The sequence below is a fragment of the Lactuca sativa genome, chromosome 7 (genome assembly GCF_002870075.4).
Source record: "Lactuca sativa cultivar Salinas chromosome 7, Lsat_Salinas_v11, whole genome shotgun sequence".
NCBI lineage: Eukaryota > Viridiplantae > Streptophyta > Magnoliopsida > Asterales > Asteraceae > Lactuca > Lactuca sativa.
Genome location: NC_056629.2, coordinates 119,363,722 through 119,435,810, shown reverse-complemented (window position 1 = coordinate 119,435,810; position 72,089 = coordinate 119,363,722). Strand labels below are relative to the sequence as shown.

General features: G+C 39.0%; 2 protein-coding genes across 2 annotated transcripts; both read right to left on the bottom strand.

The window, feature by feature from the left end:
* Positions 1 to 31,773: 31,773 nt before the first annotated feature.
* Positions 31,774 to 39,809, bottom strand: LOC111919279 (uncharacterized). Its single transcript, XM_023914890.3, has 17 exons — positions 39,646 to 39,809; positions 38,692 to 38,903; positions 38,266 to 38,443; positions 37,886 to 38,173; positions 37,727 to 37,816; positions 36,939 to 37,397; positions 36,744 to 36,851; positions 36,504 to 36,634; positions 36,298 to 36,424; positions 35,180 to 35,543; positions 34,493 to 34,926; positions 33,909 to 34,088; positions 33,671 to 33,829; positions 33,493 to 33,567; positions 32,887 to 33,114; positions 32,595 to 32,813; positions 31,774 to 32,508 (listed from the first exon to the last, which is right to left on the bottom strand). Exons 2-17 carry the CDS (start codon positions 38,859 to 38,861, stop codon positions 31,885 to 31,887), a joined length of 3,834 nt encoding a protein of 1,277 aa, XP_023770658.1. The 5' UTR covers positions 38,862 to 38,903; positions 39,646 to 39,809; the 3' UTR covers positions 31,774 to 31,884.
* Positions 39,810 to 40,750: 941 nt separating this feature from the next.
* Positions 40,751 to 49,756, bottom strand: LOC111919278 (zinc finger BED domain-containing protein RICESLEEPER 2-like). Its single transcript, XM_023914889.1, has 8 exons — positions 49,517 to 49,756; positions 49,030 to 49,445; positions 48,643 to 48,947; positions 48,477 to 48,567; positions 48,289 to 48,382; positions 47,648 to 48,162; positions 40,897 to 40,952; positions 40,751 to 40,800 (listed from the first exon to the last, which is right to left on the bottom strand). Exons 1-8 carry the CDS (start codon positions 49,754 to 49,756, stop codon positions 40,751 to 40,753), a joined length of 1,767 nt encoding a protein of 588 aa, XP_023770657.1.
* Between the last annotated feature and the right edge of the window lie 22,333 nt (positions 49,757 to 72,089).

Sequence of the window (72,089 nt, the reverse complement as noted above, 5' to 3'; positions counted from 1 at the left end):
CTGGTGAGCACATAGGGTTTTCAACCCACAATAATATAATTATTATTTTTAAACATCAAACAATCAACCCAATTACCCATTCCCATTATCCTCACATTACGTCCCTAAAACATCTAACACAAGGGACCTAGTCAAAGGACTATCATTGGGATGGACACTACTGCTAAGGGGATTCCTTGGAAATGAAAGTCCTAAAAGCAACCATATGGGGGATGGAGTACACCTGGTGAGCACACAGTTCACACAGTTCGAATAAACACACTGTTCGAATAAACACACAGTTAAAATAAACACACAGTTCGAATAAACACCTACAGGTTGCGAGCCTGCTAGTGTTCCAATGGACTGTCTAGAATAGTCCGTGGTCGTCATCTATACTCCGCTAGATGACTAGATCATCAAGAACAGCTATAACGAGGCCTCACATTATTTTATTTTGTCACACAGCAACTATTACATCTACCCATGTTTTACCCAACACATTTTGTAGATATAAAATACATATACAATTTAAACCATTGAAAACATGTATAAAACGTTCATCCAGCATAGATAGCAAGTATACATATAATATACACACACAACACGTAATTTATATAAATACTTCATATCTATGTATAAGCTGAAAGTAACTATGCACTCACTTGAAAGGTGGTGACTCAGCACTCGGACAGGGCTTCGATACTCTCAAAACGATTTTCCTTCGATAAAACCTAGTATCAATACCACTAGGGTTTAGTCTAACGATAACCGTGACAAATTAATTGTCTGACTATTATTATTATTATTATTATATAAGCGTTAATAACACTCAATATAACTCATAATAATAGCCCAAATAATTATTTTAAGGAGCTAATAACATTCCTATAAATATTTGAAAGCTATATTAAAAATTGCGTAAGCGTAGCACACTTACAGCGAATTTTATCGAAAACCGGAACTTAATTGGAGCAGCGTTTCGAAACCAAAAAACTCCTTTTTCTCGGGACTTCGGGAGCCTCGGGGCTTCCCTCGGGAGCTAGGGATTTTATCTAGGGCTTAGGAGTGGTTTGGAGCACTTAGAGATAGAAAGTAGTGAGAGAAGTATGAGAAATGGTGTGAAAATGGAGGCAGCCCTCGCAGCTATTTATAGGCTGCTGGCTTCGGACTGCGTTGGGCGTACCGAGGGTACGCTGGGCGTACTCCTCGGATAAGATCACCAGCTCGAACCCAGCTGTCTTGCACTCAACGGATGGATCAGACCGAAGTTACGTGGGGCGTAGCTTCTTCGTACGCAGGGCGTAATAGCGAGGCTTCGTGGCATGATTCGAAGCGAGATCTGAGACCATCATCAGACGGTTGTGGTGCTGCCACGTCATCGACTTAGCAACAGACTTCGCAATTTCATGCTTCAACTTTAAAAATTCGTAACTTTCGCATACAAGCTCCGTTTTTGACATTCTTTATATCCACGCGAAGGTGGGAACGTACTCTACAACTTTCGTTTAGACTCCGTCGGCTAATTTTGACTCTATTTTAAATTTTATATTATTAACAGGCCGGGACAGGATTGGTCCGTTAAATTCTCATAACTTCTTCATCCGACGTCCATTCTCGCCCATCTTTTTCTCGTTACGCTACTCTTAACGAGATCTTTGATTCTCGTTCAGGTCGTGTCGGCTAAGAACCGCTCGATTTAATATTCGAGTCTCGGGTTGTACACTGCTAGTCCGAAACTTCGAAAAATCATAACTTCTTCATACGAAGTCAGATTTGGGCGTTCTTTTTATCGATGTTCTTAGTTTAACATATTCTACGACTTTCGTTTAGATCGCTAAGGCTAAATCTCGCTCTATCGTAAATTCACTATTTACGTTTTCCGGTATCGTGCCGGTTCTGTCGCGAAACTTCGACGGGTCATAACTTCTTCGTTATAACTCAGATTTCGGCGTTCTTTATACGTACGGAAACCTTGTGACATATTCTACAACTTGGTTAAGATTATTTATTCTAGATAATATTTTGTCGAAAAGTCGTTTTCGACCCCTATTGCCTCTAATTTGACTAGCCCGGATCTACGAGCGTTACAAATTATATGTTCAATTAGCCGGTCATCATAAATCGGAAATCGGGAAACAATAGATGGACAGAGAGAATGATTATAATCCATGTCTCAGTCCATATGATATCCAGAATGGAGGAATATATGATTCATTATCTAATGGACACGTCATTGACTAGATCAGAGTTTGACAACAGCTTTTAAGAGCTATGATTGCTAGTCGGGTTGGAGGCATGCTTGCAATAATGGTTATTAGAGTTACCCAAGTGGGAGACTGTTGGATTAGGTGTCTAACCCCATAACTATTATTAGTGTGTACTTGACCCGAGAGTAACATGGTCCATTTGGGTTGCATGGCATCTGAACAATTTGGATAGACTTTTGTGAGAAGAGGACATTTATGATTTATTAATATATTATGAGTTCTAATATATTAATATTATTTAATTAGTGTTGATAGAGAATTATTTTGGAATTACTTTTGTGATCAAAAGAGACTAATTAAATAAATGGGGATTGATTTGGTAAATCATTCATTCTTATAAAGTGGGCTTATGATCCATATTTCCACATGTTGGGCTAAACCTATGTGGTGACCCATGGATACTCCATGGTGGTTAAAACCCATGGATCATGAGGAATATGGAAAGTCAAGAGTTAAATGGTGTAACCCTAATGAGCACACTATATAAGAAGGCTCATAGCTCATGAAATTAGTACTAGGGAGTGACTAGTGATAGACATATGAGGGCTAGCAAATTTTGAGTGTAAATAATCTTCTCTCAAGTTATTCCAATTGTTGGTGGTGTTGTGTGAACCATTTGAGGTGCAACACTTAGGGCACTAAGCTCTTTAAGGTCCAAGGAATCAAGCAACAACAAAAGGTATGTCATTCAACTATATTTTGTATTGTATATACTCCATAATATGCTAGTTAGGATGATACCTTAGAAAATTGATATTTGCATGTATAATAGAGAAAACATAGATCCAAGGTATATAGGGTTGCATGTACACCATAGGAGTGTTAGAATGCTCAAAACCCAACAATAATAATATTAGAAGACTTTTGCTTAGGCGCCCAAATTTTCTTGCCTTTACTCTTCGTTCTCTTCTTCTTTTTTCAACTTTTTGTGCATGAAGTTTTGAAACCAAGTGACTCAGCATATTGCTTCACCACTTCAACATTGCTCTTTTGTACCCTATCATTTGGAGTTTAACACTTTTGAACATCTTGAATTTTAGGATTTCTGTAGATCGTCATTCCTTCAAATGAATTGAAAGAACATGAGGAATCATCAGTATGAGTTCCAATAGAACATAACACCTCACATTCACCATTTCGGAACAATTATACAAAACACTTAACTCCCCCTCAACATGAGCATTTGGAGATGTAAATTTTTCAAAAACATCATGAACATCATTATGAACTTCATGAACAGCTTCAACAAATTCAAGATCATGAAGAAAATTAGGATCATCAATCAAAGAAACATATTTCTTTATATACATTTATTTTTCCTTTCCTTCTTTATTAGTGTTAACACTGAAAGTATCCATTGTTATGCCACCCGGGCAAGTCAGAGTCTACAGTAGGGATGCATGGGCTTTTTAGCATATGTGATGGATATGCGGGTTGCCACTAAGAGGCCGAGTTTTGTTTCCGATGTTCCCAAAGTATGTGACTTCCCAGATGTTTTCCCCGAGGAATTGTCAGGTGTGCCTCCTGAGAGACAGGTGGAGTTCCGGATCGATCTGATTCCGAGGGCGGTGCCTATTTCCAAGGCACCTTATTGCCTTGCGCCGCCCGAGATACAGGAGTTATCCTCGCAGCTCCAGGAGCTGTTGGGGAAGGGATTCACTAAACCAAGTAGCTCGTCGTGGGGAGCGCCGATCCTTTTTGTCAAGAAAAAGGATGGTTCACACCGGATGTGCATCGACTACCGGGAGTTGAACAAGTTGATAATTAAGAACCGTTATCTACTACTGAGGATTGACGATTTGTTTGATTAGTTGCAGGATCATCTTAGTTTTCCAAGATTGATTTGAGATCTGGGTATCATCAAATGAGAGTCTGCGAGGAGTATATCCAGAAAACGGCCTTTTGGACTCATTTTGGGCATTACGAGTTTGTGGTGATGCCTTTCGGGCTCACCAATGCACCGACAGTGTTCATGGACTGCATGAACCAGGTGTATAGGCCCATGTTGGATCGATCGGTGACCATGTTCATCGATAACATTTTGGTGTACTCGAGGTCTAGGGAACAGCACGAGGAGCATCTACGGGAGATTCTTGGAGTGTTGTGGATGGAGAGGCTTTATGCCAAATTCTCCAAGTGTGATTTCTAGTTACAAGAGGTCCAGTTTCTCAGACATATCGTTAACCGTAATGGGATTTTGGTAGACCCGACCAAGATTAAGGCAGTTATGCGATGGGAGGTACCGAGATCCCCATCCGAGATCAGGAGTTTTCTGGTCCTGTCAGGCTACTATCGGAGGTTTATCATAGATTTCTCCAAGATTATCTTTCCTCTCACCAAATTGACCAGGAAGGGTGTTATCTTTACTTAGGGGCCTGAGCAGCAGGCATCATTCGAGACTCTTTGCCAGAGATTGTGCGAAGCTCTAGTATTACCACTTCTGGAGGGAGTAGAGGACTTTGTAGTCTACTGTGATGCATCCATATCAAGGATGGGTGTCGTGTTGATGTAGAGGGGCATGTGATATCATATGCATCAAGGCATATGACGCCTCACGTGATGAGGTATCCCACCCATGACTTGGAGTTAGGGGCGGTGGTATTCGCCCTCAAGATTTGGTGCCAATATCTTTATGGTGTCCGATGTACCATATACACGGACCATAAGATCCTGAAGTACCTTATGGATCAGCCCAACCTGAATATGAGATAGAGGAGGTGGCTGGATGTAGTGAAAGACTATGACTGTGAGATTTTGTATCATCCTGGCAAGGCTAATGTGGTAGCTGATACCTTGGGTTGTAGGGCAGCGAGTGCTCCGATCTGAGATGTGTGTATGAGGATGACGGTGATGACACCAGTCTTAGATACCATCCGAGAGGCCCAAGAGGTGTCCATGAGACTAGAGAACCGTAAGAGAGAGCGGGTGATTTGGTAGATTTCTGAGTTTGATACTGATAGTCGGAGGCTTATGACCTTCCGTGGGCGGGTATGGGTTCCATATTCGGATGGAGCTCGTCGGATTTTGATGGAGGAGGCCCATACGTCGAGTTTCTCGATCCATCCTGGGGCCACCAAGATGTATTTGGACTTGAAAAAGGATTACTGGTGGACATGTATGAAGAGAGATGTTGCATGGGTAGTCGATTGATTGTTGACTGTCGTCAGGTCAAGGCAGAGCACCAGCGTCCCTATGGCCAGTTGAAGCCTCTGGAGATTCCCCTGTGGAAGTGGGAACAGATCTCCATGGATTTTATTACCAAGTTACTGAGGACTGCGCGGGTGTCGATATGATATGGGTGATTGTAGATCGATTGACGAAGAGTGCTCACTTCCTGGCCATAAGTGAGAGCTCTTCTGCGGATAAATTGGTTGAGGTCTACGTTCGAGAGGTGGTGGTATGACATGGGGTGCCAACATCGATAGTGTCAGATCATGATGTGCATTTTACTTCTAGGTTATGGAAGAAATTTCATGAGGATTTGGGCACCCATCTGCATTTCAGCACCGCATACCACCCACATACGGACGTGTAGAACGAGCGGATGATTCATACGCTCGAGGACATGCTACGCACATGTGTTATGAATTTTAGTGGAAGTTGAGACACTTACTTTCCCTTGGCTGAGTTTTCATACAAAAATAGCCATCACTTCAGTATTGGGATGCCACCCTTTGAGCTTTTATACAGGAGGAGGTGCCGGACTCCCATCTGTTGGGGGAGTTCGGGCAGAGAGTGATAGGGAGCACTGAGATAGTGCTCAAGAGGATAGAGCAAATCTAGCAGGTTATACAGAGGTTGCTGATGGCCTAGAGTCGTGAGAAGAGTTACGCAGACCGGAGATGTTCCGAGCTAGAGTTCCAAGTCTGCAATTTTGTCCTCCTGAAGGTATCCCCAATGAAAGGGGTGATCCGATTCAGGAAGCGGGGCAAGCTGGGCCCTAGATACATTGGTCCTTTCAAAGTGATTACTCGAGTAGGTAAGGTAGCTTATCGGTTAGAGCTGCCTACAGAGTTGAGTCAGATCAATAATATCTTCCATGTGTCCCAGCTGAGGAAGTGTGTAGCCGACGACATGGTAGTGGTCCCTTTAGAGGACATTTAGGTTGATGATCGTCTGAACTAAATTGAGAAGTCGGTGGCTATTTTGGATAAGAAGGTGAAGGTCTTGACGAATAAAGAGGTTCCTTTGGTTCAGGTTCAGTGGCAGCATCGAAGGGGATCCAAGTGGACTTGAGAGCCGCAGTCTGAGATGCGTGAGCAGTACCCAGAGCTATTTCCGGACAATGACTTCGAGAGCAAAGTCTGATTCTAGTGGGGGAGAATTGTAACATCCCGACTGCCATGTATAAATTTAAATTTGTTTTATATTCATTTTGACAGGGCAACTCGACGAGTTGGAGGCCCCAACTCGTCGAGTAGAGATTGAGATATCTGCGTGGATTTTAGAGTCAACTCGACAAGTTGGAGGACCCAACTTGATGAGTACGATTTGAGCATGAAAACCCAAATTTTTAGGGTTTGCACCCTATTTAAATGACTTTAAGTCCTTTACCTTGCCTCCCTCATCACCTTATCACCTTGAGAGGAACCCTAATCGAGCTATCTTCCACTTTGAGAGAAAGTGAGGGTAAGAGTGTGTGTTTTGGTGCATTATTTGAAGGAACTTGAGGTGTAAAAGGCTTGGAATGAGAAGGAGTCTTTGGATCTGGCATCCATTCAGTGTTTACGACCATTTGGAGGTAAAAATCCATTACATTGATCACTTGTTTGCTAGATCTCTCCATTAGGGAGTTTATGGATATTTTTAGCATTTCTTGTCATTAATGGTTTTGATCTTACCACTAAGCTAAGATTTCAGATTTGGACATTATTAGGTGTCACACCCCAAAACCATGAACGGCGGAAACATTCTGGGGCGGAGGACGTCATGTACAGTATCCATTGCATTAATAATATAATTTTAATACAAGTGTGTTCTGTCAAATTATGATAAACACTAAAGTATAAATCAAAATGAAAGATGAGTCTTGGACGAGCACCATCTTCTCTAAACCTTGCATCAGTACCTGTCTACTGTTGACATGAGGATACAAGTTATTTTAAAAGAGAGTATCAGCTTTAAAGCTGGTGAGATCATCAGTATTTTAGTGTCATAATTTGTATGTAAGTATTTGTATGTTTATGAACTATAAGTATTTGTATGTATATGAACTATAAGTATTTGTATGTATATGAACTATAAGTAATGAAAACGTTTTGAACATCCTAGAAAACCATATGTTTCCTACTAGAAGTATCCTTCTACCAAGGCATCTAGTATCTGTGTGTGTGTGTCTCTTGTAAGAGTGTGTATTTTCCCAAATCCAACTATCATTATCCATAATATAGCTTCTACATTACCGTGCATCGTGTGAATGTTCACGAAGTGAATGTAACGGGAAAATGAAATAGTACTATGGTGTAGTATCAATTAAATAAAACCGTACTAACTACCTTAAGTCTATTGTAATCTTGTAAGTACTGTACTATTTGTAATAAGTGACTACTTCTGTACTAATATTGCCTTATTTGAGGGATAAGGCATAATCTGATGCCTAGAACCCAGGCTAGATGCTCCCCTGTCAAGGGGATTTTGGGAACCATACACGACCCCTGCATATTTGCAAGCCGTGAACATCCACATTACTATGATCATGTATACCCAATATAACTATCACAATGCATTGTGATTCATTGGTATAGTTAGATCCTGAAAACGTTCCATGCTATAGCACCTAGTGATGTTTGTCCTATCATCGTATAGGATCTATGTAAAAGTATATGAATGTATGCCTTTGTTACCCAAAGGTACTGTACTGACTAAAAGGAACTATTATGTCCATATATGTACACATGATATATAACTAATATTTAAACGACCTTCGGACGGATACCTGATACCCACCAGACCACATCCCAATGGTGAAAAGGAAATAGATCGGATAGCCTTCCTATGTCTGTTAAACATTACTTCTATAACTATACATATAAAGGCATGCTTATAACAGGGTCTCTATGTAAACGTATCTGTGTAAATGTACTCAGGTAAATGTACTCATGTAAATGTACTCATGTAATAATATAGTAGTGTGCTGTAATGTTCTGCGTGCGCTAGCTATAACGTGTGTTATCTATCTAGCATGTATAGTAATGTACTGTGTGTACTAGCTGTAATGTGTGTTCTCTCTATCTAGCATGTATAGTAATGTACTGTGTGTACTAGCTGTAATGTGTGTTCTCTCTCTATCTAGCATGTATAGACTCATGAATGAACTGACTCGTGGTATGATTCCGTATTCTAGTAAATGTATTAGTATCTTCCTAAACTACCCATATGGTAACTTACTAGTAATATAACTGCTACGTATGGACATGGAAGTATACCCTTGCTACCCAAGGGTATTGAACTGACTTTAATAACCTTTAGGACTATATAAAAGCATAAAATAAGTTTTGTAAAACCTTTGAACATGATTATTATCTAAGAAAAGGTCGACTTGATGTCAGCCTATAAAACGGGTTGGAAGTATTTGTTTGATAACACAGTTTAAGTATAAAGAAACATTTGTTTGAAACACAATTGTAAATGAGTTTGAAATGAAACATACGGTGTATAATGAAGAGTTTAATAAGGAGTTTTAAACATATAAAACGTTTATGAAAATCATGTGAAGAAAACTGTTTGGTAAAACAGCTAATGTGTAGTAAATCATTTGAATGCTGCTTATTAATCACATGTGATTGATATAATGACTAGCATGATTCTACTTGTATCCCCCCCCCCCCATAAAAACATTTAAAAATATTTAAAACATTGATTAAGGGGTATGAACTCACCTGTAGTGAGTGGTACGGATGAACTGAAGATGTAGGATTGCTAGGTGTCAAGTGAAGTCTTGAACACACTCTATGATCCTAGTTAACATATAATATCACATATATGTATCAAATTAGTCTTTAAACAACTAATAAACAAATTCAAGACACCCTAGGACATGCTAAACACCTTTATCAAGTGTTATTAGCCTCAAGGATTTCATCTAAGTGTTGTAGGAAAAAGCTAGTGTGTGTAGGGTTCAAGGAAAACTCCCTAATGGAGTTCACGGCCCTAATGTCACCAAAAAATGAGTTTACGATCGTAAACTCATGGGTTTATGGCCGTAAGCTCATACTTACTTGATCTTTTGATGTTTTCAGGCTTTACAAGACCCTAAGAAGCATTTCTACTTAATGGCAAGGTCTTTGGAAGAGATTAGGGCACCTTCCAACTCCTTTGGGGAGTTCACGGCCCTGGAACCACTTCCCTTAGAAATTATGGGCGTAATCTCTCATGGAAATGGTGTTTTTGGTGTTTTCAAGCCCCTAACTTAACTAGGAATGAATCTAGGCTAGTGTCCAAGCCTTATGGAGAGTTTAAAGCACACTTTGGCCCTTTTGTTTGGAGTTCACAGTCCAAGAACTTCTTGGGTCGTGAACACCTTACTCTTGGTGTTCTGTGGGTGTTTTCTAGTCCTAAATACATTAGGATACGAGTCTAAGCTAGTTTCATTGCAAGAGGAAGGGACTAGGCACTCATTTGTCCCTTAAAGAAGGGTTTACGGTCCAAGATGTTCTTGGGCCGTAAACTCTTTAATCTTGTTGTTTTGATATGATTTATAGGTTATTAAGCACATAATAAGCTCTATAATACACCTAGATAGTGATGGGTTTTGAGCATTCTAACACTTCCTAAGTGTACATGCAACCCTAATAACCTTGGATCTATGTTTGTCTAATTATCATGCAAAGTTGAATTTTCCAAGGTTATATTCCTATCTAGCATACATGGGGAACAATTTTAACTTGAATGAAAGATAGAATAACTTACCTTGTTGTTGCTTATGTTCCTTGAAACCTTGTGAGCCTAGCACCCCAAGTGTGATGCCTCAAATGCTTCACACAACACCAAATGCTCTTGGAAAGACCTTTGAGATAACACACACTTCTCAAAATCGGCCAAGCCCTCTAGTTTCTTAGTGTAGCCAATTTTGGTGGAGAATATGATTCTTATATAGTGTTGACACATCTAGGGTTACACCATGTAAACCCTAATGTGTCATGACTCTTCATTTCCATGACCCATGGGTTTGTAACTCCCATGGAGCATCCATGGAGCATCCTATGGGTAGAACCCAACTTGATAATCCATGGAGCCTCTTAGCCCACTATACAAGATATGGATGATTTACATAATCAACCCATATATTTAATTAGTTATCCTTTGATCACTTAATTAATTCCAAATTAATTCTTTGATCAACTAATCAAATAATATTATTAATATATTAGAACTTATAATATATTAATAATCTCCAAGTGTTATTTCTCTCATTTAGTCTATCCAATTACATGGTGCCATGCAACCCAAATGGACCATGCCGGGTCGGGTCAAGTACTGACCAAAAATAGTTATGGACTTAGACACCTTATCCAACAGTCTCCCACTTGGATAAGTCTAATAACTATAACTCCAGTACTTAAGGAACCAACCGGCAATCGTAGCTCTTTCAAGGTCTCTCGGAACTGAGAAGATGATGGTACGCCATTTAAGATAAGTGATCATATAATCCTCCGTTCTAGATATCAGCCAGACAAATACATGGAACATTGTCTTGCTTATTGTCCAACATTTGTTTCCCGATTTCCGATTTGTTTGACATAGAACTTAATTGAACACATCAACTTAGTTCTGACCGGGCCCGGTACATGGGTCAAAACAAAATCATCGAGGGGCCCAGATATCAGCTTCTAATCCAAGAAGGAACAGATAAACTTTGACTCATATGTTTGTTCTACCACTCATTGAATTACACACAAAAGTACGTTTTATAACATCGAGTTACCAATGCGGTTTCGTACAGTCAATGCATAACCAACTTGTAAGTAACAAATCATATCTCTAGGTTTGAAGACTTATATGATATTACCGTCTCACGATCACTCGAGATAGAATTCCATGAAGTGATTCCAGTGAGCGTGGGTTGAGTCCAATGCTCAGAACTTATGAGCACTCATGATTGTTGTAGCCTTGTCCAAGACCTCTACAACCAAACATGACAGTCTTGATTCATATCTACTTCCAACATATGACCGACTGTGGAGGTTTGAATAATATGTTATACCAAACAAAATTATTCTGGAAGTCAAAACATGCAAAAGAAATATAGTAAACGATCGACAAGAGATAGCAACACTTTACTCATAAATAAAACACTTTTATTCATCATCAAATGTCAATTACACTTTACAAATTTCGAGATTATCTAACTACTAAATCTAATATCATCCTTCAGCCCTATGCTCCGAGCATGCTGAAGATGCTTAACCCGAGTCAGTCCCTTTGTGAGGGGATCTGCCGGATTCTCATCTGATGATACCCTCTTTGCCACGAGGTGTCCTTCTTCGATCCGATGTCTAATGAAATGGTATTTTCTGTCGATGTGTCTGGATCTCCCATGATCCCTTGGTTCCTTGGCTAAGGCAACAGCACTTTCACTATCACAGAAAATTTCCATTGGCTCTTTAATAGCTGGTACAACTCCAAGGTCTCCAATGAAGTTCTTCAGCCATATCGCCTCCTTTGCTGCCTCGCTAGCTGCAATATACTCTGATTCACAAGTAGAATCAGCCACTGTCTCTTGCTTGGAACTCTTCCAAGAAATTGCTCCTCCGTTTAGGGTAAAGACCCAGCCCGACTGAGAGCGGAAATTATCCCTATCAGTCTGGAAGCTAGCATCACTATACCCTATAACTCTCAAGTCATCACTCCCACCAAGGGTAAGAACCCAATCCTTAGTCCTCCGTAGGTACTTGAGGATATTCTTTACCGCAGTCCAGTGTGCCTTGCCAGGGTTCGCCTGATACCTGCTAACCATGCTCAAGGCAAAAGCTACATCGGGTCGAGTACACGTCATAGCATACATGATCGATCCTACAGCCGAAGCATAAGGTGTTCGACTCATTTCTGCTATCTCAGCCTCAGTGCTAGGGCTTTGTGTCTTACTCAATCTGATGTTACTCTGGATAGGTAACTCTCCTTTCTTGGAATCCTGCATGCTGAATCTCTTCAGCACCTTATCCAAGTAGGTACTCTGACTAAGTCCAATTAGTCTTTTACTCCGATCTCTCAAGATCCTTATCCCTAAAATATAGGCAGCTTCACCAAGGTCCTTCATAGCGAAACACTTCCCAAGCCAGGACTTTACTTCCTGTAGGGTTGGAATGTCGTTTCCTATGAGTAGTATGTCATCCACATACAATACCAAAAAGCTAACTATACTCCCACTAGCCTTGACATACACACAAGATTCATCTTCACTCCTAGAAAATCCAAATTCCTTGACCTTTTCATCAAAGCAAAGATTCCATCTGCGAGGTGCTTGCTTCAATCCATAAATGGATTTCTCAAGCTTACACACTCTATTAGGGTACTCGTTGCTGACAAAACCCTCTGGCTGACTCATGTAAACATCTTCAGCCAACTTTCCATTAAGGAAAGCGGTTTTGACATCCATCTGCCATATTTCATAATCATGAAATGCAGCTATGGCTAACAGAACCCGAATAGACTTAATCTTGGCTACTGGAGAAAAGGTCTCATCATAATCCACTCCAGGAATTTGAGAGAAGCCCTTTGCAACCAGTCTAGCCTTATAAGTGTGTACTTTACCATCCATGTCGGTCTTCTTCTTGAAAACCCATTTGCACCCTACTGTCTTGCGACCTGGTACATTTTCAACCAAGTTCCAAACTTGATTGTCATACATGGATTGTATCTCGCTATCCATAGCCTCTTTCCATTTAGCAGACGCGGGGCCTGCCATGGCTTCCTCGTAGCTGTTAGGGTCATCTTGACTTACTAGTGTCCCATCACTAATAAGTGTCTCACCTTCTGCAGTAATATGGAAACCATAGTAATGCTCAGGTGCACTCCTAACTCTCGTGGAACGCCTCAGAGGTACAGGTTTGTCAATTGGCTCAACAGGAGTTTCCTCCTCAAGTTGAGGGCTAGAGTTTGAAGTTCCTTCACCGCTTGATTCTTGAATTTCTTCAAGATCAATTTGCCTCCCACTGTCTCCTTGACTTATAAACTCTCTTTCTCGAAAGACTCCTCTTCTTGCTACAAAGACCACATTGTCACTAGGTCTGTAGAAGAGGTAACCAAAGGATCGTTGTGGGTAACCGATGAAAATACACCTCTCGCTTCGAGGTTCGAGCTTATCATGAGTCTCGCGTCTCACGAAAGCCTCGCAACCCCAAATCTTGATGTGGTCTAGTTTAGGTACTTTACCAATCCACATCTCGTGAGGAGTTTTGGCAACTTTCTTTGTAGGGACTAGATTAAGAATATGGGCGGCAGTCTCTAAGGCATACCCCCAGAATGAGATTGGTAGCGTAGCTCGACTCATCATGGAACGAACCATATCCAACAAGGTTCGATTACGCCTCTCAGCCACACCATTCAACTGTGGTGTCCTGGGAGGTGTCAATTGTGAGACTATCCCACATTCCCTTAGATAGTCGAGGAACTCTGAACTAAGATACTCACCACCACGATCGGATCGAAGCATCTTAATGTTCCTGCCCAATTGATTCTCGACTTCTTGTTTAAATTCCTTAAACCTCTCGAAAGTCTCTGACTTATGCTTGATCAAGTAGACATATTCATATCTACTATAATCATCAGTAAAAGTCAAATAATAACGATTAGCATCCCTTGTGGCATGTTTGAATGGTCCACACACATCCGTGTGTATAAGGTCCAACAAACCTTCACCCCTCTCACACGAACCTGTGAAGGGTGACTTTGTCATTTTTCCAAGTAAGCATGATTCGCAACTATCATCTGACTTTAGGTCAAACGACTCCAAGACTCCATCCTTTTGGAGTTGGCCTATGCGTTTCTTGCTTATATGTCCAAGACGACAATGCCATAAAGATGCTTTATCCAAGTTATTATTAGTAGAATCAATACACAAAACATTATTTCCTAAGTTATCTACAACAGATACAGCTTCATACACACCATCACAAGGTAATGCTTTAAAATAAAGAACATTATTAAAGAAAGCATCAATAGAACCAACTTCATTATTAAATGAAAAGGTAAACCCTTGTTTGTACAAAGCATGAAAGGAAATAATATTTCTTGCCATTCCTGGCGAATAACAACACTTATTCAAATCTAAACTAAACCCACTACTTAGCGATAAAGTATAAACTCCAATCTTGGTAACAGGTATAGCTTTCCTATTCCCCATGATCAAGTTCATCCTTCCTTGCTCCACATCCTCACTTCTTCTTAGTCCCTGCAAGTCACAACAAATATGAATACCACACCCGGTATCAAGGACCCAAGAATTAGAATGGGGTGAGTTATTAGAAATGATAGTGTAAATACTTGCATGGTTGGCTTTAACTTTCCCATCCTTCACATCTTGTTGGTATCTTGGGCAGTTCCGCTTCCAATGAGATTTTTCATGGCAATAGAAGCATTCAGCCTCTTTTGGGTCAGAAGAAGGAGTAATGAAACCTTTCTTGGTTCCACTTGAAGAAGAGCCATCAAGGGTCCGAACCTTGGTACCCTTAGAAGAGCTCTTTCTCTTCCTCCGTCGACTTTTCCCGATTGCCAAAACCGGAGTAGAGTTTTGAGTAGGAGTGATAGCAACCGACTTCCCCTTAAGACCTGATTCTGCGGTCTTGAGAAGTCCCTGAAGTTTGCTGAGGGTGACTTCTTCCTTGTTCATGTGATATGTCATGCGGAATTGATCATAGCACGATGGTAAGGAATGCAAAATAATATCTATTGCTAGATCCTCCGGGAAGTTCACATTAAGCTTCAGCAAACGATCCACATACCTTTGCATTTTCTGCATGTGGCTCGTGACGGATTCCCCATCCTTCATCATGGTTGTTATCATGGAGCAGATGATTTCATACCTCTCTTGTCGTGCACTTTGATGGTATCTTTCCATCAAATCTTGGTGCATTTCATAAGGTTAGAAATCCTCATAAGACTTTTGGAGTTCCGCTGTCATCGTGGCTATCATGATGCAAGCCACTTTCGTAGCATCCCTTTCATGTGCCTGAAATTCAGCGATCTCCTGAGGAGTTGCAGTGGACTCATCAATCTCCTTAAGCTCCTTGTCAAGGACATATTCTTTGTCCTCGTAGCGGGTAATCATCCTGATGTTTCTGATCCACTCATTGAAGTTGGATCCATCAAAGGTGACTTTCCCACACAAGTTCATAAGGGTAAAGGAGCCATTAGGATTAGAGCCAGAAGCATTGTTGAAAGACATCTGAAGAAAAGAGAACAAGATTAGTTTAGATATAAGAGAGTCCTTAATAAAACACCCAAATGTAATATTAAGGCTAGGATCCAATCACAATATAATATAACTTAGAAGAGGTATGCCGTAATCTAAGCTATATCATATTTGAAAGGTAGGTGAATGACGATTCACCAATTTCCACCACGAAAACCGCAATATTTTAGTATTAGGTTTTTGAATGGTTCTTAGAAATTCCTAGATTCTTTGAGATTCAATGAACTTTTCAAAGGCATGTTTCAATCTCGAGTGTGCCCTCCAAGTTTTGTGACTGAGATACCGAGGATCACAAAACGAGGTGTGAAGTAACCATGCAAATCACTTGGTACCCTTAAAGTTTATCACTCAATCGATGTGCTGGTTAACCACACACGCTCCATCGATACTATAATAAACCCTAAGTCACCCTTTACCTACCTTGTTAAGTCCAAGTTAGTGTGCCGGTTAACCACACACGCTCCACCAACGACTTAATCAAAGTGTAAAGTGTAATTTCATGGAATAGCACCTTATTCACATTTTTCCTAAAGTATCTAAGATTGGGAATTTAATAAAACATTTAGTTACTTTATAATATTCATCATACTTTGAATGAGAATTAATAAGTCCTTGTCTTACCCGTTCGGCTAACGACCCTCCACCAATCAAGCAAGCGGTGGGTGAGAGTGGACACCCATTAAGTCACCATTTTATAGGCAACAACCTTATACCCACCTTATAGACCGGCTTCGTGAATGAGGCGTACTAGCGGTAAGACGACTTTGTTCTTATACATATATATATATAATTATTAAATCATAATAATATAAGTATAAGGGTTGAATTTTAACTTTTAAAATTCTAGGGGTTGGAACTAAAGTTTTAACTTAACTTTACTTATTCCAAAACTTGAGGGCAAGTTTTGTAAACTTTCAAAACTTTTCATTTCTTGTAACTTATGAGTTTAATAGAGTAATAAAATGAGGACTTTTCATTTTTTCCTAACTCTTGTGTTCTTTTAATGGTTTTTAATCCAAGAGACTTTTGGTTTTCCATAACTTGAGGACAAGTTATGGACTCCATTAAAACACATTATGATCATGAATTAATCTACCACATAGGTTACAAATAATTCCTATGATCATCTAAACATCATAAGAACAAGAATATGAATATGAACACTTTCAAGACTCAAAATCACATTTAATCTTTGTAATTTTGATAACTAGTTGTTGTAAATGAGTTAGAAAAGACATTACACCTTCTAAAACAAGTTTTCAAGTACCAAAACATTTTAGGGTAATGATTCTAATCCATTTCCAGCAACTCAAGTCGAAATTCTGCACTCTGTCGACCCTACTCGCTGAGTGCATAAACCTACTCGCTGAGTAGGTTGAAGATACACATGAACTCGACGAGTCCTCCCCATGGACTCGCCGAGTCCATTAGTCAGACAGCAGAAATTTTCGACTTTCTTCAACTTTTAAGCACAAATAACAAACAAACAAGCCTAGGCTCTGATACCACTGATGGGTTTTGAGCATTCTAACACTTCCTAAGTGTACATGCAACCCTAATAACCTTGGATCTATGTTTGTCTAATTATCATGCAAAGTTGAATTTTCCAAGGTTATATTCCTATCTAGCATACATGGGGAACAATTTTAACTTGAATGAAAGATAGAATAACTTACCTTGTTGTTGCTTATGTTCCTTGAAACCTTGTGAGCCTAGCACCCCAAGTGTGATGCCTCAAATGCTTCACACAACACCAAATGCTCTTGGAAAGACCTTTGAGATAACACACACTTCTCAAAATCGGCCAAGCCCTCTAGTTTCTTAGTGTAGCCAATTTTGGTGGAGAATATGATTCTTATATAGTGTTGACACATCTAGGGTTACACCATGTAAACCCTAATGTGTCATGACTCTTCATTTCCATGACCCATGGGTTTGTAACTCCCATGGAGCATCCATGGAGCATCCTATGGGTAGAACCCAACTTGATAATCCATGGAGCCTCTTAGCCCACTATACAAGATATGGATGATTTACATAATCAACCCATATATTTAATTAGTTATCCTTTGATCACTTAATTAATTCCAAATTAATTCTTTGATCAACTAATCAAATAATATTATTAATATATTAGAACTTATAATATATTAATAATCTCCAAGTGTTATTTCTCTCATTTAGTCTATCCAATTACATGGTGCCATGCAACCCAAATGGACCATGCCGGGTCGGGTCAAGTACTGACCAAAAATAGTTATGGACTTAGACACCTTATCCAACAGATAGAAGTACTCATGTTTTGGGATGAAAGTCCGAAGATCCGTGAGAGAGAATTCGGCTTTTCTCTAGTTGGAAATGTAACAAATGAATAAATATGGCTTAGAACCATATATATACCCCTAGGGTTTTTGGCAGAAAATATTTTTATTCCGACAGTGAACTCTAATATCATAGAGTTCTGGAATAATAGAGTTGCACGATACCCTAGTGCACCCTCTCTCCTGATATCTCTTTAAGTGTAAATCTTGAAATACTCAAACTTATACCAAAAATCTGAAAATTTACTGCAACCGTTCTAACTTCTATTGACTTGATATTGTTTGTACATAATTGAAATTCCGGGTTGTCACATTAGGCCCTTTAGGCCTAAAGACTCAAGCTTTATCAAGCTTTGGTCAACTATCATGCCTTAAACCCTTTGTTGAGCTTTGTTTTGGCAAACTTAGCCCTCAATGCCATGCATGGATGTAAAGCTTACAGCTTTACGTGGTATTTCAGCCTTAGAAGGCTAGATCTAGAGTTTGGGATTTAGTCTCGCTAAAAAGCGTCTGGATGAGTGATTGGGCTGAAGGAATTCGACGGGTTGGTTAGCCTACTCGACGAGTTGGTTAGGGTTCCCCCATTATCCTGGACGCGGTGCAAACTCGACGAGTTGGTGAGACAACTTGGCGAGTTGAGTTGGATTTTTCCCGATTTTCCTGAGAACACGAGAAACTCGACGAGTCGCATAGATGCACTCTGAACAACTTATGAACTTGGTTTAGAGAAATGTAAAATTGTGTTTTGTGTGGTTTTAAAAATGAAAATTTTATTTGAAAATATAGAGTGTTACACTTAGCATGGACAACTTGAAAAGATCCATCATGGAGTTCTGTAGCATGTTGAGAACCTTTTGGGACTGTCTAAGAATAGAACTCAAAGTTTCAAATGCTCATATGGTTAGTTGTCATGAAATAATTGTTAAGAAAAAGAAAGTCAATTATCCATAGGCAAAAGGATGTTCTTAGTTGGTGTATCCAACCACAACATCAAATCCAAAGAACAATAGGTAGGCCTATTTTGAGATGTATTCAAATAGGATAAATTGATTACTAAGAAAAGCATAAATGCCCAAGGTAATATGATGCATACTAAAACCTAAAGAAGAGTTTATTGATCATCAATAAGAGGAACCACAATAATTTTTTAAAGGATCAAGAGTCAACTTGTTCTTTTAAGTGTTTATCATATAATTAGAATGATGAATCCATAACACCATTGGTATGTTACTTTAAATCCTTGAGTGTTTCACTAAAGGATGAGTACTGACATTTGTAAGAATGTGCAGTGACAAATAGGAAGTAATAGACTATAACATATAGAAGTGATTATGACTGAGGACATCAATTCGAGTTCCTTTACTGTCCTTAGGATCATAAGATGACTCGTTCTCTTAAATGAGTCTATGTTCTTATGATTGACACTATTTATATAATGTTTCAAAAGATAATTCTAAATTATTTAAATATAGGACATTACGCATGTTTACCCTTCAAAAGTAAGTCTTAAAATCTTTGAAACTAATATAGTAACAATAGTTTAATGTAGAATCATTGAATGGATAAAATGCAATTAAGGAATCATCTTCTTGAATAATAGTAGCATTACCAAATATCTAGTTGGATCAATTTTTTTAATTCATTTGAACCTAAGTTTTATGTTAAATGCAAATCTTAATTGTCAAGCATGATGACAATGACACCATCAAGTAGCAAAGTATCTGTTAGAATTAGTCTACACTAATTAGCAGTTCAGATTAACCACAATGCATGTTGATCCGAATATATTCAAAATGTTTAGATCATCATCTTGAATATGTGAATGAGAAATTTATCACCAAATATTCAATTGGATAGAATTTTGGAAGTAATTAGACCACAAGTATTTTGACTAATACATATCTCATAATATTAAGATAAATGATGAACAAATGACTTTGTGATGCTATCAGTTGTTGGAATTCGTTCATACTAACTGTCGATTCAGATTGGTCGCATAATGAAGTTCATAGTCAACTGGGCATAAGGATAAGAAACTCATATCTAATAGGATAGTGAGAATTTTGATCAAAATGTTAACGATCATCTAATGGAATTGTGAAGCAGTTTCACAACTCGTCACAAACCAAAGTATTTTCATAAGCAATCTAGTTGGATAGAGAAACAAAATCATTATTTGATTTGTAATAGATGACTCGTATTGTGCTTACTAACGATTCATAGATTATACCATGAATAAGTGTTACAATAGACCTTGGTCTTGTACAAACTAAGAAAGACTTATCCAACTATGTTTTTGAAATTCCTTTGAAAACAAAGTATTTGTTGCTTGAAGGACAGCTTTCGAAAGAGAGGGCTGATATCTAAAAGAACTAGTTGGAGCCACATTAATCTTTATAAGACTCAAGAATAAACTAACAAAGAACCTAAACGAAAACACTAGCACTTAATTGGAGGTTAAAACCTATTAAGAATGATGATATTCCTATACCTTTTCCATATAGATCTGATAGAAGACATCATTAACCTTGTTGACTCCATGTCACTAGGGAAATAAGTCACTGGTAGATTGCGATCAGAGCCTATCGGCTATCAGAAGCTATGGAAGGCCCAATAATCCACAATTAGGAAGGTATGAGAATTGAGATTCATTCCATGAATGTTGTAAATTTAAATTGGTCCAACACTTGGTGTTAAAACCGTATACTGCTTTTGGATCTTCAAAAGTTTACACACATGGATAGGAACATATATATTCAAACCAAGATGGGTCGTGAAAGATATGTATGCTTAAGAAGTTCGTTGATGGGCCATAACAAGCATCTCATGTTTTGATCATTTGCTTCAGCAATAAATTCAAAACTTTGAATTATGAGAAATGAAAGATAGTACATATAAATGTTAGAGCTAGTGGGAGCAATTTTATCCCTTGTATTGAAATAGGAAACGATGTCCTAACTTTGATAACAATAAAAGCTTTACATAGCTTAGTAATTGTCTCGCTATGAAACACGTGGTAGGAACAAGAAAGCATGCTTAGACACTATGGAGATAGATATAAGTCATTCATTGAATTTGTCACACCCCGAAACCATTGGCGGAAACATTCGAGGGCGGAGGACGTCATGTATAGCATCACAACCAATGAATAACAGCAATCATAGCAACACAACCATTACAATGAATATTTGAATAAAAACGTTTACATCTGTTTGAAACTCAGTTTGAAATACATCCAATAGTTTTGCAAAATAAAACTTACAAACTCTAAATGCTTCGGTTCCTCGAAAATCCAGCAAGTACCTGTCTATTGATTTCCTGAGAATACAAGCAGTTTGAAAAATATCAGCATAAAGCTGGTGAGTTCATAAGCAGTAATTTGTAATGAAAACTTATTGATGAGCGAGCCAAAATGATTATGTAGTTTCAAGAAAATCCGATATTTTCTTTAGTGAAAAACATAGTGTGATCGATTTCGTATACAACCATAAATGTTCGTTTTTGAAAATCGTATAGATATGCAAAATACTACTTCATGTGACTAGCTAAAACTAATCATGAAGTATACGTATTTAAATATAAAACCGTAGCATAAATGATTCGGTTTTGAAAACCCTGGCTCGGCCAGTATGTATAGTGTTTTTAGTTCTATTTGGTATAAATAAAACTACTGAAGAAAAAAGCAGGTTGGTAAACTATCGGTGATTTATACATAATGTGAGTCGTATAACCATGCTTGATATGACTAGAGACCTTTCCAATGTTCTTCAGGCGTTGACGTTAAATGACATTTGTACATCTCAGGCGTGCCCGCCAAACTATAGCTAACAGTCCAGATGTGGGATTGTCAGTCGCAAATAGATCTATTCACAAATTTCACGCTCTCCCTCTAGGAGACTTTGGATATACAGTGGTAGGATTTATCCCTGTACACCTAAGGGTACAGTAATGAAGTAGCGCCTCACAGTATCGTACAATCTAGTTTACATGTAATGCAATAGCGTTCTACCGTAGTAAAATCCGAATGTATACCGCATATAGTGATAAATTATAGTTATGAAAATCATGATAAAGCAGTGATATAAACTGTAACCGGTTTCTGTTCCAGTGCATATGTTTAGTAGAGAAGTTTCTATGCTTGATAAGTTTTTAGATAAATCCCAAACTATACCGATTATAGTTTGCATGTATAACGTAATGAATAATGTATCCATAAAAACTATGCAAACTTTTAGTGGAAACGCCCCTTATGCTCAACATAGTACAAAAGGGAAATAAAGCATGAAGTTTGCATAAGTTTTATGTATATTCCTGAAAACATTTATGTTTAGCTTGTAAGAAAACATTTATGTTTAGCTTATAAGAAAACATTTATATTTAGCTTTTATTCCCCCCCCCCCCCTGAAAACCTTAAAAATACGGAAAAATATAGGGATATGAACTCATTGTTTTTGCGTGGAGTGGTTGACTGAAAAGAAGGTTCCTGACTTTTTGCACGCGACACTTAACGAAATCTTATTATCAAATAAATACGTATATTTATCTAGATTAGTGATTTCGATAAATAAAGTGTTGAAAAACGCTTGCATTTGGTTGAGGAATGTTACTGAGATTTGCTTGAATCGAAGGAATGAGTTTACTGCCTTAAAACACGAGTTTACGGTTTCAAAACACGATTTTACGGTTTTTGCAGATGGTCGAGTTTACGGCCGTGAACTCAAGAACTGAGTTTACGGTCTTTGAAGCCCGGACCGTAAACTCGGAAAACGAGGTTTGGATGTTGACTTCGATGCGAGGAGTGATTCCAGACGTTCCAAAGTGACTCCAAACGTGGTTTCTCGATGATTTTCGAAGTTTGAAGGTGTTTTGAGTGTTTACGGTTAAGGTTCTTAGAGAGAGGAGGAGAGAGTGCAGCCAGGAAACGTCCCAATGAAGTCGGAGGCATCGTATTTATAGGGTGAAAGTGGGGTCCATTCTTCCTTAACCGTAAACAGGTTTACGGTCGTAAACGAGTTTACGGACATAAACACGTTTACAGTCGTAATCCCATTTAGACCAAAAATGTTGATTTTTCGAGATATTCGGGTTTCCACGCGATTTTTGGTTCCGACTTGCAAATAATTTAATTAAATATAACTAGATTATTTTTATTAAACCAAAATGTTTGACGGAAAAGTTAACGAATTCGAAATTTTATTAATGCAAAACGCGTGACGGAAACGGAAAAAGTTTCAGGTTGTTACAGAATTAAGACAAAGTACTTGGAATCGTGAGGAAACCTGAGATGCAGAATTATTAATGATTTTGTGCTTGTAAAAGTAATGACTCATATTCTTTGTCCATGATAAGTCACTTTAGCTATAATAAATGATCAAGAATCAAGAATATTCTTTGGAGTGCTACAAGGACGAAATGGATAATATTATTAGTATGGAAGAAATCAATGGAAGAGTTACATTGATGATCACTTCCTCACTAATAGAGATGTTTTCGATTATCGGTCAAAGTTTGTGCTCTTAATAAATAATATAGTATTAGCTTGGAAGAGTATCAAGTAATGCACCTAAGTGGATTTGATAATAAGTTTAGAGTATATTGCAGTTAGCTAGATTGCAAAGACAAACTATGTGACTTAAAGAAATTCATCAATGGCTCAAATGTTGTATTCAAGGTTCTCTTGAAGTTTCTTGTGACTATAAGGTGACTTTACCTCATGTTTGGATGCCAAGTTACGTAAGATCACATGGTAAATACTCAGTAAGTACCTTCAAGAATGTGAAGAACATCATAGTCAATTGAATCATATAAAGATCTAATGAAATTTGATTTGCATGTGAAGTTTAGTTTGTCTTAGTTTAGGAACTAATTTAGTATAGGTCTCTATTTAATTTGACGATTATTAAGTAGAGAACTTAATATTTGGTGGAGATCGATCATTTCATTTAGGATATTATTGTGTTTCACTTTTACATGTGTAGAACCACTTCCAAGATTATATATTATTCAAACTTCCACAATCAGTCCTACTCTTGGGATATAGTAATGAACTAAGATTTTCATAGTATTGGTAGATTGTTCATAGAAATGAATATGTCTTGCAACCAATACTGATGAGTACTTGAAAATGGAGATTTTAAGTATTGGAGTAACCACGCTTAAAGATTACTTCATGGATCATGTCATGGGTAAATCAAGAAGACTATATTTCTTATTCTTCAAATGGAGATGCATGAGGTTTCATCTTTTAATCTATTGTATCTTGGTTTTTCCCCAATGTTTTCCATAACTGCCAGCTATACATGATTTGACTAGATATTGCATGCGGAATAGTATTGGCCTATGTAGTCAAATTTTATTTGATCCTTCTGTCAGAAATGAAAAAGTCGATATCTTTGGGCCCGTCGATGATTTGGTGTTGACATCTAAAGTACTCGGTCGATGTCTGACTGAAATTGATGTGTTCAATTTAGTAGTTAGAATCAGTCGTCACAAATCTATGTTGGGAAACATAATCTTGAAATCTGAGATTGACAATTATCAATGTCTCAAATTCGTAGAGATATCTTGAAGATCAAAGGAATTTAAAGTCACTACTCTTCAGACTATTTATAGCATTGATGCGATAAGTACAATAGGTGTATTGGACTGTCACTCACTATTGTTCCTAGTAAGTATTGGAACAGTCAATTGTTAATGCCTATGTGAAAGTGGGAGCTGATAGAGAATATTACCCATAGCCATAACAAGCTCGATAATATTACTATAAATAATAGTGTCCTTTTGGGTTACACGCAAGAACAAAATAAAGCAGAACTGAAACGATATTTATATGAGGGACTTTTTTTGTTAATTAAATAATAGTTTAAATATTTAATGGTAGGTAAAAGAATATGGAATATTCCAGAATGATTTAAATATAATACATCATTTTTATTATATTTGGTAATTATCTCTAGGGTTTCAAATCATCTACCTATAAGTAAAGGGGTCAAATCTCGGTTTTGGATAGATGAAAACTTAGCATCTTGACTCTAAAATTCGGAAGCCTTGAGAAACCCTAGAAAACATGAAGGATCGATACCACGACGTGGTACCTCATATGACATGACGTGGTGATGATCAGAATCGTCAATTTGAGCTTGTTTCGTGTTGGTTCATGGTGGTTTGTTCAGACGTGCTATAGTTTTGCGTCTTGGAGCCATTACAAGAGAGGAACTCTCTGTTGGGTTCTCTAGTCCAATCAACTAGATCGTCAAAAGAAGAAACCTACAAAGAAATCAAAGGTATGTTTTTCATTCTATTGAGTTCTAATAAGTTGCATAGATTAGTTGAGTTTAGATCCATATGTTTCAAGTGTTAGATCAAATTGTTTGTTGTTTCTGTTTCCATTTTGTTAGTCCTAATGAGGCTTGAAACTCATCAATTATAGCACTCGCCATAGCGACCAAATCTTCGTGAAGATGCTGGAAGTTCCTCCCATGTCAAAGTTCAGTTTTCTTAGGGCCGAAGGAGTAATTCTTGTAGTGGCATATGCCAAAGCATTCCTTTTAGGATTTCTCACCTCAACCCTCAGTCATTCCAATTCTCTTTGTAGATTTAGGTTTCTCTTAACTTGTCTCTTCATGTACTTCGTCAGTTGGTCTAGGGTAGCAAATAGCTCATCATTAGAAATCAGAAAAGAGGTTGGCTAAGGAGCTCATCTGTCAGGATGTTGGGTAACATTCCCAACAGAAGGGAATGAAGATCTTGGGACGGATTTCGAGGTCCTAACCTGAGGATTCGTAGTCGACGGTACAGATATAGGAGGAAATCTAGAGAGCTACAATGTCACAAAGGTTGAAGATGTAATAGGCATAGTATACAGAGCTTTAAGGGATGATCTGATAGATTAGAATTTGACAAACATGTAGCACCATGGCCCTATGGTGGGCGCTAAATTGTTTTGGTAAAAAAATATGCAAGGTAATAATCAATCAAATTAGTAAAGGTTGTTGTGTTGTATTCGGAAACTTAACCAAGATTTTGAGGTACAAGACATAATAATTACAATGAAAGTACTTGATCTGTGGTTAGATCACCAGCATTCGGGAGCCAGAAATATTTGAATACCTTTGATGATTTTATAAAAATAGCATGAATGAGAACAATTGATGAATGTAATTTTGTAGAATACAAGTAGAGGAAAGAGCGTTTGTGTGTGATTTTGAGACATTAGTTGCCTATTTAATAAGAGTTACTAATGGCTATAATATGGATTCCTGATATCTCGGCCTAATCTTCTGCCCTGAAATCCTTAATGATCAGGTCTCCCTTATCTCGGAATATCCGCAGACTAAAACACATGTTTTCTTTAGTAATTCCGGTTTGACCAGGTCTTCCTTGACATATTCAAGACTTATAACAAAGAGATAATGTGACATCCCCATTTTCACGGCCAGAAAAGACCGGTTTTGTTTATGCTTTATAAAAATCAGAGTACCTCTTTTAATAAAAATGTTGCGGAATTTGTTCCCAGTAAAACATGATAAATATGTTATCAAAGCATTTCCGAAGAGAAGTATTTTTACTCATTTTAAAACATTTGGGATGTCATCGTCAATACCGAAACATAAGCATAAACAAAACTTACATCCATTATCACTAATGATTTATATCTCCTTAATCTCTCAATGTAATGTGACTTCATATCAACACCTGTGATATAAAAAAACTGAGTGGGTCAGGTTGGGAAACCTGATGAGTACATAGGGTTTTCAACCCACAATAATAAAACTATTATGTTTAAACATCAAACAATCAACCCAATTACCCATCCACATTATCTTCTTAAGGATTTACCCTAAGAATCAGCTACTCCTCGTTCATTCATTCCTAAGGATCATCCTAAAGAAACGGCATGAAGTCCATCATTGCCAATGACACAGTTGTCAAGCATAGCTGCTAATATTATCACTTAGGCGCAGCTGCCAGAATTGTGACATTCTCTATGAGGCGCTTCTGCCGGTATTGTCCTTTAAACGCTACTGTCATGGTTATAATGTTTTCTATTAGGCACAGCTGCCGATACTATCCTTAGAGCGCACCTGCTAGGATGTTTATCGTAGATCTAAAACATCTATAGATTTTGGCATAGCTGCCAGTGCTCATCTATAGGGTACTAGGTCCATTGCTGCCAATGTTCACCTATAGGGCACTAGGTCCATACTACTAATGTTCCTCTATTTAGCCTTCATCCCTCATCATTCATCTATCCATGTTTTACCCAACATATTTTGTAGATATAAAATACATATACAGTTTAAATCATTTAAAACATGTATAAAATCGTTCATCCAGCATAGACATCAAGTATTCAGACAATAGCACACATAGCACGTAATATATATAAAATACTTCATATCTATGTGTAAGATGAAAGCAACTATGCACTCACCTGAGAAGGTGGTGACTCGGCACTCGAACAGCACTTCGTTACTCTTAACACAATTTTCCTCGGACAAAACCTAGTATCATTATCATTAGAGTTTAGTCTAATATTCATCAAGACTAATTAATAGTCTGGCTATTATTACTATTATATTAGCATTAAACAATACTTATATAACCCATAATAATAGCCCAAGTACTTATTATAAGTTTCTAATAACGTTACTATAATTAAATAAAATCTATATTAAAAATATCGTAGGCGTAGCTCACTTACAGCGGGTTTTTTAGAAAACCAGACTTTGCTTGGAGTAGCGTTTCTGAACCGAAAGACCCTTTTTCTCAGGACTTCGGGAGCCTCGGGGCTTCCTTCGGGTGCAAGGGGGTTTACCTAGACTTTAGGGGGGGTTAGGGAGCTTAGAGAGAGTATAGAGAGAGAAAGAAGAGGGTTTAGGGGTGAGGAAATGAGGGAACCCGACACTCTTATTTATAGGCTGAATTCCTGACGGACTCACCGAGTCGTTTCACTGACTCGCCGAGTCGGTGCCACTTGTCAGCTTTCTGGTGGCAAAACGTGTGTGGCCTACATTGTGTCACGTCACCCCTTTTGCAGCAACACCCTGCCGACTTCTAAACCCCGTAATGTTTGCATACGAGCTCCGTTTTTGACATTATTTATATCCACGCGTAGGTAAAAACAAGATCTACAACTTTCATTTTGACTCCGTCGGCTAATTCTTGACCAATCTTAAATTTAACAGTAGGAGGATATTAAACTGTTAAATGACCGCGAAAAATTCGTAACTCCTTCATACAGAATTTGTTTTCGTCTGTCTTTTTACCGTTGAGTTCCTATTAATGAGATCTTCAACTCTCATTTAGGTCGCGTAAGCCAAAAACCGCTCAAACTAAAATTCGAGTTTCGGGTCGTGCACTATTGTGTCAAATCTTAGAAAATTCATAACTTCCTCATACAAAGTCAGATTTTGGCGTTCTTTTTTTGTATGTTCTCGGTTTAACGTATACTACAACTTTTGTTTAGATCACTAAGGCTAAAAAGTCTCTTATCAAAAATTCTCTATTTACGTCCCCGGTGCCGTGTCGGTTTTGTCGTAAAACTTCGACGGGCCATAACTTCTTCGTTATAACTCGGATTTCGACGTTCTTTATATGTACGGAACCCTTGAGACATATTCTACAACTTGGTTAAGATTATTTATTCTAAATACTCTTTTGTCAAAAAGTCGTTTTCAACCCCTATTATCTCTAAATTGATTAGCCCGGATCTACGGGTGTTACAAATAAACAAATAAAGAGCAAACGTGTGGATTAATAATCTCTAGAATATTGATCATGATGTTGGTCAAGATCTTGGATGGCATGCTACTTTGAATCCAACATAAGATTTCAGTCAGAATTTTCACCCATAACAGTAACAATGATGATGAATAGAGTATTTAGGGAAGAAAAAGATTATATATTTTTTCGGCTTGTAATGTCTTTTTTCAATTTAAATATAATGTTTCTAATGTTATATAATTTATATTTATAATTATTAAATATGAAAAAAAAAAACATTCAAAAAAATGATGACATGAAAATTATTGGTAATTTTTTGGTATTATAACACCAACTCATACTCGTCAGTCTAAAAAATATAATATCACGTGGAACATTTGAAAATCCATAAAATTCATCCTCAATTCTACAAAAATCCTTCAAAATCCTCATTATTCATCAAACTTCACTTTCCTCAAAATATATAAGAGGTTGTTAACTGTATATGGATACTATATTTGGATATTTGGGTATAAACGTGTGTCTTTTTATAACATCTTTAAATATTGTCTATTTTGTGTTAAATAAATTTAAGAAAAAATTTCACAAATGGTCCTTACGAAAAAAAAAATTCCTTTAGATGGTCTCTACGGAGCAAATCTTGCACACAAATGGTCCTTACCGTGGATGTCTGTTAGATTGATCCGTTAAGTTGAAAGAATTTTGGATAAGGACTATCTCTGTCATTTTGTGAAACTTGCTTAAGGACCATTTGTGAAACTTTACATAATGAGCATTTGAAATATTACAATTTTAGTCTCTCACTTTCTTTATTTTACATTTTCGGCCCTCTTTTTTCATATCTTTGTTATATATATATATATATATATATATATATATATATATATATATATATATATATATATATATATATATATATATATATATATATATATATATATATATATATATATATATATATATATATATATATATATATATATATATATATTTTGTTGTCTAGATTTTATCTAAAACATTTAAACTACAATACATAATTAAATATTTTTGTTTTCTATTTTTTATCTAAAAAATTTTGAAGTGTAAAAACATCATTTTATTACTTTTTAATTTTTAATTTTTAAGATTTATATCTTCATTTATCTTATACAAATATATTTATTTTTATGTAAAAAAAAAAACATGATGTGTTGTTATAAAAAATACATTATTATAGAAATAATAGTATGTTCTATTTTATTTTAAAAATAAAAGTATGTGGTTTGAGTTGAAAATTAGAATTTATTTTGGTTTTTATTTCATAATATAAATAAATTAAATTTTATATTGTTTCAATATAAAATTTAGATATTTAATTTTAAAAAATTATTTAGTTTATCAAATTTTGAGTATATTCATTAATAAGACATAAAGTTTTCAGAGCAAAATAAAAAAAATGCATATTATCTAATACTTAACTATGTTGCTACAAGTGTTAAGATAACTAACCATATGAATAATATGACATTTATTCCATTTAACTCATTTTATTTAATAGAAAATAAAAATAGTTTATATATTTATATAAAATGAATTAAACAGAATAAATGACATATTAAATGGAATTAAACGAAAATAATATGACATTAATTTCGTTAAAAAATTTATTCTCCATTAAATAAAATGAATTAAACGGAATTTAACATCATATTATTCATATGGATAATTATTTTAGCATGTGTAGCAGCAAAGTTAACTATTAACTAACAGACGTTTTTTTAATTTTGCTTTGAAAAGTTTGTCTTATTAAGGAATATATTTAAAATTTGATTAAACTAAATAATTTTTTAAAATTAAATATCAAAATTTTACTGTATTTATATTATGAAATCAAAACCGAAACATATTTCTATCTTTAATTCACAAGCATATACTTATATTTTTAAAATAAATTAACAACATACTATTATTTCTATAATAACGTATTTATCTACCTTAATAAATGAAAATGTTATTGCCACTTGTCATTCTTTCATTTAATTGGCCACATGTCATTTTATCATAATTTTGAAATATATTTATTTTCCACTTGTCAATTACTTCATTATTCATTTCCACAATATCATTAATATGGTTTCCATAAATTAAACCTACTATAATAACTATTAATTTCAAATTTGAAATTTGAAATTTCAATTTCAATTTCAAATAAATTTACACTTAAAACTTTGTATTTAACATTTTATTATAATAACTCGTTTAGTATACGGGTCTAACAATTAAACACATAATTTTAATTAATTTAGTTTTTGGATGTTTTTTTCATACTTTTCACTTATTTCATATTTCAAATTCAAATAAACCTCATATTTAATATTATGTTTTAATTAACCCGTATAATATACGGGTTGCACAACTAGTTTATAATAACACATCAGATTTTTTTCATAAAAATAAATATATTTGTATAAGATAAATAAACATCATGTAAGAATAAAAAGTAATAAAATGATGTTATGCTTCAAATGTTTTTAGATGAAAAATAGAAAATAAAAATATTTAATTATGTATTGAAGTTTCAATATTTTAGATAAAGTCTAGATAACAAAAACATTTATATATTTAAAAAAATATATACTAACAAAGTTATGAAAAAAATAGCTGAAAATATAAAAAGAAAAAAATGCAAGAGTAACATTATAATATTTCAAATTGTCTTTCAACTAATCCTTAAACAAGTTTAAAAAATGATAGAAATAGTTCTTATCCAAAATACTTTCAACTTAACAATTCATCTAACGGAAATTCATAGTAAAGACCATTTGTGTGGAAGATTTGTTCCATAAGAGCCATCTCAAGGAAAAAGTTTCATAAGGACCAATTTTGAGAAAAAAATGTAAAGCTAAAGGGCCATTCATTAAAAAAAATTTAAAATAATGTTTTTAGTTTTTGTCAAAACAGCAAATCAAGACATCTACAATTTTGAAAAGGTTTGAAGCATATCAAAAGAAAACAAGACCATCCGGATCACTTTTGCAATTTTTTCTAGAATTTACTAGCTTACTAAATACAAAAACCAAAAAAAAAAAAGTAAACTAAAAAACTATTGGCTATCAATTTTGTTATAACCTCTATCTATGTATCAATTAGTTGTTATTTACATGGGATAATACTTTTAAACAACTGAAAAGATGCTGAAATCTTACGAGTACAATTTCTTAAAAACAAATTCTACAGCAGAAAAATCAATGTGAAAACCATAGCTCTGGCCACCATATTGAACATAAAGATAGGACTTGGAAGACAAAGGTGGTGGCAAAACCTCTGGTAAATCTGCAGCTACAGGAACAGGTGGTGAAAATATTTCCCTCTTTTTAGAGTAATAAACGTCAGCCAAAAGGAGCCAAATAAGATCAGAATCAATGGAGGCAAGTCCTCTAAGAGCATTCACAGATGCATCAAGAAGCCCAACAACACCACTACATGCAATCCCCACCACAACCCCACTCACCTTCTTAATCACAGATTCCAATGCCGAAGCACTCTTTCTGTTCCCGGATATCTCAGCTATCATCTCCAGCACCGCCACCTGGACCTTCAAATCTGAAATCTCAGCCCTTGGATCATCATCATCATCACCCCTTCTGTATGGAAGTTGTACAAGTCTTGATTCTTTAGATTTAAAATTCATGGGCTTTTTCTCAAATGGGGATGCACTTAAAAGTTTCCATAAGTGGGGCCCATCGGTATGGAATCGCCGTGAAAAGAAATCGCCTCCACAGATTTGCACCACTCTACTAATCACACCAGCACACCTTCTGGTCGTCTGTATGTATTATCACCAAATACCAGCCAATCAGATGCTGACAAGTAAGTGTCTGGTTTGTTGCAAGAAAAGAACATACAACTTACCAGTGGGTTCCCATTTCGTATACAGGCAATCAGGAAGGGCCAGATTTTATTCATTGCTGGGAGTAATCTGTTTTCTTGAGTTACATCATCGTTTTCTGCCTCAAGAGTATCAGCAAGATCATGGAGTGAATTTGATTGTAAAGCTTCTGTAAGGAGCTCTCTGGTTTTCATCTCATGCCTATATGATTCTTCCACTCCAGCAAGTGCAATGATTCCATCCTGGAAACATATTTTTTAATATTTTGCAAGTGAAAACAAACTAAAAAGAAATGATTAATGATTTTACTTTTACCTCGACTATCTCCAAGGCTACTAAACATGCTGTTTGCTTGATGGAAGTAAGCAGAGGAGTAGCAGCTGTGATACATGAACTAGAAATAGAGCCGACAGTTTGTCTGTAGCTTTTGGAGTCCTTCAATTTGAAAAAGATCTCCTCCCATTGGTCCTTCTTATATATCTCTGCTTCACAGGGCAGTGAACAAGCCTCAAGCTTTGAAGCCTTTCCAATTTCTGCCACCGCCTATACAGTAGTAATTTTCATTTTCATTATTAAATAAACATATATAACTTACTTGCACATTTCAACAGAATAAATAGCCTAGTGTTTGGCATGCAGTTGCATCCAGCATTCAGAATGAAAATATGCTGTTTGCTTCCATTTGCAATATAGGAATGGTTTCTATTCCATAGAGTAGAAGGGTATATTTTTCATCACTTGATGGAATGTAATGATACATATAAACTTTTTTTACTGTTTGTATTACGTATTTGTATTCAGGTTATTCAAAGATAAGAATTTTTGATATGATGTCATTTAAACTTTTGCAATTGTAGCATGATATTTGAATGACTGATTCCATTCCAACATGATAACAGAATGTTTTACAATGCTTATTACCCTTAAGAAGGAGATGGTAAGCTGAGGGTGGTGATGCCTGCCAAGAATCTCAAGTTCCTTTGAAATAGAACGCATCTGTGGAAATTTGTCATGTTATTGTTAAGTTAAACACAAGAAAGAAAGAAAGAAAGATGGATGATGACATCATAATAAACAAATCATTTGAGGGTAAACATACTGGCTCCTCCATCAAGGGTAAGATTTTGTGGGCCACACCTATGTAGGACAGAATGGCAGCAAGAACACTTGGAACATGAGGATTAAGATCCAGATGACGAAGCTGCCTGCATATGGAGTCGATTACATAGTCTGAATTTGCCAAAACCAAGTGCCCAACCTACAAAAAAAAAATAAAAAAAAGTTGGTCATGGAAACTCAAACTCATTCAAATAAATTCAAGTTGAGGCTGCTGTTACCGTTGGATAGCCAGATGTAGCTGAAATCACATGTAAGACAGCATCCGATGCGCGCCTGACTTGGAAGTTTGAACAGATGAGATTCTCCAGTAACACATAAAGAGACGAATGAAGAAACCCACTTGAAACAAAATCACTCTTAAGGCACATATCAAATATGCCTATCCCATCAATTATAACCTGTTACAATCATACATCATGACTTAGATGAAATATGGTGATGAAAGGACAACCTACTTATTAGGGGTTGTTTCTTATTAAGTCCTGTGTGGATGAAAGACACAAGAGCACAATGTTCATTTTAGAAAATCTAAGAGATGAGCTGTTAAGTTTAACAACACAGGGACCAAATACGCAACAAAATAAAACCAAAGGGACGACTTTGAGCAAAGTGCAAAACACAAAATTTGGACTAAAAAAAGGTAAATACTAATAGGTAAAGGTTTAGTGTCTCTACACATTGAGGCAGGCTTGTCGGCTTAACGAATAAGTCAAAAAGAAAGAATCATACAATACATAGCTGTCAGGCTTAAGTGCTTAAATCATTAAGCCCGTTAAGTCAATATGAAACAGCCTTGTTGTACCTGGTGCAGCATTGCATTATCATGAAAAAAGTGCACATTAACATCAGATTGCTGTAATGGAAGATTCCATATTTCAGGAGATAGATACTCATGCAAAATAGAACCGATGCACTCGATTAACTGACTCCTTGTATCCTTTGTAAGAGAAACATTCCAACCACCCACATCATCTTTTAAACTCTCTGAGCTGCTAGATTTGTGGAACTTTGTTTTCAAATTATGAATAGCTTCGTCTGATAAACCAAACATCATCTCGTTCAAGATGCAGACAGCAGTAGTAGCTTGTCTTACTAGCTTCCCTGAATTAGGCCTTTTATACCAACACTCCCAGCTCTCTTTTATGTATTCCTTGTTTCGAACATCAGCAATCAATTTACGCAAGTAGCTCAGTGGAATATCTTTGATAATCGATAAGTTCCCCCCACTTTGAGAACCTGAAAAAAAAAAAAAGAATATGTTTAGTTTAAGGAGCTGTGGCTGTTTCTTTTTTCCCCATTATATGGGTGAAGTGGCTGAATGGGTAATGATGTATGTCTAGAACAGATCAAGTAATTTATATTCTACAACAAACAATTTTGGTGTGAGAGAGAGAGGAGTCAGGAGGAAAAAAGAAAGAATAAAGTCAAATAGATTTTAAAAGCCAGCCAGAAACAAGTTGTAAGAAAAGAAAAGTATGTGAAGGATAACCTGCAATAAGAGAGAAGCTAGCAAGTCTTAGGATCCCTGCGAGTGCATGGTAAAGTTGTTTGTGAGTGCCCGAAGAAGAAAACCAAGGTGGCATACGTGGAAGATCATATTCATTTTGTATCTTGAAAGAGTTGTTGGGATCTTCATAATTAGACTCCTTTTTCTCATTTGAAAAGAAACTGGTAGCTTTCATCTCAGTTATAGACCGCAAGTACCCAACTGATGATGATGATGATGATGATGATGATGATGATGATGTTGATGATGATGATCTCTCTAAAAGCAGCTTGTCCAAAGAGCCAGAAAATACCGAATTATGGCTCAAACAAAGGGTGAGGGTATCAAAGAACCGAGCAGCTGTCACCTATAATATATATTATATCATCATCATCATTCACAACTAGCATTTTATTTCTTTTGAAAAAAAAAATAATAAACAATTTGATGAATTGTGTCTGTTTAAGTACTTCTACCATGTATATATTAATAGAAGGTTTAAAAAGATACAATACTTGTAAAATACATTTAATGTCTTTATATTTGAGATATTTTTAGTTTTGTATTTACAAATCTGAGTTTTTATTAATGGGTATGCTATGCTTCAAAGCTTAATAACTTAAAGGATAATCAAAGCTATGGAATGGCTTCGCAGTGATAACTTGAAGAATGATCAAATCCTTCTGCTAGATCGATCAAAGATTATCAAGTAATTTTTTAAGAATCACTTCACTTTGATTCTGAAAATGCTCAAACCCAAATATGCTATGGTTTATATATTATTAAGATTATGATCAGTTTAAATAATTAAAACCAACCATATTTGTATCATTATTTATACTATAGTGATCAATAAGTTTTATTCTAAGTTATAACAGCTTCTAAATACAAATTCATTTGTCATTCAATATTATTTTAAGTAGAAAGATAAATCTGTCATTAATTAACATCCAGACACTTCATTCAGTTGAAAAGAGAAACCGATTTACCATATGCAACACTTAGACATCATTTACCCATACAACAGTTAATGTGAAAAAAGAAAAAGAAAAAAAAATGGGGCTTAAGTCATTAGTCATGTCATAAAGGCTTGATTTATTTATAAAAGATGTTAAACGTACAGGAGATTGGAGAAGATGATCTCTAACAAGTTGGGGACCGGAATAGTAAATCAATACAAGCAATTTTTGGCAATGTGAATGGGACTGCTCCCCTCCAATCATCACCTCCGGAAGCTTTTCAAAGAGCCTGTTATGTTATATGTCATTATTACATTTCTTGAGATAAATTATTTATATTATTGAAACAAAATAGAGCAAGGAAGAACCTGTTAAATATATCAACAAGATCACGTTCAATGTGATGCTTCCCACTTGATGAGAATAAATTTCCAAGAAACATCTGTGCAGCTGATGACACCTCTTCATCTTCATCAGAAACTAAAGCACATAAGCATTCCTGCATTTTACAATTAGATATTTGAGAACTACACATACATAGATAAAAACTAATAATAATAATAATAATAATAATAATAATGATAATGATAATGATTTTTTAATCTCACCAGAAGCATTAGCCTGCTGCCCTTCAGTGTGCGACTGCATGTTGACAAGAGTCCCTGTATAGCAGCCATGGTCCCAAGTCTGACCTTCTTGGCTGGATGAACACATAACTAAAAATAACATAAATATATATATGAAGTCAAACATTTTGAAAGAAGTTGACAACCAAGCCATTAAATAGTCATATCTGAACTTACGTGTGGAAATGCTGAGGACAATAATTTATTCACATGAGAAGAAGTTGTAGCAATCCAATCTTTTGTACGTTCCACATACAAAGATTTAGTATGTTTGAAGCCAGATTGTGAAGGAGTATTATTAGTATTACTATTGATTGTCACCTCTTGGGTTGTTGACTTTATTGCTACAATTTGACCCTGATCTTGCTTTTTCCCAGGAAAACGGCGAAGCTCCTCTAGAAATGATAGTGAAGACTTATTCGTATTTATGTCAATGTCATCATCAACAAGACTTGATAAATTCGCATCGTCTTGAAGAACTATGATGAGAAACTCGGTCAAACCTCTGAGTGCTTGGTCCATAGCTTCCATACTTCCAGCAGCCCCAGAAATCATTGTTTTTGAGACATGCAGAACTTTTCCAATTTGGCTAACAATGCCAGGTAAAAAGAAAGCTAGTTCATCAGCTGTTCCAACCTGCAAAGCATATATTCAATCTTTAATTGTAGGTAGTTATCCAAATTCAAATCTAGCTTCAATGATTCTTAGTATAGATAAATATTGAATTACTGTAAGGGAAGTTGGCTCTCACAGTTACAGACCAAATTATTGGCGAAATGTTCTGAACTTGTTAGGGCATTTATTGTGTGTTTTCAAAGAAGCATTTGGTGTATGAATATATAGGTAACAATAGCCTTGACAAGCTTCTTTTCAGTATGATTGTTTTCTTCTTTAAAAGATTCGTATTATTTGGAATACAATTAGCCAACCAAACAAAATCTTGTGCTTGCTTATAACTTACCTACCTTAGCAACAAGAATGCGAAGAGTCATGAAGGCTTCTACACGAAGCTTAGAACTGCCTACATGGCCACGCCCTGCCTCAGCATCTGCAGCCTATGCAAAAACATCCAACATTAAGTTTCAAATCTATAAATTGGCAACAGAAGAAATATAAGCACCTACTTTCAATAAAAGTGACAGCCAATGTCCAACAGTGACAATTGCAGACTGAGAACGAAGGAATGCAAGTAAACATTCCTTGGGGTTTGCTTCCATGAATGATCTTTTCTCTAAAAGCAAAGGCAGAGGCAGGACATTTATTTGGTTGCAATTGCAAGACTTGTTGGAGCACAAACATGAACCAAGAAGCATTGCCTTAAAACACCTAATAACTCCTTCACGAAACTCCTCGGATGCCTCAGATGGTGAGAGCAACGCTGCATTTGTCAAATTTTTCAATACTACAGCCATCTGCAAAAACAATACAAGTATACTTGAGCAAAATTTCTTGAGGTATGTAGTGGAATAAGAAAACCCAAGCAGAAGGTTAAACTTCATGACACCTGTTCCACGGATCCTAGATGACACTTGATTAGAAGCTCCTCCAAACACTGAAGCGCGTCTTCTGCCACGACATCACTAATTTTAGGAGACTTTTCTTTTAACTTGTCGTTTAATGCGAATGGAGATCTGCAGTTTACTGCAGCTTCCAACAGAAGCAGCAGGGGAAGCAAAGTATAGCTGAAAAGATAACAGAAACTGTTACTGTATGAATCTTACACACAACCAGTGAGTGTACTTGGGAAATCAACAGTTATTTGAGTAAAAAATAACCAGTGATATTATAAATATGAAAGGAAACTCCTGTTCACCTTAATGGCATAAGATTTATGTAACGTAAACTTTATATGAGATTCAAAAATTAATGGTTTTAAAGAGAAATAATCAAGGACTGAAAAAACACAGCAGAAGTAGAAATCAAAACATACTCCAAGAAAGGCTGGAGGGCATGAGGAGGAGAACGCCGTATGAAGTGAAGAAGATGAGAGATGCTGCCTTTGTTGTTGTTGTTAGGGTTTCTGAGGAGTCCCAGCAGTTCCAAGCAGTACCCCTTTAGTTCAGAAAACCCACCACCTTCCTCTCCTTCCGGAATCATCATCCTCAACAACAACTGGTTTTGTCAATATAATTATTGTCCACCCTGAAGCAGGAGATGTATTTGGATGTTAGAAAGGAAGCTTTCACTAAGTTTATTTAAAATGATATCACTTATTAGCTTATAGTATAGTGGTGCAAAATGGAGTAAGTTTTTAAAAATTGTTTTGATAAGCTATAAGCTGATAAACACTTTTTAGTGTTGGGCAAAAAAAATGACCAAAAAAAGGCTTCTTTTTACATCTTAACATTCAAAAACAACCCACCTAACAGAAAGCATGCATCTATTGTCCATTCCAAAGTAACCAACATCAAAATTCAAAAGTTAAAAGTTGAAAGATGTAATTCATCAGCGAAAACATGCATATAAAGAAAGTAAATGATCAAATAACTTGCTTGCAATCTGATTTCTAATCTTTTGGCTATTCTAAGCATCTGATTTCTATCCTTCTATTAACTTTGACAGCTTTTTTCATAATCAAAACTTTGGTTCCTAAGAAACCCAAGCCATAAGACTAAACAAATCAAGACACTTCATGATCTGAGAAATCTAGACGAACATGGATTATTGACATCAATCGATGAACCCAAACAACAAACAATTAGAAACATGAGCAAGAAACACGAGTTCTGTAAACGAACAACCAAAATAAGCAAAAGGCGTCATCACGAACGACATTGATAACCTTGAAATTGGTATCAATATTGTTGATTTCAAAAGAAAGCAGAAAAAAAAAAAAAAAAAAAAAAGGAAGAACGAAAGCAAAAAAAAGGGAAAAGTTTCGAACCTGTACCTGTGGAGTGCGAAGGTCTCCGGCCGGTGGCTTCACAGGGTAGGCGATGGTATACGGTGGCGAGTAGGGGAGGAGTCGACGTGAGGGGCAGACGCCAGAGGCGTTGATGGAGTCCTAAGTGTAAAACACTGTGTTTAACTTCGAAGCGTAAGGTTTTATCAGGTTAAAGGGGGGAAATGACTGGGTTAATAAAGTGTTCTGAATTGTATCCATTTTGTACCTTATTTTTTTTATTATTATTATACCATTTAACTTAATATTCTTGCTCGCCAAAACCCTTGCGACTGGTTGTTGAAGGTTACTGCTTATGTAGATATTACGTGGCATACACTTGTTTTATAAAGCTGGAGTATGCGTCATTCTCATCAATTGTGCCCGAGATTGACATGAATGCTTCTTGTTCTTCTTCTATCTCTTCCAAACGAAATGCTGAATTTCAACCAGAAAATCCATGTTATTGTGGGTTACCATCTTACGTACGAACTAAAGACAATCTAGGAAAAAAAATCAGATTATGCCCTAACTCCATGGTAAATCAAATGTTTTTACTTTTTGGTTTAATCTTCTTTCTTTAACCAATTTGTTACTTTTTTCAATAATGAGGGACCAAAATGCAAAGTCTGGGAATGGTTGGAGCCTGGAACTAGGGGTGCAAACGAGCCGAGCCGAGCCCGAGCCTGACCAAGCTCAAGCTCGGCTCGCTTAAAATTTGTATGGCTCGAGCTCGAGCTCGGCTCGTTTCGAGCCACAAATAAAGAGCTTGAGATCGGCTCGTAAAGTAATACATATGCTCGGGCTCGACTCGTTTTGTCTAACTGAGCCTAAACGAGCTTAAGCTTGGCTCGAGCTCGTTAAAAGCTCGTTTACAAAATGAATTCCAGAAAAAGAAAAAAAAACTACGAATTTACTTAATTTTCAGCAAGGTGCAAACTACTTAAATTTCAACCAAGATGCATAAATAAAATCTTCAAATTACATAAGCTTTAAACTCCAACACACAAACCTAAACTGTAATTAAATCCAAAAGAAAATCTTCCTTTTATGGAAGTTCAAATTACAAAATACTATAAAAACGATTAAATTTTAACATAACATATTATCAAAACTCAAAAGTCAATCTTCCTTGAAGCAAATTCAATCCAGTAAAATCTGCAAATTAAAACATTTTATGAGATGTGCAATATAATGTAATTAAACCAACAAGATTACAAGTAGATTAAAATGGCTTACATCTTTAAGTATTACTTGTCCCTGTAGGTAATAAAACCTCAATGGGCATTTCCTCCTTCTGTAAAAAGAACCTGTAACACCCGAGATCAGAAAGGTCAAGAAAGGAAAGGAAAAACCCTAGGTTGAAGAGGGTTGACTCGTCGAGTCCAGGGAGGAACTCGGCGAGTCGGAGCGGGATCCGGGTGTAAAGCAATTGACCGACTCGGCGAGTCGGCAAGTGGACTCGGCGAGTCAGGTCTGGGTTTGGAAACCCTAATTTCGGGACTTGGTACCCTATTTAAGCATCTTATTCTCTTTCCTAGGTCTCAGTTGCGGCCCTATAGTCCAGAACCAGAAACCCTAAGCCTCCATTGTTACTCATTCAAGCTTTCTTGCCTTTTTGGGTGATTTGAAGGAAGAAGGAAGAAGGCACACATTGGGGATTCAAGAATTGGCAGTAGATCCAGAGTTTGTGAGGTCTTCCAGAGCATTTGAAGGTAATGAGTCGTTACCTTCCCTCTTTTGCATATAGATCAACCTTTATCATGGAAGTTGGGGCTTTTAGGACAAGTTCATGAACCATTTCGAGTTAAAAGCCCAGATCTGAAGTTGCTACTTCAGATCTATGTGTATCTTGGCCTAGAGAATCATAAAGCATCAGTCTATGGGATGATTGTTGAGCCCCTTTGTCTCAAACCCTAGTTTATAGTGATTTGAGCCTAGATCTCGTTAGCTACACGTAAAGTTTGTCACTTTACGTATGGAATAGGCTTTAGAAGAGTGGATCTACAGTTTGGAGCCCATGCATGACTCAAAAGTCCTCTGCATGTATGTAGATCTGAATGGACTCGGCGAGTCCTTCGAGTGGACTCGGCGAGTAGCTTGAAGATGAGGAGGAACTCGACGAGTGGGATGAACAACTCGTCGAGTCGGATGAAGTTAAGCATGAACTCGACGAGTTGGAAGAACAACTCGACGAGTTGGTTGAAGATTGCCTTGGACTCGGCGAGTCTATTAGTGGACTCGGCGAGTCTGGTCGCGAAACCCCAAACCCTTCGAGTTGAGACTCGAATCAGTGAGTCGGGTGGTGACTCAGCGAGTTGGACAGGACAGGACTTGGAACTAGTTGGACTCGGCGAGTCATAGACTGACTCGACGAGTCGAGTCGCGAATAGAAAGACCCTGAGCATATGAACTCGGCGAGTCATTAGGAGGACTCGGCGAGTAGGGTTGACCTGGAAGGTTGACTTTGACCAGGATTTTGACCTTGACAAGAGTTGACCTAGTTGACCTTTGGAGGTCAGTTGGACTAAGTGTTTTATGGATATTGATAGCTCGGAGAGCTAGAAGAGCAGTGGTTCAGGAGATTGTCGAGTAGCAGCCAGAGGTTTATCAGCAGAGCTCAACAGTTCAGGTGAGTTTCCCTTCAGTAGGAGCGGGTCTAAGGCCACAATGTCGGCCCGTTCAGCTAGCAGTAGTTTTCGGACTACGGTCCGATGTAGGGGATGAAGGTCCCAGTCAGCTTCGGACTTCGGTCCGATGTAGTAGTTAGTATGTTTGATGCCTTCGTGGCTCAAACAGGGTTTATGTGTTTATGCTAGTTGATATGTTTATGCTATGTTCAGCCAGCTTCGGACTTCGGTCCGATGTAGGGGACAAGGTCCCAGCCAGCTTCGGACTTCGGTCCGATGTAGGGGACAAGGTCCCAGTCAGCTTCGGACTTCGGTCCGATGTCAGCTTCGGACTTCGGTCCGATGTAGGGGACAAGGTCCCAGTCAGCTTCGGACTTCGGTCCGATGTAGGGGACAAGGTCCCAGTCAGCTTCGGACTTCGGTCCGATGTAGGGGGCAAGGCCCCAGTTAGTCCGGACTTCGGTCCGATGCAGTGGGCAAGGCCCAGTATGTGCTTTATATGTTATTGTGTGGTATGTGGTAAATTGGGGGAGCTCACTAAGCTTCGTGCTTACGGTTTTCAGTTTTGGTTTCAGGTACTCGGTTTTCAAAAGAGGAGCTCAGGAAGATTGCAGAGCACACACCATAGTCAGTTAGTCTGGGGACGTTTGACTCTGATAATGAGATTATGTTTTGAATTAATACTCTAAAAATTATGTTATGACTTATGATACAATTTTGTAAATATGGTTTTAGTAATGTTTTAAAAGAAATTTTTAGTCGTGATTTTTGGGTCGTTACAGAACCCATCAACATGATCAAATATTAATAAATTTAAATAATCAAATGTTAGTTCATGTGTTAAAAGTTTATCAAATGTACCTTCAATTTTTTTCTTGATTCCATAACGATTTCTAATCCAATCTCCTCCACAAATCAACTTTTCAACAGTGTCTGGCACCAATGAAGATCGGTATGGATCAATTACTCTACCCCCAACACTAAATGTTGCCTCAGATGCAACGGTAGAAATCGGGATCGCAAGCACATCCATAGCCATCTTTGATAAAATATGACATCCCCATTTTCACGGCCAAAAAAGACTGGTTTTGTTTATGCTTTATAAAAATCAAAGTACCTCTTTTAATAAAAATATTGCGGAATTTGTTCCAAGTAAAACATGATAAATACGTTTTCAAAGCATATCCGAAGAAAAGTATTTTTATTCATTTTAAAACATTTGGGATGTCATCGTCAATACATAAACATAAGCATAAACAGAACTTACATTCGTTATCACTAGTGATTTATATCTCCTTAATCTCTCAGTGTAATGTGACTTCATATCAACACTTGTGATATAAATAAACTGAGTGGGTCAGGTTGGGAAACCTGGTGAGTACATAGGGTTTTCAACCCACAATAAATAAGTTTATTAAATTTATCAAACCAAACAACCCGATTATCCGTTCCCGTTATCCTCACTTTACGTCCCTAAAACATCTAACACACGGGAGCTAGTGTAACACCCAAAGTTTGGAAAGCCAAGAAAAGAAAGGAAACCCCAATTTTAAGGGGAGACTCGACGAGTCCATGGAGGGACTCGGCGAGTCCGAGCGGGATCCGGGGTGAGGTGTAAGCGACCGACTCGGCGAGTCGGCCAAGGTGACTCGGCGAGTCTGGTCTGAGCAAGGAAAAACCCTAAATCTGGGACTTGGAGCTTATTTAAACGTCTCACTCTCTCCCCTAGGGTTCCTTTATTACCTCTCCAGCACATATCACTAAACCCTAGCCGCCATAATCGTTTTGGAGCAAGATCTACCCTTAGTGAAGCTTTTGGAGCTTGAGAGAGAAGCTAGTCTTTGTCGAGCAAGAAGGGGGCCTTGGATCCATAGTTGGTGGATCATTTATGAGCATTCAAAGGTAATAAATCGTTACCTTCCCTCTTTTGTTTAATAGATCAACCTTAGCTACGTGATTTGGGGATTTTATGCCATGCTTAGAGTTATTTCGAGTTAGAAGCCTAGATCTGAAGTTGCTACTTCAGATCTGAGTGTATCTTGGCCTGGAAAGTCATAAAGCATATGTTCTTGGGTTGATAGTGAAGCCTCTTGGTCTTGAACCCTCGTTTGGATTGTTTTAAGCCTAGATCTCTTGATCTACACGTAAAGTTTGCCACTTTACGTGGGGGATAGGCCTTAGAAGTATGGATCTATGAGTTGGAAGCCCTGTTTGGCTCGAAAAGCCACTGCATGGATTAAGGACTGAATAGACTCGGCGAGTCCTTCGAGTGGACTTGGCGAGTAGCTTGAAGATGAGGAGGAACTCGACGAGTGGGATGAACAGCTCGTCGAGTCGGATGAAGTTAGGCATGAACTCGGCGAGTTGGAAGAACAACTCGACGAGTTGGTTGAAGATTGCCTTGGGCTCGGCGAGTCTATCCTTGGACTCGGCGAGTCAGGTCGCGAAACCCCAAACCCTTCGAGTTGAAACTCGAATCTGTGAGTCGGGTGGAGACTCAGCAAGTTGGACAGGTCAGGACTCGGGAATAGTTGACTCGGCGAGTCATGGACTGACTCGGCGAGTCGAGTCGCGAATAGAAAGACCCTGAGCATATGAACTCGGCGAGTTATTAGGTGGAATCGGCGAGTAGGGTTGACCTGGAAGGTTGACTTTGACCAGGATTTTGACCTTGACTAGAGTTGACCTAGTTGACCTTTGGAGGTCAGTTGGGCTAAGTGTTATCTTGGCATTGGTAGCTCGAGGAGCTAGTGGAGCAGCAGTTCGGAGTCAGAGGTCAAGTAGCAGTCAAAGGATTAGCAGCATCAGTTCAGCAGTCTCAAGTGAGTTTCCTTCCAGTAGGAACGGGTCTAAGGCCACAATGCCGGCCCGTTTAGCTAGTAGTAGTTTCCAGATTTGAACCGATGCAGTAGTTAGAATGTTTGATGCCTTCGTGGCCCAGACAGAATTTATGTGTTATGTGATTCGGGCTACAGCCCGATGTAGTATATGTGTGTTCATGCTAGTGGATATGTTTATGCTATGTTCAGTCAGCTTCCGACTTCGGTCCGATGTAGGGGACGGAGGTCCCTGTCAGCTTCGGACTCCGGTCCGATGTAGGGGACGGAAGTCCCAGTCAGCTTCGGACTTCGGTCCGATGTAGGGGATAGAGGTCCCAGTCAGCTTCGGACTTCGGTCCGATGTAGGGAACGGAGGTCCCAGTCAGCTTCGGATTTCGGTCCGATGTAGGGGACGGAGGTCCCAGTTAGTCCGGACTTCGGTCCGATGCAGGGGGCAAGGCCCCAGTTAGCCCGGACTTCGGTCCGATGCAGTGGGCAAGGCCCAGTATGTGCTTTATATGTTATTGTGTGGTATGTGGTAGATTGGGGGAGCTCACTAAGCTTCGTGCTTACGGTTTTCAGTTTTGGTTTCAGGTACTCGGTTTTCAAAAGAGGAGCTCAGGAAGATTGCAGAGCACACACCATAGTCAGTTAGTCTGGGGACGTTTGACTCTGATAATGAGATTATGTTTTGAATTAATACTCTAAAAATTATGTTATGACTTATGATACAATTTTGTAAATATGGTTTTAGTAATGTTTTAAAAGAAAATTTTTAGTCGTGATTTTTGGGTCGTTACACCTAGTCTAAGGACTTTCATCGGGATGGACACTACTGCTAAGGGGATTCCTCAGCAATAAATGTACGTAAGGCAACCATGTGGCGGATGGAGTACACCTGGTGAGCACAAAGTTCAAATAAACACACAGTTCAAATAAACACCTACAGGTTGCAAGCCTGCTAGCGTTCCACTGGACTGTCTAGAATAGTTCGTGGTCGTCATCTATACTCCGCTAGATGATTGGATCATCAATAACATCTATAACGAGGTCTCTCATTATTTTATTTTGTCACACATAAACTATTACATCTACCCAACACATTTTGTAGATATAAAATACATATATAGTTTATATCATTTAAAAAAAATGTATAAAATCGTTCATCCAGCATAGATAGCAAGTATACAGATAATATGCACACATAGCACGTAATTTATATAAAATACTTCATATCTATGTGTAAGCTGAAAGTAACTATGCACTCACCTGAAAAGGTGGTGAATCCGATCTCAGACAGCGCTTCGCTTCTTAAAAATAATTTCATTCGACGAAACCTAGTATTATTACCACTAGAGTTTAGTCTATTATTCGCCAAGACTAATTAATAGTCTAGCTATTATTACTATTATATAAGTGTCAAAAAATACTTATATAACCCATAATAATAGCCCAAGTACTTATTATAAGTTTCTAATAACGTTACTATAATTAAATAAACGATATATTAAAAATAGCGTAGGCGTAGCTCACTTACAACGGGTTTTATAGAAAATCGGGATTTGCTTGGAGCAGTGTTCCCGAGCCGAAAAGCTCTTCTTCTCGGAGCCGTCGAGCACTCCGGGGCTTCCGCCTCGTGCTAGGGAGGTTCCCTAGGCTTTTCGGGGCTAAAGAGAGGTTCTAGAGAGAGAGTAAAAAGAAGAAAGAATGGGAAAGGTGTGAAGAGAATGAGGGTGGGAGAGGTTCTATTTATAGGGTGAAAATTGGCTGATCTTGGTGCCACATGTCACCATCTAGTGGCAAGACTTGGGGAGAAAGCAATGGTCAAGATTGTGTCACATCACCCATTTTCGCACAGCACACTTCCGACTTCTAAAATCCGTAACTTTCACATACAACCTCCATTTTCGACGTTCTTTATATCCACGCGTAGGTAAAAATAATATCTAAAAGTTTCATTTTGACTCCGTTGGCTAATTCTTGACCGATCTTAAATTTAACAGTACGAGGAGATTATACTGTTAAATGTCCGCGTAAAATTCATAACTTCTACATACGGACTTTGTTTTCGTCCGTATTTTTACCGTTGAGTTCCTATTAATGAGATATTCAATTCTCATTAAGGCCACGTAGGCCAAAAACCGCTCGATCTAAAATTCGAGTTTCGGGTCGTGCACTGCTAAGCCGAATCTTAGAAAAATCATAACTTCGTCATACGAAGTCAGATTTGGGCGTTCTTTTTATGGATGTTCTCGGTTTAACATATGCTAAAACTTTCGTTTAGATCGTTAAGGTTAAAAATTCCTCCATCGTAAATTCACTATTTACGTCTCCCGGTGCCATGCCGGTTTTGCCATAAAACTTCGGCGGGCCATAACTTCTTCGTTATAACTCGGATTTTGACGTTCTTTATATGTACGGAACCCTTGAGACATATTCTACATCTTGGTTAAGATTATTTATTCTAAATAATCTTTTGTCGAAAAGTCGTTTTCGACCCCTATTATCTCTAAATTGACTAGCCCGGATATACGGGCGTTACATAAAACACGGTACTTTAGTTTATGAACATTCCACCACTCCAAAGCCTTGAATGAATCCATTCCTTTTTGTCCCTGGTTCCTATAAACACCTTCTTCCAAATAAATATCTAATTCTGACTTTTCTGGTCTCTCCAAATCTGTATTTTTTATAAACTCCCCAAAAGCCTCCCATCCTGACCCGAGTGATGTTCTTTTTGAAACATCATTTTCTCCACATCCATTTGCAGGTGTTGCAGCTTCTCGGAATGATGCATCATGTATTTCCAAATACTCCTCGTACATTTCATAAAGTGCTTTCTTCACTTCTTCAATGTTCTTTTCAGCATTGGAGTATATGGTTGGGAAGCTAACTTCTACTAACTTTATTTTGAATCTTGGATCTAACACTGAAGCTATAGCCATAACAAGATGGCACTCCCCCCAATATTTTTCAAACTTCTCATTCATCTTAGTCACCATAGTCCTAATGAAATCATGTTCTGATAGATCACCTTTATCCAAAGTTTCTTTTACTCTAAACATCTCAATCTAATACAAATTGGATGTTGGATAATCACTTCCAGAAATGACATTCGTGCATACCTAAAAATAAGTTGGTTTACTATTAGGCATGATAAAATATTTAGAAGTAAACTTAAAAAAGGTTATATGCACCTTGAAAACCTTCAAGATTTCACACACGCTCTCCACATGTGCCCACTCCTCGTTAGTAGGCAGGTGATTGAAATGTGGCTCGTACTCCGCAAATCTATGAAAGTCACAAAAAATTAGTAATGTGAAATATTTGAAAAATCTAAAAACCATAACATTCATAACTATTTTTATGAAAATTTGAGGTATACCTTGGGAAAACATCTTTAAATTTTAATGCAACCGACAACATATCATAGGTTGAATTCCATCGTGTTGGAACATCAAACAATAACTTTCTATCTTATATTTGCAGTTGATGTGCAATATTTGAAAATGTTTGACGTCTTGCCTCAGAATTGTTAATATACTTTATACCCTCACGAACTTCCCCGATAACAGAATCAATCATAACAATACCATCTTTCACAAGAATATTTAAAATGTGTGCACAACATCTAACATGAAACAACCTACCACCACACGTGAGTTTTCTCACTCTAGAAAAAATTTCTTTCAGCCTTCTTAACGCCCTGTCATTGTATGCAACATTGTCTACAGATATCATGAATATATTGTCCTCAATTTCCCAATGCTTCAAACATTTATAAATACCATCAGCTATATCAAGTCCGGTACGAGGAGGAGGAACATGTACAAAACTCAAGACACGTTTTTGCAATCTACAAAAGCGAGTCCATATACCAATATAAATATATTAAATAAAATGGACAAACCTTATTAAAAAATAAAAAGAAATCAAACATCCAATTATGATCAATAAAGTGCCCTGTGATAACCATGTACTCAATCTTCTGATGAGATGACTTCCAACAATCAGTGGTTAAACTGATTTTTGAGGCTGCTTTTGTAAGAGCTTTTAATGTTTTCTTCTCATGCTCATATATCTTAAAACAATCCGATTTGGTTGAAGTCCTGCTTGTTTTCTCAAATAATGGAGTAGCTGTCTTCATCATATGCATAAATAAATCATCCTTCACAACAAAAAAAGGTTGCTCGGTACCCAACACCCAAGTAGCTATTGCTTCTCTCATTTTGTTACTATCACACTTTGCATCCGGCCTGATCAATGAAGGGAGCTTCTCATGTCCCGCATCCACATCAGACCTAATAGGTGGAAAACTCAATAAATTATGCTTTTCTTCATAATCTTTATGTGGCTTGCATATAAGCAAGTGCCTTTTTAATGTTGATGTAGTCCCGCTTTCACCATAGGTTAACTTTGTTTTACAATGATTACACTGGCCTTTTTGGTACCATTAGATAGAGTCACAACAGTGAAACCTTCCCATGCCTTTGATGTTTTTTGTCGTTTTCGTTTCATTACTATTTCTTCTTTACCGCCTTGGATTTCTGCATTTTGCTGTCCAATATTGCCATTATCACTTGGAATATAATTCTGAGGAGTTGGTTGGTCATCATCATCTAGATTTATAGGAGCGGATTGCTCCTTATTCTTAACCCCTTCCATTGGATCCATAAAATCTGAGCATGGTTTATAACAGAACATATATCAAAATACGTACATTTAATAAATAATAAGCATACTTATTTCATCATAATTCATAAATATGTTTCCTGATAAGGGTCGTGAACTAGTAGCCATAAATAGTATTATTAATACAAGTTATTTGATAATCAATTAATCTTACTGGGTTAAAAAAAAACAAAACATATGTGACTCTCAACAACTAAACAAAACTGATGAAAAATAATAACTCAACAGAAAAAAAAAGATGAGTGACATGACAAAGGGCAATCACAACAAAACCTATTTCATTGTTTTTAACAAAATGAGGGAGGAATTGATAAATTAATGTCATCCATCTCTAGTATCGACAACTATATGCAGGGTGATAGAACATTCTTCTTTATGATTTCGAAATTACTGGAAGCATGATAGGTTTCTTTTGTGTTCATAATTTTGTATGACTAATAGTGAAAACATAGATCCGAATCTAGGGTTGCATGCACACATATGATTGTTTGTATAAAACTCATCAGTGGTATCAGAGCATATGGTTTGTTTTCAATTAGTTTTATACAAAAGTATGAATTTGACATATTAGGGTTTATAGCCAATAAACCCTTAAGGCGTGATTTTCGAAATTAGGGTTCATAAACCCTAGATTTTGAAATTTGATAGGGTTTCCCAAACCCTTTCCTTAGCCACCAAGATTTCGAGTTTTAGGGTTATCCAAACCTAGGGTTTCGAAATTGCCTCACCCCCAAGATAAGATCCCTAAATTTTAGGGATTTGGATAATGTCATATCTTGTAATTATCCCTTGATTGTTTAAATATGGTAATTAAAGATTTTTTTGTATGATCCCATCCCTATTTTCGAATTTTAGGGGGCTTAAGGGATTAGGTTAAATTAATTGTTTAATTTAATAGATAATCCTTCAAGATTTGATAATTCAAATTATTGTTTAATTTTGGGATAATTATTAAATTAAAGCTTTAATATTTAAAAATTAAAAAAATAAAAATAAAAGGTTTTAAATTTTAGAAATTTTAAATTTGATTAAAACCCTAGTATTTTGAAATGTTTTGTCACACCCCGAAACCGATGGCGGAAACGTTCCGGGGCGGAGGACGTCATGTAAAATATCACAACCAATGTACATAGTAAGCGTAGTAAACACAAAACATTAGATTACATAGAATCATTACATTTGCTTGAAAGTAAAGTATTACATGTTTTATTGATATAATAATCTAAACAAAATTAAAGACGTGACTTCCATATACTCCGTCTTCTGCAAAAGAACGCGGGATACATGTCTAAGGAGAACCTGAGAATACAAGCAGTTTTAAAAATATCAACATAAAGCTGGTGAGTTCATAAGCGGTTTGTTTCTGAAAATGAACAAGTTTCCTTTGGTTTTCTGAAAAAGTGTTATCCAAGAAAATCCCATATTTTCTTATAAGTAAAGTTTAGTTATCCGTTTGTTACATAGTTTGGTTAAGAACAGTTTGTTATCTGATTATTACACAATCTGGTTAAGAACAAGTTCAATTATCCCAGGAAAAACCCTTATTTTCCTTAAAAGTTTGTGGTTGGTTATCGAATCTGAATGTAATGTACAAGTATCTACCATACTTAAAGTGTTTGTGTGAAGTTTCCTGAAAGCCTGGTTATCCTTGAAATGTATGTTAGTTTTAACACGTATATAAAACTATCAAAATAGTAAACTAATTTCTAAGGTTATTAATTTACCAAGTTCTTTATTACTTAAAAGTAAATCTCCGTTATCTAAGTTTGCGAGTTCTATAACCATACGATAAACTAGATACGGCAAAAGAAGGCCAGTATCATTTATGACTTTTGTCACCCGTAGACTTGCCGGTCCCACTGTAGCTAGCAGCAAGGTGCGGGGTAGTCAGCCCCGTATAGATCTATACACTCAAGTCACGCTCTCCTACTAAGAGATTCTGGTTACAGGGGAGGTCCTCCACTCGCGTATCTCTGTGGAGTTTTACAGAGGATGTGTCTCCAACCCTAAGATTAACGAATTTACAAGTAATAATGCGGGAAAATCCTGTTTTAAGTTCTAGTTACAAAAAGGGGTCCTCCACTCGCGTATCTCTATGGAGTGTTACAGAGGACGTCTAAAGTTCTAAGATTAATGATTTTTAACAATAATGAATTGGAAAATCATTTGCGAAATATACAATATAACACTATGTAATAAGATTTGCAATCAGTTTGAAAACTAACTCTGCAAGTCAAACGGTTGGTTAATACGGTTTCAATTGTTAAAAGCATACGAAAAATGAAACAATTCAAATGAAATAATAAGTTTGAGTACAAGATATTCTTGTACTTTTGCTTGTATCCCCTCTGAAAACATTGAAAACACGGAAAAAGGTGTAGGGGTATGAACTCACCGGACGAGAAATGTGTCGGCTACGATGCTAAGTGTCCGTTCAGGGCTTGAATACGTGCGAGGTTCCTATGTAATATGAGGAAATACATAATTGTATCTAATTAGGCTTTGAACTACTAATTAATTGAGAATATACACTCTGAGGCGCGAAAACACTTCATTTCAAGTGTTAGGAGTGATCCGGGTTGCATCTAAGGGTGTATAAGGCTTGAATATGGAGTTTGCTATTCAAGAGTAAACTCCTAATGGAGATTACGGCCTAATGACCATATCCCCATGATTTAACGGCCGTAAACTCATGGGTGGTGGGTTCTTGGTTGCTTATTGGTCTTACAACACTTGTGGGATGAGGCTAGGCTTAGTTCTAAGGCTATGCAAGGGAATTTGATCAACATATGGACCATTTAAGGAGTTTACGGCTGTAAACAAGGAGTTTACGGCCGTAAAATCTCATGTACCCATTCCTTATGTGATTTGGTGATCCTAGGTTAAGCATAAGTGTTTCTAGTCCAAAGTACAAGCCATGGAAGGAAGTTAGGGTACCATTTGACCACCTTATAGGAGTTTACGGCCCAGGAACCATTCCTTAGGGGGTTTACGACCTTAATATCCTAAGGGGATGGTTTCTTTCATGTTTAAGGTCCCTAACACAAAGGTGGATGGTTCTAAAAATTATTCCAAGGCTTAGGAGGTGATTAAGGGGCATCTTAACACCTTAAAAGGTGTTTACGGTCTAAGAAAGGGTGTTTACGGTCCAAGCATGTTCTTGGGCCATAAACTCATGTTTATCCCTCAAATGTTAAGGTTTTGGTATTCTAAGTCCAATCCTGTAAGCCCCTAAGTCATATCTAAGCACTAGAAGTGGTTTGGAAGGGTTTTGGGGCTCCAAAACCCCATTTATGTGTGTTTGCGGCTTGGGGCTATTCCTGGGCCGTAAACACAATTTCCTGGTCCTATTTCATGATTTAAACCCGAATTTTGAAGCTAAACATGCTAAACTATAAGCTAGGATTGATCACTTACCAAATTGGAGCTTGAAAGGGGTGATTTTGGATCAAAGTTTGGATTGTAGAGAAAGAGTAGTGAGAGAGTGGAAAATCTTCAAATGAAGTCCATTCACCCTTATATAGGGTTTGAGTTTGAGGCTCGGTGGAAATCTACCCGATACCGACGTTAAACGGGGCTTTTGGTCGTACCCGATTTAGTTGTCGTAACCCGACGTGGTCGAAACTAAAAATTATCCAAATAATAATTTGGGGTGTTTTCATGTGTTTCTAACGGGTTTGGTTACTTACGAGGTCATAATAAAAGTCTTAAATTAAATGACTTAATCCAAAATGTTAACGGAAAAATTGAAAGACAAACGAGTTTTACTGACTGGAATGGGTTACAGCGACAAAATAATTTACGGGTTGTCACATTATCCCCCCGTTAGAGGGAATTTCGTCCCGAAATTTAGAATTAAGATACAAATTGAAAAGATTCGGATATTTGTGTCTCATCGAGTCTTCGCGCTCCCAAGTGAACTCGGGTCCTCGCATGGCATTCCAACGAACCTTCACTATCGGGATATGACTTTGTTTCGTACGTTTAATCTCTCTATCCATGATTTCGATTGGTTCTTCCATGAAGTTCAGACTTTCATTGATCTCGGTCTCATCAAATGGATTACTAGGGTTTCATCAGCTAGGCACTTCTTAAGATTTGAGACGTGGAATACATGATGGATGCTGCTAAGTTCTGAAGGTAGTCGGAGTTTGTAGGCTACGGGACCGATCCTAGCGAGGATCTCGAAAGGTCCTATGTACCTTGGGTTAAGTTTTCCGTGCTTTCCAAAGCGTATCATGCCCTTCCAGGGTGAGACCTTTAACAAGACACGATCTCCAACCTGGAATCCTAGAGGTTTCCGTCGTTTATCGGCGTAACTCTTCTGTCTATCTCGTGACGGTTGCAGTCGTTCTCGGATTTGGATGATCTTCTCAGTGGTTTCGTGGATGATTTCAATACTAGTGAGAGCACTGTCGGGGATTTGACTCTTGGCTAGCTGCGTGTCCCCTACCTCGGCCCAACATAGAGAGGATCTGTACTTACGACCGTAGAGGGCTTCGAACGGGGCAACCTTGATGCTGGTGCGGTAACTGTCGTTATACGAGAACTCGATCAAGGGTAAATGGGTGTCCCACGACTTTCCAAAATTGATGACACATGCTCTCTGCATGTCTTCTAGGGTCTGAATAGTTCTCTCACTCTGTCCGTCTGTCTGAGGATGATAAGCTGTACTCATATCCAGCCTAGTTCCAAGAGCTTTATGAAGGGATTGCCAAAATCTTGAGGTAAACCTGCTATCTCGATCGGAGATAATGTACACAGGCACACCGTGCAGTCGGACTATCTCTTGGATGTAGGTTCGCGTAAGTCTTTCCACCTTGAACGATTCTTTGATCAGAATGAAGTGAGCGGATTTTGTCAAACAATCGACAATTACCCAAATGGTATCGTACCCACTCGGAGATTTGGGTAACTTGGTGATGAAATCCATGGTAATCATCTCCCATTTCCATTCAGGTATCTCGGGCTGCTGGAGCAGACCTGAGGGCTTCTGATACTCGAATTTTACCTTGGCGCAAGTCAGACACTTGCCCACGAAGGTAGCGATCTCGGCTTTCTTGTTTGGCCACCAGTATTGTTTCTTGAGATCCAGGTACATCTTGTCCGAACCTGGGTGAACAGAGTATTTGGTCCTGTGAGCTTCGTTCATAACAACTTCCCTGAAATCTACGAACTTTGGGGTCTGTAACATCCGGATTCCCAGGTATAATATTTTATTCCTTTATTTTTGGAAGTTGAGAGGGGACTCGGCGAGTTGGTGTTTAAACTCACCGATTATGGTCGCGGATTCTTATCCGAGTTCACAGCTGGACTCAGCAAGTTCATGAGTGGACTCGGCGAGTCCATGCTGTTTAATGAAACCCTAATTCCCGGGGTTTGGGACCTATTTAAAGGCCCTTAGGGCCGTCATTTGCGGCTACCAAACCCCAGAGAGAAACCCTAAGAGATCTAGAGCGTTTGTGAGGAAGGAGAGGCCATTTGTGATCATTTTGTTGGTGTAATTGCAAGAAAGAGGAAACCAAGGCAAGAGGAGGCTGAAGGAGCTGTGATTCTGGTGATTTTAGAGCTCATAGTCTTCATCTTGAAGTGTTTTCGGACCTTCTTCAGATGTGGTGTTGATTCCTAGAGTTAGGGTTTTCTAACCCCCTTTAGAGGATGGATTTGTGGAGCAATTGGTCCCTTCTCGAGTTCATGCTTTGGATCTGGACTCAAAGAGGTCCAGAGACCTTAACCCTTGGGGCTTTTTGGAGTTATTTTGGGAGTCATGAACTTAGGATGTTATTTTGGGACTAAATCACCAAGTAAGACCATCTAGATGCTATTTGAGTGTCAAGGTCTAAACTTTACGTGATTATTATGCTTGGGAAGGTCAGATCTATGGATTAAAGGAACAGATATGACCTCAGGAGGTTTATGGAGTTTGTGCATGGCATGAACTCGTCGAGTCCAAAGATCAGACTCGGCGAGTAGGGTTAGGGTTTCCCGTAAATCACTCAGTGTGTAGACTTGCTGAGTTGGGGTAATAACCCAGTGAGTATGAGGGGGATTAGAGGACTGGAGTTCAAGGCGGAACTCGCCGAGTTGTTCTTGAGACTCGGCAAGTTGAGTCGGGGTGGCCCCGCGATTCATGCCAGGGGTGACTCGTCGAGCAAGGGGAGGAACTCGACGTGCCAAGCAGGACTAAAGAATTAGCGGACATGTGTAGACTCGCTGAGTCGCCCTAGTGCACTCGACGAGTCGGGTCAAAGTTTTTGACCGTTGACTTTTGTTGACTTTTAGGGTTTGGTCAACAATGAGGCCTTTAAGCCAAGAGATGGGTAAAATGGTCTTTTACCCTTCTAAGGGTGTTAAGAAAGGTATGAGTATAGTTATATTTATGAGAGTATTTACCTTATGTGATTAGGCGGAGGCTAGATCATATTTCTACCGAGTCAGAGACTTACTAAGACACCTGAGGCGAGTCTTCTCACTATACGTACCTAGAGTGGTATTATATGTTGACTAGAGAGTCCTACGTGTTATATATGAGATTATGTGCTATATGTTATATGTATGTTGTATGATGTTATAAACCGGACTGGAGGGTCCAACGATACAGATCGGCCCGGAGGGTCCAACGAGCTATGACCGGACTAGAGGGTTCAAAGAGCTACGGGACTGGAGGGTCCCGCTGAGACACATCGACCGGAGGGTCGTATTATAGCCTCGAGTGGCGTATGTGTTGTATGCGGTATTTTGGGGAACTCACTAAGCATTTATGCTTACAGTTGTTGTGTTATGTGTTTCAGGTACTAGCGAGGACCGTGGAAAGGCGCCGGCGTGACTCGTACACACAAGAGAGAGAGTTTGATTTTTATGATCTTGGGATATGTTATGTTTCAAAAACTACTGTTGGAAATATTTGAGAATATTTGTATATGAACTTGGTTGATGAAAAATGAAAAATTTGTTTTGAAATTTAGGTTGTTACAAGTTGGTATCAGAGCCTTGGTTTGAGGGATTCGGATGCATCTTCGGGCGTATCTGAACTCAAACTGAGGATTTGAGGAAAAATTTTGATAATGAAGTAAAAATTTTGAAAGGAGTAAAAAGAGTTTTGAAACAAACAGAGCTGAGCCGTGTGTACGATCAGCCAACGCCCGAACGGTGAATCCCCAAAAGTACCCTTACATTATGTGTTATGAGATATGCTATGTTATATTATGCATGCTAGAGTAGGCTAGGTATTCATATTAGGACTAGAGTGGCCTGATTTGTGATGCCTTAGCCTAGGAGATTTCTACTACTGAGTTGCTTTGAGAGCGAGTAGATATCAGTTAGGAGCTCATGAGAGGTCTATCGGAGGGTAGCCAATGCATAATAAGAGTAGAGTACTTGTGATCCAGGATCCAAGGAGGAGGACTTGGGCTGAATGCTGATGCGGTGTGGTCAGTAGTATAGGGCCCGTACTACTGAAGACACCGGATCAGTGGGCATTCCAAGTAAGAATCCTTTGGACAACGGAGGACGAGTAGGGTTGCGTCATCGAGTATGAGTATGATCGATCGAGTCTCTGATATTATTGTTGTATTTCAGAAGCATCATGGTTGGGACTCGACACACACCTGAGAGCAGTGGTGTCAGCGACGAGGAGATCTATCGATTGATTCATGAGGAGGTGGCTGCTGCCATCCGGGCTAAGATTCCAGAGATGTTTGGGGACATCAAGACCACATTGATTGAGACCTTTGATGAGCGGTATGCAGCACTGACTGAGGTTGCGGCAGCTGCAGCTATGGCTGTTGTTGCTGCTGCCAGACCTCAGGTAGGTGACTCGTTGTTTCGGGAGTTCAGCAACACGAAGCCACCAGAGTTCGATGGGACACAGGACCCGATTACTGCGATGAGATGGATCTCTGACATCGAGGGATGTTTCTATACGTGTTCTTGTCCAAAGCACTTGAGGGTACGGTTCGCTCTGAACCAGCTACGCTTGGGAGCGAAGGATTGGTGGAAGTTCGTGACGGCGAACTTCACTTTGGCAGAGATTTTTGAGGTGACCTAGGAGAGGTTCACCGCTATGTTCAGAGACGAGTATGTTCCCCCGGTGGAGAGGGAACGGTTGATTCAGGAGTTCTTGACCCTCAAGCAGGGTATTGATTCTGTGACAGTGATCACCAGGAAGTTTCATGAGAGGGCGATGTTTTGCCCTGAGCAGGTGTCTTCTGAGCAGGCTCGTATGAGCCTTTATCTGAGTGTTCTGAGGAGAGATATTCGAGAGTTCGTGGCGAACTCGACTTACCAGACATTTGCTGAGCTCCAGGCAAATGCTCGGAAGAGGGAGATTGAGTTGGAGACTCAGGCCAGGGAGGAGGCCGAGTCACAGAGGGTGGATCAGCTACCGACTCAGTCTCAGCCGGCAACCAAGCGGGCTAGACCTGCTGATTCGAGATCTGGGGGCACGAAGGATCGCACTTGTGGAAAGTGCGGAAAGAGTCACGAGGGGTCGTGCAGGGATGGAGTATGCTATAAGTGCGGGAAGGAGGGGCATATCGTGAAGGATTGCCCCAAGGGATTTTCGGTTTGCTTTCATTGCAACTAGACCGGCCATCGGAAGGCCGAGTGCCCTCAGCTACTTTAGGGATCAGCGCAGGGATCTGTGCCTACTGCTAGGGCTACCGAGGTTCGGTCAGTGAAGACCGAGGCACCGAAGGCTCGTGGGAGAGCTTTCCAGTTGACTGCGGAGGAGGTCCGCGCGGCGCCCGATGTTGTGGCTAGTATGTATTCTGTATTCATCTTTTATTTGAGTTGAGTTATTATGCTTATATGATGATGTCCGTAGGTACTTTTCTTGTGAGTTCTGTGCCTGCTTTGGTATTATTTGACTCGGGTGCGAGTCGTTCGTTTGTTTCCGTAGCATTTAGTCAACACATTAGTATCCGTCGAGAGGCGTTGGGTCGACCTCTGCGAGTTTCCATAGCTGATGAGCGAGCAGTGTATGCTTCAAATGTGATTTGAGGATGTGTCCTTGAGATCTTCGGTGTGGAGTTTCCGATAGATCTGGTTTCGATTACGATGGGGGATGTGTGTGTTATAGTGGGTACGGATTGGTTGAGTCGATATGGAGCTGTGATAGACTGCGAGCGTCAGTTGGTGACGATACGAGACCCTAGTGGGGGAGCACTTATAGTGTTCGGTGAGGCAACCCGATGTGGGTCAGCTTTTTGTTCGGCCGCCAGGGCGAGGCAGAGTTTGCAGCAAGGCTGCAGTGGATTCGTAACCTATGTGGTAGACACACGAGTGGCCGTTGGGAGGCCAAGTTCGATTGATGAGGTTCCGATAGTGTGCGAGTTTCCGAATTTTTTTCCCGAGGAACTACCGGGTGTGCCTCCAGAGAGGCAAGTGGAGTTCCGTATCGATTTGGTTCCGGGAGCAGCTCCTATCGCCAAGGCGCCTTATCGCCTCGCACCGCCAGAGATGCAGGAGTTATCCTCGCAGCTTCAGGAGCTGTTGGGGAAGGGGTTTATTCGACCGAGTAGCTCACCTTGGGGAGCGTCGATCCTTTTTGTCAAGAAGAAGGATGGTTCACATCGGATGTGCATTGACTATCGGGAGTTGAACAAGCTAACGGTCAAGAACCGTTATCCGTTGCCGAGGATCGATGATTTGTTCGATCAGTTGCAGGGAGCGTCTTGGTTCTCCAAGATAGACTTGAGGTCGGGTTATCATCAGATGAGGGTTCGGGATGAAGATATCCAGAAGACAACGTTCAGAACTCGTTATGGGCATTACAAGTTCGTGGTGATGCCTTTTGGGCTCACTAATGCACCAGCTGTGTTCATGGATCTCATGAACAGGGTGTGTAGGCCGATGCTGGATCGGTCGGTGATCATATTCATTGATGATATTTTGGTGTATTCGAGGTCTAGAGGACAACACGAGGAGCATTTGAGGGAGATCCTTAGAGTTCTGAGATCGGAGAGGCTTTATGCCAAGTTCTCCAAATTTGAGTTCTGGTTACGAGAGGTTCAGTTTTTGGGGCATCTCGTCAACCAGAATGGGATATTGGTCAATCCCGCCAAGATTGAGGCGGTCATGAGGTGGGAGGTGCCGAGATCACCCACCGAGATCAGGAGTTTTTTGGGTTTGGTCGGCTATTGATCTAGGTCCTTTCTTTGGAGGCATATTCATCTAGAATAATTAGGATACGGTGGCGGAGAGTTGTTGTTCCTTGAGCTGGGTCCTTTCTTTGGAGGCATATTGATCTAGAATAATTAGGAAGGAGAGGATGGTAAGTCCTCTGAATTGAATAATGAGGTATGAAACGAGAGATATGTCATTGTGACAGATAAAGTGTTCTACTAAGCATTAATATATAGGAAAACTACCAAAACAAGGGAATTATCGCTAAAGAAAGAATAAGTAGCAACACTTGGAACGAATTTCTACAACGTATTCAGCTTTGTCTAAATACTCCTATAGTATTTTATGGTTTGTTGCGACGACTAATCATTGTTTGGATATTTGGTAAGTTTTAGGCATGCTACACACCACAGTCACTCCCAAGCACACGTTGGCCGTGTCTCGAATGAATATAGTTGATCAAGCTATATTGACCCTAGACACAACTACATAACTGCCCAGGTTTAACCGCAGCGTACAACACCCAATTACTTATGTTTTGTTCTACTCGTAGTTACGGTCTCTGACGTTTAGGTATTCTTGTATACTTTTGAAAAATACTTATATTTTAAAGAATACTTTTAGTTCAAAGCACTTCGGCCCTTAGTGTTTATAGTCTTATACCATGTAAGGTTTGGATACTTAGTTCACTATAAACAAGGGCTCTGATACCAATATGTCAGACCCCGAAACCGATGGCGGAAACGTTCCGAGGCAGAGGATGTCATGTAAAGTATCACAACCAATGTACATAGTAAGCGTAGTAAACACAAAACATTAGATTACATAGAATCATTACATTTGCTTGAAAGTAAAGTATTACATGTTTTATAGATATAATAGTCTAAACAAAAGTAAAGACGTGACTTCCATATACTCCGTCTTCTGCAAAAGAACGTGGGATACATGTCTAAGGAGAACCTGAGAATACAAGCAGTTTTAAAAATATCAGCATAAAGCTGGTGAGTTCATAAGCGGTTTGTTTCTGAAAATGAACAAGTTTCCTTTGGTTTTCTGAAAAAGTGTTATCCAAGAAAATCCCATATTTTCTTATAAGTAAAGTTTAGTTATCCGTTTGTTACATAGTTTGGTTAAGAACAGTTTGTTATCTGATTATTACACAATCTGGTTAAGAACAAGTTCAGTTATCCCAGGAAAAACCCTTATTTTCCTTAAAAGTTTGTGGTTGGTTATCGAATCTGAATGTAATGTACAAGTATCTACCATACTTAAAGTGTTTGTGTGAAGTTTCCTGAAAGCCTGGTTATCCTTGAAATGTATGTTAGTTTTAACACGTATATAAAACTATCAAAATAGTAAACTAATTTCTAAGGTTATTAATTTACCAAGTTCTTTATTACTTAAAAGTAAATCTCCGTTATCTAAGTTTGCGAGTTCTATAACCATACGATAAACTAGATACGGCAAAAGAAGGCCAGTATCATTTATGACTTTTGTCACCCGTAGACTTGCCGGTCCCACTGTAGCTAGCAGCAAGGTGCGGGGTAGTCAGCCCCGTATAGATCTATACACTCAAGTCACGCTCTCCTACTAAGAGATTCTGGTTACAGGGGAGGTCCTCCACTCGCGTATCTCTGTGGAGTGTTACAGAGGATGTGTCTCCAACCCTAAGATTAACGAATTTACAAGTAATAATGCGGGAAAATCCTGTTTTAAGTTCTAGTTACAAAAAGGGGTCCTCCACTCGCGTATCTCTATGGAGTGTTACAGAGGACGTCTAAAGTTCTAAGATTAATGATTTTTAACAATAATGAATTGGAAAATCATTTGCGAAATATACAATATAACACTATGTAATAAGATTTGCAATCAGTTTGAAAACTAACTCTGCAAGTCAAACGGTTGGTTAATACGGTTTCAATTATTAAAAGCATACGAAAAATGAAACAATTCAAATGAAATAATAAGTTTGAGTACAAGATATTCTTGTACTTTTGCTTGTATCCCCTCTGAAAACATTGAAAACACGGAAAAAGGTGTAGGGGTATGAACTCACCGGACGAGAAATGTGTCGGCTAGGATGCTAAGTGTCCGTTCAGGGCTTGAATACGTGCGAGGTTCCTATGTAATATGAGGAAATACATAATTGTATCTAATTAGGCTTTGAACTACTAATTAATTGAGAATATACACTCTGAGGCGCGAAAACACTTCATTTCAAGTGTTAGGAGTGATCCGGGTTGCATCTAAGGGTGTATAAGGCTTGAATATGGAGTTTGCTATTCAAGAGTAAACTCCTAATGGAGATTACGGCCTAATGACCATATCCCCATGATTTTACGGCCGTAAACTCATGGGTGGTGGGTTCTTGGTTGCTTATTGGTCTTACAACACTTGTGGGATGAGGCTAGGCTTAGTTCTAAGGCTATGCAAGGGAATTTGATCAACATATGGACCATTTAAGGAGTTTACGGCTGTAAACAAGGAGTTTACGGCCGTAAAATCTCATGTACCCATTCCTTATGTGATTTGGTGATCCTAGGTTAAGCATAAGTGTTTCTAGTCCAAAGTACAAGCCATGGAAGGAAGTTAGGGTACCATTTGACCACCTTATAGGAGTTTACGGCCCAGGAACCATTCCTTAGGGGGTTTACGACCTTAATATCCTAAGGGGATGGTTTCTTTCATGTTTAAGGTCCCTAACACAAAGGTGGATGGTTCTAAAAATTATTCCAAGGCTTAGGAGGTGATTAAGGGGCATCTTAACACCTTAAAAGGTGTTTACGGTCTAAGAAAGGGTGTTTACGGTCCAAGCATGTTCTTGGGCCATAAACTCATGTTTATCCCTCAAATGTTAAGGTTTTGGTATTCTAAGTCCAATCCTGTAAGCCCCTAAGTCATATCTAAGCACTAGAAGTGGTTTGGAAGGGTTTTGGGGCTCCAAAACCCCATTTATGTGTGTTTGCGGCTTGGGGCTATTCCTGGGCCGTAAACACAATTTCCTGGTCCTATTTCATGATTTAAACCCGAATTTTGAAGCTAAACATGCTAAACTATAAGCTAGGATTGATCACTTACCAAATTGGAGCTTGAAAGGGGTGATTTTGGATCAAAGTTTGGATTGTAGAGAAAGAGTAGTGAGAGAGTGGAAAATCTTCAAATGAAGTCCATTCACCCTTATATAGGGTTTGAGTTTGAGGCTCGGTGGAAATCTACCCGATACCGACGTTAAACGGGGCTTTTGGTCGTACCCGATTTAGTTGTCGTAACCCGACGTGGTCGAAACTAAAAATTATCCAAATAATAATTTGGGGTGTTTTCATGTGTTTCTAACGGGTTTGGTTACTTACGAGGTCATAATAAAAGTCTTAAATTAAATGACTTAATCCAAAATGTTAACGGAAAAATTGAAAAACAAACGAGTTTTACTGACTGGAATGGGTTACAGCGACAAAATAATTTACGGGTTGTCACATTATCCCCCCGTTAGAGGGAATTTCGTCCCGAAATTTAGAATTAAGATACAAATTGAAAAGATTCGGATATTTGTGTCTCATCGAGTCTTCGCGCTCCCAAGTGAACTCGGGTCCTCGCATGGCATTCCAACGAACCTTCACTATCGGGATATGACTTTGTTTCGTACGTTTAATCTCTCTATCCATGATTTCGATTGGTTCTTCCATGAAGTTCAGACTTTCATTGATCTCGGTCTCATCAAATGGATTACTAGGGTTTCATCAGCTAGGCACTTCTTAAGATTTGAGACGTGGAATACATGATGGATGCTGCTAAGTTCTGAAGGTAGTCGGAGTTTGTAGGCTACGGGACCGATCCTAGCGAGGATCTCGAAAGGTCCTATGTACCTTGGGTTAAGTTTTCTGTGCTTTCCAAAGCGTATCATGCCCTTCCAGGGTGAGACCTTTAACAAGACACGATCTCCAACCTGGAATCCTAGAGGTTTCCGTCGTTTATCGGCGTAACTCTTCTGTCTATCTCGTGACGGTTGCAGTCGTTCTCGGATTTGGATGATCTTCTCAGTGGTTTCGTGGATGATTTCAATACTAGTGAGAGCACTGTCGGGGATTTGACTCTTGGCTAGCTGCGTGTCCCCTACCTCGGCCCAACATAGAGAGGATCTGTACTTACGACCGTAGAGGGCTTCGAACGGGGCAACCTTGATGCTGGTGCGGTAACTGTCGTTATACGAGAACTCGATCAAGGGTAAATGGGTGTCCCACGACTTTCCAAAATTGATGACACATGCTCTCTGCATGTCTTCTAGGGTCTGAATAGTTCTCTCACTCTGTCCGTCTGTCTGAGGATGATAAGCTGTACTCATATCCAGCCTAGTTCCAAGAGCTTTATGAAGGGATTGCCAAAATCTTGAGGTAAACCTGCTATCTCGATCGGAGATAATGTACACAGGCACACCGTGCAGTCGGACTATCTCTTGGATGTAGGTTCGCGTAAGTCTTTCCACCTTGAACGATTCTTTGATCAGAATGAAGTGAGCGGATTTTGTCAAACAATCGACAATTACCCAAATGGTATCGTACCCACTCGGAGATTTGGGTAACTTGGTGATGAAATCCATGGTAATCATCTCCCATTTCCATTCAGGTATCTCGGGCTGCTGGAGCAGACCTGAGGGCTTCTGATACTCGAATTTTACCTTGGCGCAAGTCAGACACTTGCCCACGAAGGTAGCGATCTCGGCTTTCTTGTTTGGCCACCAGTATTGTTTCTTGAGATCCAGGTACATCTTGTCCGAACCTGGGTGAACAGAGTATTTGGTCCTGTGAGCTTCGTTCATAACAACTTCCCTGAAATCTACGAACTTTGGGGTCTGTAACATCCGGATTCCCAGGTATAATATTTTATTCCTTTATTTTTGGAAGTTGAGAGGGGACTCGGCGAGTTGGTGTTTAAACTCACCGATTATGGTCGCGGATTCTTATCCGAGTTCACAGCTGGACTCAGCAAGTTCATGAGTGGACTCGGCGAGTCCATGCTGTTTAATGAAACCCTAATTCCCGGGGTTTGGGACCTATTTAAAGGCCCTTAGGGCCGTCATTTGCGGCTACCAAACCCCAGAGAGAAACCCTAAGAGATCTAGAGCGTTTGTGAGGAAGGAGAGGCCATTTGTGATCATTTTGTTGGTGTAATTGCAAGAAAGAGGAAACCAAGGCAAGAGGAGGCTGAAGGAGCTGTGATTCTGGTGATTTTAGAGCTCATAGTCTTCATCTTGAAGTGTTTTCGGACCTTCTTCAGATGTGGTGTTGATTCCTAGAGTTAGGGTTTTCTAACCCCCTTTAGAGGATGGATTTGTGGAGCAATTGGTCCCTTCTCGAGTTCATGCTTTGGATCTGGACTCAAAGAGGTCCAGAGACCTTAACCCTTGGGGCTTTTTGGAGTTATTTTGGGAGTCATGAACTTAGGATGTTATTTTGGGACTAAATCACCAAGTAAGACCATCTAGATGCTATTTGAGTGTCAAGGTCTAAACTTTACGTGATTATTATGCTTGGGAAGGTCAGATCTATGGATTAAAGGAACAGATATGACCTCAGGAGGTTTATGGAGTTTGTGCATGGCATGAACTCGTCGAGTCCAAAGATCAGACTCGGCGAGTAGGGTTAGGGTTTCCCGTAAATCACTCAGTGTGTAGACTTGCTGAGTTGGGGTAATAACCCAGTGAGTATGAGGGGGATTAGAGGACTGGAGTTCAAGGCGGAACTCGCCGAGTTGTTCTTGAGACTCGGCAAGTTGAGTCGGGGTGGCCCCGCGATTCATGCCAGGGGTGACTCGTCGAGCAAGGGGAGGAACTCGACGTGCCAAGCAGGACTAAAGAATTAGCGGACATGTGTAGACTCGCTGAGTCGCCCTAGTGCACTCGACGAGTCGGGTCAAAGTTTTTGACCGTTGACTTTTGTTGACTTTTAGGGTTTGGTCAACAATGAGGCCTTTAAGCCAAGAGATGGGTAAAATGGTCTTTTACCCTTCTAAGGGTGTTAAGAAAGGTATGAGTATAGTTATATTTATGAGAGTATTTACCTTATGTGATTAGGCGGAGGCTAGATCATATTTCTACCGAGTCAGAGACTTACTAAGACACCTGAGGCGAGTCTTCTCACTATACGTACCTAGAGTGGTATTATATGTTGACTAGAGAGTCCTACGTGTTATATATGAGATTATGTGCTATATGTTATATGTATGTTGTATGATGTTATAAACCGGACTGGAGGGTCCAACGATACAGATCGGCCCGGAGGGTCCAACGAGCTATGACCGGACTAGAGGGTTCAAAGAGCTACGGGACTGGAGGGTCCCGCTGAGACACATCGACCGGAGGGTCGTATTATAGCCTCGAGTGGCGTATGTGTTGTATGCGGTATTTTGGGGAACTCACTAAGCATTTATGCTTACAGTTGTTGTGTTATGTGTTTCAGGTACTAGCGAGGACCGTGGAAAGGCGCCGGCGTGACTCGTACACACAAGAGAGAGAGTTTGATTTTTATGATCTTGGGATATGTTATGTTTCAAAAACTACTGTTGGAAATATTTGAGAATATTTGTATATGAACTTGGTTGATGAAAAATGAAAAATTTGTTTTGAAATTTAGGTTGTTACAAGTTGGTATCAGAGCCTTGGTTTGAGGGATTCGGATGCATCTTCGGGCGTATCTGAACTCAAACTGAGGATTTGAGGAAAAATTTTGATAATGAAGTAAAAATTTTGAAAGGAGTAAAAAGAGTTTTGAAACAAACAGAGCTGAGCCGTGTGTACGATCAGCCAACGCCCGAACGGTGAATCCCCAAAAGTACCCTTACATTATGTGTTATGAGATATGCTATGTTATATTATGCATGCTAGAGTAGGCTAGGTATTCATATTAGGACTAGAGTGGCCTGATTTGTGATGCCTTAGCCTAGGAGATTTCTACTACTGAGTTGCTTTGAGAGCGAGTAGATATCAGTTAGGAGCTCATGAGAGGTCTATCGGAGGGTAGCCAATGCATAATAAGAGTAGAGTACTTGTGATCCAGGATCCAAGGAGGAGGACTTGGGCTGAATGCTGATGCGGTGTGGTCAGTAGTATAGGGCCCGTACTACTGAAGACACCGGATCAGTGGGCATTCCAAGTAAGAATCCTTTGGACAACGGAGGACGAGTAGGGTTGCGTCATCGAGTATGAGTATGATCGATCGAGTCTCTGATATTATTGTTGTATTTCAGAAGCATCATGGTTGGGACTCGACACACACCTGAGAGCAGTGGTGTCAGCGACGAGGAGATCTATCGATTGATTCATGAGGAGGTGGCTGCTGCCATCCGGGCTAAGATTCCAGAGATGTTTGGGGACATCAAGACCACATTGATTGAGACCTTTGATGAGCGGTATGCAGCACTGACTGAGGTTGCGGCAGCTGCAGCTATGGCTGTTGTTGCTGCTGCCAGACCTCAGGTAGGTGACTCGTTGTTTCGGGAGTTCAGCAACACGAAGCCACCAGAGTTCGATGGGACACAGGACCCGATTACTGCGATGAGATGGATCTCTGACATCGAGGGATGTTTCTATACGTGTTCTTGTCCAAAGCACTTGAGGGTACGGTTCGCTCTGAACCAGCTACGCTTGGGAGCGAAGGATTGGTGGAAGTTCGTGACGGCGAACTTCACTTTGGCAGAGATTTTTGAGGTGACCTAGGAGAGGTTCACCGCTATGTTCAGAGACGAGTATGTTCCCCCGGTGGAGAGGGAACGGTTGATTCAGGAGTTCTTGACCCTCAAGCAGGGTATTGATTCTGTGACAGTGATCACCAGGAAGTTTCATGAGAGGGCGATGTTTTGCCCTGAGCAGGTGTCTTCTGAGCAGGCTCGTATGAGCCTTTATCTGAGTGTTCTGAGGATAGATATTCGAGAGTTCGTGGCGAACTCGACTTACCAGACATTTGCTGAGCTCCAGGCAAATGCTCGGAAGAGGGAGATTGAGTTGGAGACTCAGGCCAGGGAGGAGGCCGAGTCACAGAGGGTGGATCAGCTACCGACTCAGTCTCAGCCGGCAACCAAGCGGGCTAGACCTGCTGATTCGAGATCTGGGGGCACGAAGGATCGCACTTGTGGAAAGTGCGGAAAGAGTCACGAGGGGTCGTGCAGGGATGGAGTATGCTATAAGTGCGGGAAGGAGGGGCATATCGTGAAGGATTGCCCCAAGGGATTTTCGGTTTGCTTTCATTGCAACTAGACCGGCCATCGGAAGGCCGAGTGCCCTCAGCTACTTTAGGGATCAGCGCAGGGATCTGTGCCTACTGCTAGGGCTACCGAGGTTCGGTCAGTGAAGACCGAGGCACCGAAGGCTCGTGGGAGAGCTTTCCAGTTGACTGCGGAGGAGGTCCGCGCGGTGCCCGATGTTGTGGCTAGTATGTATTCTGTATTCATCTTTTATTTGAGTTGAGTTATTATGCTTATATGATGATGTCCGTAGGTACTTTTCTTGTGAGTTCTGTGCCTGCTTTGGTATTATTTGACTCGGGTGCGAGTCGTTCGTTTGTTTCCGTAGCATTTAGTCAACACATTAGTATCCGTCGAGAGGCGTTGGGTCGACCTCTGCGAGTTTCCATAGCTGATGAGCGAGCAGTGTATGCTTCAAATGTGATTTGAGGATGTGTCCTTGAGATCTTCGGTGTGGAGTTTCCGATAGATCTGGTTTCGATTACGATGGGGGATGTGTGTGTTATAGTGGGTACGGATTGGTTGAGTCGATATGGAACTGTGATAGACTGCGAGCGTCAGTTGGTGACGATACGAGACCCTAGTGGGGGAGCACTTATAGTGTTCGGTGAGGGAACCCGATGTGGGTCAGCTTTTTGTTCGGCCGCCAGGGCGAGGCAGAGTTTGCAGCAAGGCTGCAGTGGATTCGTAACCTATGTGGTAGACACACGAGTGGCCGTTGGGAGGCCAAGTTCGATTGATGAGGTTCCGATAGTGTGCGAGTTTCCGAATTTTTTTCCCGAGGAACTACCGGGTGTGCCTCCAGAGAGGCAAGTGGAGTTCCGTATCGATTTGGTTCCGGGAGCAGCTCCTATCGCCAAGGCGCCTTATCGCCTCGCACCGCCAGAGATGCAGGAGTTATCCTCGCAGCTTCAGGAGCTGTTGGGGAAGGGGTTTATTCGACCGAGTAGCTCACCTTGGGGAGCGTCGATCCTTTTTGTCAAGAAGAAGGATGGTTCACATCGGATGTGCATTGACTATCGGGAGTTGAACAAGCTAACGGTCAAGAACCGTTATCCGTTGCCGAGGATCGATGATTTGTTCGATCAGTTGCAGGGAGCGTCTTGGTTCTCCAAGATAGACTTGAGGTCGGGTTATCATCAGATGAGGGTTCGGGATGAAGATATCCAGAAGACAACGTTCAGAACTCGTTATGGGCATTACAAGTTCGTGGTGATGCCTTTTGGGCTCACTAATGCACCAGCTGTGTTCATGGATCTCATGAACAGGGTGTGTAGGCCGATGCTGGATCGGTCGGTGATCATATTCATTGATGATATTTTGGTGTATTCGAGGTCTAGAGGACAACACGAGGAGCATTTGAGGGAGATCCTTAGAGTTCTGAGATCGGAGAGGCTTTATGCCAAGTTCTCCAAATTTGAGTTCTGGTTACGAGAGGTTCAGTTTTTGGGGCATCTCGTCAACCAGAATGGGATATTGGTCAATCCCGCCAAGATTGAGGCGGTCATGAGGTGGGAGGTGCCGAGATCACCCACCGAGATCAGGAGTTTTTTGGGTTTGGTCGGCTATTGATCTAGGTCCTTTCTTTGGAGGCATATTCATCTAGAATAATTAGGATACGGTGGCGGAGAGTTGTTGTTCCTTGAGCTGGGTCCTTTCTTTGGAGGCATATTGATCTAGAATAATTAGGAAGGAGAGGATGGTAAGTCCTCTGAATTGAATAATGAGGTATGAAACGAGAGATATGTCATTGTGACAGATAAAGTGTTCTACTAAGCATTAATATATAGGAAAACTACCAAAACAAGGGAACTATCGCTAAAGAAAGAATAAGTAGCAACACTTGGAACGAATTTCTACAACGTATTCAGCTTTGTCTAAATACTCCTATAGTATTTTATGGTTTGTTGCGACGACTAATCATTGTTTGGATATTTGGTAAGTTTTAGGCATGCTACACACCACAGTCACTCCCAAGCACACGTTGGTCGTGTCTCGAATGAATATAGTTGATCAAGCTATATTGACCCTAGACACAACTACATAACTGCCCAGGTTTAACCGCAGCGTACAACACCCAATTACTTATGTTTTGTTCTACTCGTAGTTACGGTCTCTGACGTTTAGGTATTCTTGTATACTTTTGAAAAATACTTATATTTTAAAGAATACTTTTAGTTCAAAGCACTTCGGCCCTTAGTGTTTATAGTCTTATACCATGTAAGGTTTGGATACTTAGTTCACTATAAACAAGGGCTCTGATACCAATATGTCACACCCCGAAACCGATGGCGGAAACGTTCCGAGGTAGAGGATGTCATGTAAAGTATCACAACCAATGTACATAGTAAGCGTAGTAAACACAAAACATTAGATTACATAGAATCATTACATTTGCTTGAAAGTAAAGTATTACATGTTTTATAGATATAATAGTCTAAACAAAAGTAAAGACGTGACTTCCATATACTCCGTCTTCTACAAAAGAACGTGGGATACATGTCTAAGGAGAACCTGAGAATACAAGCAGTTTTAAAAATATCAGCATAAAGCTGGTGAGTTCATAAGCGGTTTGTTTCTGAAAATGAACAAGTTTCCTTTGGTTTTCTGAAAAAGTGTTATCCAAGAAAATCCCATATTTTCTTATAAGTAAAGTTTAGTTATCCGTTTGTTACATAGTTTGGTTAAGAACAGTTTGTTATCTGATTATTACACAATCTGGTTAAGAACAAGTTCAGTTATCCCAGGAAAAACCCTTATTTTCCTTAAAAGTTTGTGGTTGGTTATCGAATCTGAATGTAATGTACAAGTATCTACCATACTTAAAGTGTTTGTGTGAAGTTTCCTGAAAGCCTGGTTATCCTTGAAATGTATGTTAGTTTTAACACGTATATAAAACTATCAAAATAGTAAACTAATTTCTAAGGTTATTAATTTACTAAGTTCTTTATTACTTAAAAGTAAATCTCCGTTATCTAAGTTTGCGAGTTCTATAACCATACGATAAACTAGATACGGCAAAAGAAGGCCAGTATCATTTATGACTTTTGTCACCCGTAGACTTGCCGGTTCCACTGTAGCTAGCAGCAAGGTGCGGGGTAGTCAGCCCTGTATAGATCTATACACTCAAGTCACGCTCTCCTACTAAGAGATTCTGGTTACAGGGGAGGTCCTCCACTCGCGTATCTCTGTGGAGTGTTACAGAGGATGTGTCTCCAACCCTAAGATTAACGAATTTACAAGTAATAATGCGGGAAAATCCTGTTTTAAGTTCTAGTTACAAAAAGGGGTCCTCCACTCGCGTATCTCTATGGAGTGTTATAGAGGACGTCTAAAGTTCTAAGATTAATGATTTTTAACAATAATGAATTGGAAAATCATTTGCGAAATATACAATATAACACTATGTAATAAGATTTGCAATCAGTTTGAAAACTAACTCTGCAAGTCAAACGGTTGGTTAATACGGTTTCAATTGTTAAAAGCATACGAAAAATGAAACAATTCAAATGAAATAATAAGTTTGAGTACAAGATATTCTTGTACTTTTGCTTGTATCCCCTCTGAAAACATTGAAAACACGGAAAAAGGTGTAGGGGTATGAACTCACCGGACGAGAAATGTGTCGGCTAGGATGCTAAGTGTCCGTTCAGGGCTTGAATACGTGCGAGGTTCCTATGTAATATGAGGAAATACATAATTGTATCTAATTAGGCTTTGAACTACTAATTAATTAAGAATATACACCCCGAGGCGCGAAAACACTTCATTTCAAGTGTTAGGAGTGATCCGGGTTGCATCTAAGGGTGTATAAGGCCTGAATATGGAGTTTGCTCTTCAAGAATAAACTCCTAATGGAGATTACGGCCTAATGACCATATCCCCATGAGTTTATGGCCGTAAACTCATGGGTGGTGGGTTGTTCGTTGCTTATTGGTCTTACAACACT

Excerpts from the sequence above, each read along its gene's own strand:
- LOC111919279 (XM_023914890.3), bottom strand. The coding sequence starts at position 38,861 with ATGATGATTCCGGAAGGAGAGGAAGGTGGTGGGTTTTCTGAACTAAAG. Across the intron at positions 38,444-38,691 it reads GCCCTCCAGCCTTTCTTGGA|CTATACTTTGCTTCCCCTGC; the intron begins GTATGTTTTGAT and ends TTATCTTTTCAG. Across the intron at positions 35,544-36,297 it reads ATCATCTTCTCCAATCTCCT|GTGACAGCTGCTCGGTTCTT; the intron begins GTACGTTTAACA and ends TATATATTATAG.
- LOC111919278 (XM_023914889.1), bottom strand. The coding sequence starts at position 49,756 with ATGGAAGGGGTTAAGAATAAGGAGCAATCCGCTCCTATAAATCTAGAT. Across the intron at positions 48,163-48,288 it reads AAATCTTGAAGGTTTTCAAG|ATTGAGATGTTTAGAGTAAA; the intron begins GTGCATATAACC and ends AATTTGTATTAG. Across the intron at positions 40,953-47,647 it reads TGGAATGTTCATAAACTAAA|GTTCTTTTTACAGAAGGAGG; the intron begins GTACCGTGTTTT and ends CGGGTGTTACAG.